The sequence below is a fragment of the Lactuca virosa genome, chromosome 9 (genome assembly GCF_052849685.1).
Source record: "Lactuca virosa cultivar CGN04683 chromosome 9, Lactuca_virosa_CGN04683_v6, whole genome shotgun sequence".
Taxonomy (NCBI): Eukaryota; Viridiplantae; Streptophyta; class Magnoliopsida; order Asterales; family Asteraceae; genus Lactuca; species Lactuca virosa.
The window spans coordinates 166,788,187-166,860,275 of record NC_136434.1 but is presented as its reverse complement, the minus strand read 5'-3'; the positions used below and the strand labels follow the sequence as shown (position 1 = coordinate 166,860,275).

The following is a 72,089-nucleotide window of genomic DNA, read 5'->3' as shown; positions in this document are numbered from 1 at the left end:
TTTCTCATATTTCCTTCTCTAATTCTCCAAAACCTTCAAGGTTTTTCCCTAGAACTTCCCTAGTGGTAGAAGAAATCCCCGGAGTAGCCGAAGGCTCTAAGAAAAAGAGTTTTTCGGCTCAGAAGCTCTGCTTCAGCAAAGCCCGGTTTTCGAGAAAACCCGCTGTAAGTAAGCTACGCCTATGCTCTTTTTAATATAACTTTTAATTAATTATAGTAACGTTATTAGGACCTTATAATAATTATTTGGGCTATTATTATGAGTTATATAAAGTGTCGTTATAATATCTTTTTAACCACTCGTGGTACGGGGAATCTGGTTTGGAGGGCCGCTTGGGTTGCTGGATTCAAAAGTGCTTTATGCCAAAATGATCATGCCCTCCGGTGTTCCATGTATGGCCCTTGTCTGTACATAGTGGGTGAAGAGTATTGTTTAACGCTTATATAATAATAATAATAATAATAATAATAATAATAATAATAATAATAATAATAATAATAATAATAATAATAATAATAATAGCAAGACTATTAATTAGTCTCGTCAAACATTAGACTAAACTCTAGTGGTAATGATACTAGGTTTTGTCCGAGGGAAATTGTTTTAAGATTAACGAAGCGCTTTCCGAGTACCGAGTGACCACCTTATCAGGTGAGTGCATAGTTACTTTCATCTTACACATAGATATGAAGTATTTTAATATAAATTACGTGCTATGTGTGCATATTTTCTGAATACGTGTTGTCTATGTTGAATGAAAGATTTTATACATGTTTTAAATGATTTAAATTGTATATGTATTTTATATCTACAAAATATGTTGGGTAAAACATGGGTAGATGAAATATGAATTGAATGTTGAGATAAGAGGTGATATAGACCATGAGATAAGGATGAGAGGTGAACAATGAGAGAAGCCTTTTACCCAAGCGTGGCCCCGTCATCTAGCAGAGTATGGATGACAACCACAGACTATTCTAGACAGTCCCGTGGAACACCATCAGGCTCGCAACCTGTAGGTGTTGTGAACGATGTGTTCACCCGGTGTACTCTAAACCTTGGCGATCATGCAGGCTTGGTGCCTAAACCTTGGCGATCATGCAGACTTGGTGCCTAAATCCTGGCGACCATGCAGACTTGGTGCCTAAACCTCGGCGATTATGCAGACTTGGTGCCTAAACCCTGGCGACCATGCAGACTTGGTGCCTAAACCCTGGCGACCATGCAGACTTGGTGCCTAAACCCTGACGACTATGTAGACTTAGTGTTCGTTGTGTAAACCGTGGCAATGATGGACTTCGTGTCGATTCCTTAGGATGATCCTTAGGAATGAATGAACGAGGAATAACTGATTCTTAGGGTAGATCCTTAAGAATAAATAAGATATTGGGGATGGGTAATTGGGTTGATTGTTTGATGTTTAAACATAATAATTATATTATTGTGGGTTGAAAACCCTATGTACTCACCAGGTTTCCCAACCTGACCCACTCAGTTTATTTCTATCACAGGTGTCTATATGAAGTTACATTACACTGAGGGATTAAGGAGATATAAATCACTAGTGATAATGAATGTAAGTTTTGTTTATGCTTATGTTTCTGTATTGACGATGACATCCCAATGTTTTAAATTGAATAAAAACATTTCTTCGAAAATGTTTTAATAACATATTTATCATGTTTTTTGGGAACAAATTCTGCAACATTTTTATTAAAGGAAGTACTCTGATTTTTATAAAGCATAAACAAAACCAGTCTTTTCTGGCCGTGAAAATGGTGATGTCACAGCAGTCGCTGCCACAAGGCTGTCACCACTTCGCACTCCGACCACCGCCTAGCTGCAGCCGCTCGCCGCCGTTGTTGAGTGTTCGTGTATGTGTTATGTGTGTGTATTAGATGAGACTTCGTTTGGTCGGAACTAACGAGAACAACCACCACCACCACCATGAGGTGGTGGCTGCCGCCATGTGCCACCGCCGGCCACCACAAGGTGGCTATGTGTGTGTGTGTGTTTTATTTAGATGTGTTATTTTTGGGTTAAGCATTGTAAAATTTAATTAGAGACTAGTATAATAAAGAAACTCAAAACCACCACCGTGAGGTGGTGGCTGCCGCCACTAGCCACCGTGTTGGGTGGCGGTGTGCTTGTTGTGTTTGGATTTGTTTGGTATGCTTGGAAATTTTCTAGTCAAAAATCATAACCACCACCACGAGGTGGTGGCCGCCACCGTGAGCCACCGTTAACCACTACTACCCGAGGTGGTCGTGGGTGGTGCCCAACTAACGAAACCCTAATGGGCCTAGTGAAACTCTAATGGGCCCAATGAAGCCCTAATTGACCTAAAAGCCCAACCATTTAACTAATGGACTAGTATGTGGGTTGGAAACCCTAAGTAGGGATTGGAAAACCCTAATGTCATGAAACCCTAATTTTGGGGATTTATCGGGACACGCACGAGAATTATTTAATAAAATTAAAATATTAATTAATAATCATTGGCAAATTAACCTAAGACAATATTGGACTTAATGGATTAAGTCCTTAATGGGTTAAGTAAGAAACACTTAACCTTAATCGTCATTTCATGTGAAAACCCTAATTTCACTTGGGCCTTTCTATTGGACTTTGGTGATTGGGCTACTGATAGGATATCCAAGAACAAGTAAACAGACTAAAATATTTGGATGAGCTTTAGGGTAAGGCCCATGTGAGGGTTTGGGCCGAATTTGGAAAATTGGGCCATAGATGGGCCATAACTGGGCCTTGAGGATTATGAGAGGTTGGACCAATTGAAATGCCAAATTTTTGGACTGGACTAAGTGGTTGGGCCTTAGGGTAAGTGTAACGTCCCAAAATTCAAGCCCGAAAATTTCATTTTTAAATTAATAATTTTTAAAACATTTTACCATAACATTGTCAACAAAGCAACACATTACAAAATCATAAAGTTGTGTCCCAAACCATGACATCAAGAATAAGGAAAATCAGAGTACAATCCCATAAAGTCCGATGCGGAATCATGTTTGTGTGTGTGATGCGATGCTATGCCGCCTGCTCCTTCCCCTTAGACGAAGAGGTACCTGAAACCAAAACCGAAACCGTAAGCACAAAGCTTAGTGAGTTCCCCCATCATACTACATACCATACAATATCATCGATATCTTTCAACCGGTAATCTTCGTCGGTATCTTTCAACCGGTAATCATCCTCGGTATCTTTCAACAGGTAATCATCATCGGTATCTTTCAACCGGTAATCATCATCGGTATCTTTCAACCGGTAACTGTCATCGGTATCTTTCAACCGGTAACTGGGGACTATTCCACCCCCTACCACTAGCATACAACAACAAGGTATAAACATACAGTCAGGCATATCCGGATACTGACCTACCCTTCGGTCCTAAGGACCGCTGTCAGGGAAACTAATCCCTATTATACACGTAACATATCATACAGATAAAACTCATGACCAAAGCACGTAAACCAGACCAATATAATTATCACAAAGACAATCATCTTCTAAATACCCCTCGTTGGTGGGTCGGCATTATGGCCTTAGACCCACCCCTACTGGAAGGTAACTCACCTCGCACGAGTAGCTGCTGATAATCTGTGCGGGAAACCTCTGCCTGCTGCTGCTCCGAAAATCCTCCGGCTACAATCCCCACAAAACACTCAGTCAGAATCTGATATCTACTCTTAGGGTAAAATGACTATTTTACCCCCAACCAAATCCAAGTCAAAGTCAACTTCCAGTTGACCCGACTCGCCGAGTTGGGCCGTCAACTCGTCGAGTCCCTTCCCTTTACTCATCCTTATCCACGACTCGACTCGTCGAGTTTGGCAACGACTCGACGAGTTCCCCTTCTTTACGAACATCAATGAACCTTCATCCGACTCGCCGAGTCGTATGAACAACTCGTCGAGTTCACCTTCAACTGATGAACAAGTCCTAACCTTGACTCGCCGAGTTGTATGAACAACTCGTCGAGTTCATCTTCAACATAAGGAGATTGCCTTGGACTCGCTGAGTCTGTTCTAGCACTCGTCGAGTCCCATGAACTCCAGGTCTAAAAACTAAGTCCAATGCGTTGGGTCACTCTTTCTGTCCTGCTACAACCCTTCTAACACCCAACTGAGTTCTTTGGCCCTCAACAGATGTGGGACTCAAAGCCTTGGACTCGTCGAGTCCCAAGAACGGACTCGCCGAGTCGATAACGTCCACTCCCTAAATCCTCGATTTCTGATGTACAACACTTGACCAAATGATAGATCTAAGCTCCTTCAATCGATCTAGCATGTAAAGTTACAAACTTTACGTGCATGCATGGGACTTTGAGCTCAAAAGGACATAAAATAAGCTCTTATGATGCATGGGACCTTAGATGGGTGCAAAAGCAACCCCTAACTGCCTTGTGACTCCCTTAAAGACTTGATTCCGAAGTCTCAACCCCCAACCATGTTTGCAATCATGGTTGGTTACCAAAAATGGCTTATAAAAGCCCTAAGTCTCCCCAAAAGGGATCTATCAAATGAAAGAGCAAGGTTACAGCTTTATACCTCCAATGAACCGTGGAAGATGCACAAACTCGGTTTCCCCTGGTCTTCACTTGTTTTCTCAAGCTTTTCCCTTCCTCCTTATGGACACAACTAGCAAGATCCACCAAAATGCTTTAGTTCTTCTCAAAAACGGCTAGGGTTTGCTTATGGGGAGTTCTGGAAGCATTGGGGACGAAAAGGAGGCTGAAGAAGTGGTTTAAATAGGGTGCAAACCCTCATCTAGGTTTTTTGTCCGGACAGCACCTACTCGCCGAGTCCGGACGCGGACTCGTCGAGTAGGTCGTTAAACTTCTGTGTCCAATACGCTCCGACTCGACGAGTTGGACCTCAACTCGCCGAGTCCAAGGCCAAAATGCAAAATACAACAAAATAAATTACATACCAGGAACCGAGTGCTACAGTAAGACCAAGTAGATGTTTGGCCCCAATTTGGAAAATTGGGCCATATAATGGGCTTTGGTCCATTGGTTGACTATTGGGCCTATGGAGTGTGAGTTGGACCTTGGGCTTGGAACCCAATTATTAATTAGGTGTTGTTTTGATGTTGACAGCTCGGGAATTTGTCAACCAGCAGCTGTAGTTTTATCCACGGAACGTCAGCAGTGTGAGGTGAGTTTCGCCTCACTATACCCGTGGGTCTAAGGGACCAAGGCCGGCCCACTAGTATTGATTATCTGCTAGTAGAGGGATACCCTAGGGACCGTATATATTCATATAGGATAGACTGAGCACTCTTGATCTAAGCTCTCTTACATGTTCCTTATTTGGTAGTGGTTTTAGAGTAGGGTCACCTATCCGGGTGACTATTTTACCTCTGAGTATATACGGTTATGCATTTCTTGGATTGTTGATATTTAGTATGTTGTTATGCTGTAGTGATCTAGTAGATATGTGTTTTGGTATTGAGTATACTGTTATGCTGTAGTAATCTACTAGATCTGTGTTCTGGTATTGAGTACACTCTGGCTAGGACCCTGAATGGTCCAATGTACCTGGGGCCCAACTTGCCACGTTTCCTGAATCGGATGATGCCCTTCCATGGCGACACCTTCAGGAGAACCATATCCCCGACCTGGAACTCCAGGTATGATCGGCGCTTATCGGCATAACTTTTCTGCCGACTCTGAGCGGTATGAAGCCTGCTCCGGACATGTTGAATCCTCTCTGTCGTCTTGAGCACTACTTCGGTGCTTCCCATTACCCTCTGGCCAACCTCGCCCCAACATATCGGGGTCCTACACTTCCTCCCGTACAACATCTCGAAGGGAGGACGATCGATACTCGCGTGATAACTATTGTTGTACGAGAATTCAGCCAACGGAAGGTAAGTATCCCAACTACCTCCGAAGTCTAAGACACACGCCCGCAACATGTCCTCCAAAGTCTGGATGGTTCGCTCACTCTGACCATCGGTTTGTGGGTGGAAGGCGGTGTTAAAATGCAGACGAGTACCCAGCTCGTCATGAAACTTCTTCCAAAACCTGGAAGTGAACCGAACATCTCTGTCTAAAATCACCGACACTGGCACCCCGTGCCGCGCCACCACCTCTCTGATATAGATGTCGGCCAGCTTCTCGGCCGAGATGCTCTCCTGAATCGGAATAAAATGAGCGCTCTTGGTCAATCGATCGATGATGACCCAAATCGAATCCACCCCTCGCGCGGTCCTGGGAAGCTTTGTGATAAAATCCATCGTAATGTCCTCCCATTTCCACAACGGAATATCCAACGGCTGCATCTTGTCGTGTGGCCTCTGGTGCTCGGCCTTGACCTTCCTGCAGGTCAAGCACCGCTCTACGTACCATGCTACATCCCGCTTCATGCAGGGCCACCAATAGTCCAGACGAAGATCCCTATACATCTTTGTCGCCCCGGGATGAATGGAGAATCGAGATTTGTGCGCCTCTTCCATCAGAATCTGGCGCACACCCCCGTGGTACGGCACCCACACCCTACGGTGTAGTGTCAATAACCCTCAGCTGTCATAGTCGAAGGAGGAAACCTGCCCCACAATCCGCTCGCTCTTCCGATGTTCCTCCTTCATGGCCTCCTGCTGGGCCTCCCGAATCCGCTCCAAAAGCGGAGTCACCACTGTCATCCTCATACAGATATCCCTGATCGGTGCTGCCTTGCGGCTAAGCGCGTCGGCCACCACATTGGCCTTTCCCGGGTGGTAGAGGATCTCACAGTCATAATCCTTTACCACATCAAGCCACCGACGCTACCTCATATTCAGATTTGGCTGGTCCATGAGATACCTCAGGCTCTTGTGGTCTGTGTAAATCGTACAACGAACCCCATAGAGGTAATGACGCCAAATCTTGAGGGCGAACACAACAGCCCCCAGCTCCAAATCATGCATCGGGTAGTTCGCCTCGTGAGGCTTCAGCTGCCTCGAAGCGTAAGCAATGACATGCCCTCTCTGCATCAATACTGCGCCCAAACCCGAGATGGACGCATCACAGTACACGACGAAATCCTCCATGCCCTATGGCAGGGCTAAGATTGGCGCCTCACACAATCTCTGCCTCAATGTCTCGAATGCGGCCTGCTGCTCAGGCCCCCAACGAAAGACCACGACCTTCCTCGTTAGCCTGGTCAGGGGTACGACTATCTTGGAGAAATCCTGGATGAATCTCCGATAGTAGCCGGCTAATCCTAGGAAACTCCGAATCTCAGATGGAGACCTCGGAACCTCCCATCTCATCACGACCTCCACTTTGGCCGGATCTACCGAAATCCCGTTCTGGTTGACAAGGTGCCCAAGAAACTGCACCTCGCGCAACCAGAACTCACACTTGGAGAACTTAGCATACAAGTTCTCTCTTCTCAAAGTCTCTAGAACCTCTCGCAGATGCTCCTCGTGCTCCTCCTGCGTCTTGGAATAGACCAAGATGTCATCGATGAAAACTATCACAGACCGATCCAGCATCGGCCTGCACACACGGTTCATGAGATCCATGAACGCGGAAGGAGCGTTGGTGAACCCGAAAGGCATCACCACAAACTCATAGTGACCATAACGGGTCCGAAAGGCAGTCTTCTGCACATCCTCCTCTCTGACCCTCATCTGGTGATACCCTGAACGCAGATCAATCTTGGAGAACCAAGACGCTCCCTGTAGCTGGTCAAAGAGGTCATCAATCCTCGGGAGTGGGTAACGGTTCTTCACCGTTACCTTATTCAGCTCCCGATAATCTATACACATCCGATGCGACCCGTCCTTCTTCTTCACAAATAGAATCAGGGCTCCCCAGGGAGAACTACTCGGTCTAATGAATCCCTTGTCTAACAGCTCCTGCAGCTGTGTAGACAACTCCTCCATCTCAGGAGGAGCCAACCGATACGGTGCCTTGGCTATCGGAGCCGCACCAGGGACTAGGTCGATCCTGAACTCCACCTGTCGCTCCGAAGGTATCCCACGCAACTCCTCGGGGAATTCGTCCGCAAATTCTTGTACCACGGGCACATCGCCCACCGTCTCCCTACCCGCCTCCCGGGTATCCATAACATAGGCGACATAACCTGCGCAACCCTGCTGGTGGTAGCGCCTAGCCCTCACTGCCGAACATAAAGCCGGTCCTTGCTATGGCCTTTCGCCCTGAACCACCAGCTCTCCCCCATTAGGGGTCCTAATCCGTACTGACTGCTGCGTGCAGTCAATCACTGCCCCATTGGGGCTCAGCCAATCCATACCAATAATAACCTTGTTCCCCCGCAAAGGTATGGGAACCAAGTCCACCAGGTAACGTTCCTCGAACAGCCTCAAAACATAGTCCCGATAGACCTCTGACGCTCGTACCGACCGGTCGTCCGCAATCTCGACCTCTAGAGGGCAATCCAACATGCCCGAAGACTCCGGAAACTTCTTGCTAAGCGCAAGAGAGACAAACGATCGAGTGGCACCCGAATCAAACAACACCTGAACTGGGATACCGTTCACATGGAACGATCCTAAGCAAGGCACATAACATATCAAAATCTCAGCGATATAACATAAAAGCATAAAAATAAGAAATCATACCCGTCACCACATCGGGTGCAGCGCGTGCCTCCTCGGCTGTCAGCTGAAATGCTCGGCTCCGAACCACTGGAGCCTCCAACTTGGCCTTCCGGCCATCCACAACCTGTGCTGTCGCTGGAGTCGGCGCCACTGCCGGCGCCGCTGCTGCTGTCAATCTAGGGCAATTGGCCTTTTTATGTCCCTTCTGATTGCAATGAAAGCAAATCAGGTCTGATATCTGAATCGCAGGAGTAGGGGCAGTACAATCTCTGCCAAAATGCCCAACCTTGCCACACTTATAGCAGCTTGAACCCGACCCAGTGTGACAAGCTCCCTCGTGTGACCGACCGCATTTCCCACAGCGGTCCCGCCCTGACTGGCCTTTCGGCCAACCATCGGATCCCTTGGGCTTCTTCCCCGAAGCCCCCGTCGTCAGCCCCTCCGCTGCCTTCCTCTTCCGGATGTGCTCCAGATCAATCTCCCTCTCCCTAGCCCTAGCAATCATGGAATCCAGGGTAGGGCAAGCGGAGAAACTAACATGCTCCCGGATGTCAGCTCGTAGCATGTCATGGTAGCGGGTCCTCTTCATGTCCTCATCACCCGCATACTGGGGCACCAACAATGCCCTCTCCCGGAACTTGGCGGTGATCTCCGCCACAGTCTCCATAGTCTGCCTAATGTCTAAGAACTCCCTGGCCAGCTGCTGAAGCTCCATAGCTGGTGCAAACTCCGCCCTGAATCTGGTCACAAAGTCTGACCAGGTCATAGCGTCCACAGCCGAGGCTCCCAGAGAGTCGCCAACCGACTCCCACCAATCTCTGGCCCTGTATCTCAAACACCCTACAGCGAAACAGACCTTCGACCCTTCCGGGAAGAAGCTCGTCAGCTGAGCAGACTCGATGTCTGCGATCCATCTCCTAGCAGCAATGGGGTCTTTCACCCCATGGAAATCCGGCGCACCACTCCCTCTGAAGTCCTTAAAGGACAGTGTGTGTGATCCTGACTGGCTGGCCGCCATGTCACTCCTGAACGCCCTGAGGCGATCCTCCATCAGCTCAATGATCCCTTCCTTGATCGACCCGAAGATAACCGGCGTCGCATCAAGGATACTTCTCGTGATCTCGGACGCGATGAACTCGCGTAACCCATCATCCACATGCTCGGATCCTGCGCCCGAGCTCGATCCTGACCCAAATCCTGAACCTCCTGCTCCATGTCGCGTGACCACCATTCTGAAAATAAACATACGAATGTCAGAGTCACATATACTTTTCGGAGGTCTCGCACACTTTCCAAGTTTCCAGGTTCCATCCAGGCCCTCCTTGATTCGAGTACGGGTCCTCTGCTTTCAGTAGTACGAGCCCATACTACCTTCCACATCTACCCGTACTTTCCTCAAGGATTGATTCGACTTCACCAAGTCCCTTTTACCGCTACCCTTTCCACTGACCTCATCCTAGGCTTCCCTAGGGCACTCTCCGACCTACCCTCCGCCATTAGCTGCACTAGGAGTCCCCACCACTTCCCCCTAACTAACTTGCAGATACTGTCACATTTTCGTTCCTTAGCTAGTTGAAGATGGCCAGAACCCCCATAGCACAAAGCAAGCAGCATTCGTGCATTGGGTAACCAAATCAGGCATAACGTACACAGGCCATCCTACTGCTGACTAAACAATCCTAGCATACAACTCATACAACAGGCATATAAGGCATCCTCCCTAGACCCTTAGCCCTAACTAGCATGCAATTCTCAAAATCATATATCAGGCACACAAGGCATCCTCCTAGATCCTTAGTCCTATTCTAGCATGCAGTTTTCTAAATCAAAACCATATAGCATAACATAGCAAGTATGGGTATCTTGGGGAAAACTTACTTGAGCCCGGCCGGTCGCATGCATCACACACTTCGTCTTTCTTAAAATTCTTCCATTTAGATTTTATAAAACCATTTTTCCTTGTAAAAATCATTTAGTCCCTCGGTTTGAGTCCAGACACCCCCGAGGGTGTGTCCGAATCCCTCAAACCAGGGCTCTGATACCAACTTGTAACGTCCCAAAATTCAAGCCCCCGAAAATTTCATTTTTAAATTAATAATTTTTAAAACATTTTACCATAACATTGTCAACAAAGCAACACATTACAAAATCATAAAGTTGTGTCCCAAACCATGACATCAAGAATAAGGAAAATCAGAGTACAATCCCAGAAAGTCCGATGCGGAATCATGTTTGTGTGTGTGATGCGATGCTACGCCGCCGGCTCCTTCCCCTTAGACGAAGAGGTACCTGAAACCAAAACCGAAATCGTAAGCACAAAGCTTAGTGAGTTCCCCCATCATACCACATACCATACAATATCATCGGTATCTTTCAACCGGTAATCTTCGTCGGTATCTTTCAACCGGTAATCATCCTCAGTATCTTTCAACCGGTAATCATCATCGGTATCTTTCAACCGGTAATCATCATCGGTATCTTTCAACCGGTAACTGTCATCGGTATCTTTCAACCGGTAACTGGGGACTATTCCACCCCCTACCACTAGCATACAACAACAAGGTATAAACATACAGTCAGGCATATCCGGGTACTGACCTACCCTTCGGTCCTAAGGACCGCTGTCAGGGAAACTAATCCCTATTATACACGTAACATATCATACAGATAAAACTCATGACCAAAGCACGTAACCAGACCAAGATAATTATCACAAAGACAATCATCTTCTAAATACCCCTCGTTGGTGGGCCGACATTGTGGCCTTAGACCCACCCCTACTGGAAGGTAACTCACCTCGTACGAGTAGCTGCTGATAATCTGTGCGGGAAACCTCTGCCTGCTGCTGCTCCGGAAATCGTCCGGCTACAATCCCCACAAAACACTCAGTCAGAATCTGATATCTACTCTTAGGGTAAAATGACTATTTTACCCCCAACCAAATCCAAGTCAAAGTCAACTTCCAGTTGACCCGACTCGCCGAGTTGGGCCGTCAACTCGTCGAGTCCCTTCCCTTTACTCGTCCTTATCCACGACTCGACTCGTCGAGTTTGGCAACGACTCGACGAGTTCCCCTTCTTTACGAACATCAATGAACCTTCATCCGACTCGCCGAGTCGTATGAACAACTCGTCGAGTTCACCTTCAACTGATGAACAAGTCCTGACCTTGACTCTCCGAGTTGTATGTGTTGGGTTATGAGCATTCTAACACTCCTAAGTGTACATGCAACCCTAAATACCTTGGATCTATGTTTTCTCTATTATACATACAATTATGAACATCCAAGGTATTATCCTAATCTAGCATACAAAATAATAAATATAACAAGATACAATACATACCTCTTTGATGTAGAATGTCTTCATGAAGCTTGAGTGCCTAGTGCCCCAAGTGTGACACCTCAAATGGTTCACACAACACCAAATACACTTGGAATAACTTGAGAGAAACTTGAACACTCCTTGAAATCGTCTAGCCCTCACACTCACACATTAGTGCACGATTTCTTGAGCCATGGGATTCTATTATATGGTGGCTATTAGGGTTACACCATGTAACTCATAACTTTACCCATTCCTTATGCTCCATGGAGTATCCATGGGTCACCCCATGGACTTAGTCCAACATAAGGAATCTTGGATCACAAGCCCACATATATAAGAATGAATGATTTACACAATCAACCCATATATTTAATTAGTCTCCTTTTGATCACTTAATTAATTCCAAATTAATTCTTGATCAATACTAATTAAATAACCTTAGTAATATATTATAACTTATAATATATTAACCAACCTTAAGTGTTATTTCTCTCATTATAGTGTATCCAAATGCATGATGTCATGCAACCCAAATGGACCATGCCGGGTCGGGTCAAGTCTTACCAATTATAGTTATGGACTTAGACATTAATCCAACAGTCTCCCACTTGGATAAGTCTAAAACTATTATTGCGTATGACTTCAGGAACCGATCAGCAATCGTAGCTCTCAAAAGCTTCTGTCGAACTCTGACCTTGTCGATGAACTCTGACCTTTGTCAATGACTTGTCCATTAGATAAAGGATCATATATTCCTCCATTCTAGATATCATATGGACTGAGACATGGATTATCAATCATTCTCTCTGTCCATTGTTGTTTCCCGATTTCCGATTCATGATAACTGACTGATTGAACAAATCAAATCAGTCCTGGCTTGGCCAAGCACTCACATGTATCATCTTTAAATCATCGAGGGGCCCACAAATATCGCTTTTATCCCGAAGGTAAAAGGAATGGATAAACTTCGACTCATATGGCTTGTTCTACTACTTGTTGAATCATACACAAAGGCACGTTTTATAACATCGAGTTACCAATGCGTTTTCATGCAATCAATGTATAACCAACTCATAGTAACAACTCATATCTCTAGGTTTGAAGAATATAAGATATTATCGTCTCATGATCACTCGTGATAAAATCCATGAAGTGATTCAAATGAGCGCGGGTTGAATCCAATACTCAGAACTTATGAGCACTCATGAGTGTTGTAGCACCACTTTGTCCACCAACTTGGACCTCTACAAACCAACCCATGACAGTCTTGATTCATATCTACTTCCAACATATGACCGACTGTGGATGGTTTGAATAACTTAATCATTCAGGAAGAGCGACTTAGTTATTCTGGAAGTCAAAACATGCAAAGTGAAACACAAGAATAAATGAATCAAATATGGTATCAAACCCTATGAATATAAATAAACACTTTTATTTATCACCATACTGATTACTCATTATTCATTGTTTCGGTTTTATCAACTTTATACTTGAATTTAAAACAATAGTTGTCCCATGCTCCAAGCATGTACACTATGTTTTCTAAACACTAGTCATGCCATACACCAAGTATGCATACTATGTTTGTCTATGATCTTTACTTTGTAAAATAGATCAATTGAACATCACTCCAATGATCCTCTTTTCACAGTCCCAAATCCTTACTGCAAATGCAAGAATTCCAAATTCATGCCATTTACTGAAATCTGTTAGATTCTAAACTTATATGCATTGATCCTCTTAATGATTATGCACGAAGTCAAAAAGACTTGACAACAATCATTACAGAGCATTCCAAAGGAGATCAGCTCCTTGGAAACATCCTTCTTTCATTAAGTTTCCTAATCTTACACAGATTGAATAATTTCTAACTTTGAAACATTTCCATATTCCATTTTGACTATCACTTATGAACAAGAGTTGCCTCCTTACATATTATGTCAATATGGTCCTTCCAGAATTAACATTATACTTCCAACTGTCCTTGAGCAACCAATCTTTGGTAAACCTTAGATTGTCCTCCACAATTGCTTAATCATTTTAGTCATATCCAATTCTAGACCTTTTCCCTTCATAATGCCCCAGGCATTTGGAAAATTTTAGAAAGGATGAATATAGCACATGTAATCGATCCTATATCTGAAGCATATGGGACACGATTCATGATGTCTCACATAAAGACTAAACCAGTCTTTTGCTATAATATATCCATTTCTATTTGCCAAGTTCTCAAAATTCAGATTATGAAAAGGGATGCCGTAATCATAATCGACTTTTAGAACGCAAATAATGGACCCATATATAGAATTTCCTTATGTTGAGCCATTCCAACATGAAATTCATATATATATCCTTGATTAAATACGATTAAAATCTCAATCTAAGCTTTTAGAATTGAAATGAAGTATAATTTCCTCTCCCTTAATTATAGCAAAACAACTTTTTCAACCCCTGCAACCTCACGAATTGAAACTTTTGTTTTCTATAATTAACATTGCTAACTTGCAACCTTTGTCATAATTATCATGCTCCCACTAACATGATGATTATTAGCATAACACTTATGCTCCCACTAGCTTTGACATGTACTCAGAAATCAGCTGACTTTCTTACCAAAGTTCAGATTTCTGATACTAGATTGTTTTGATAAAACTTTATCAAAATCATACACCTCTCTTAGATAGCTCACATGTGTGTCTAAACAATTTTAGAACTATGAAAAGGGATGCCGTAATCATAGTCTCAATTGTTTAGACCTTTGCCACTTCTCACAAGTCCATGTTAGTGTGCCGGTAAACCACACACGCTCCACTAACGACTTTGAGAATGCAAATATCACAATTGCTATCTAGCTAAAATCTACTTAGTGAAAGTGTTTCCTCACCATCATTTTCATGAATCGGAGAGAAACCTTATGACACTTAGATTTAATAGTGTATGTGTTCTTATCCATGTGGATTTGTCAAAACCATAATCACAAGACAAGGTTAGTGACAAATCCAAACTCATATTGATTAAACTTGTGCAATCTTAAATTCTTGCCATTTGGCAGCTCAGGTGCCTGCCATTGCTTCCAAGTAGTTGTGCAACCAATTGAGAACTCTCAGAACTCCTATGCAAAGCCAACTTGAATAGGCACAAAAATTTCAACACGATAGGTTATAAACCTCAAGTCGTGTGCTAGTGAAGGACTTTAGGTTTTATTCTTGATTAAGTCTTGAAACTTTCAAGAGCTTTAAGACTCCCACTGTCCTCTTGACATATAAGACTCCCTTGTCAAATATTCAAGAGATAGTGCGGATTCTTTATCAAGACTAACACTTTACACAATTGGCCTAAGTTGGTCTCTGTTTTATCCAAAACATCATAACTTACCAATTTCAAATGTACAAGAGTAGATAACCTTTTACTCTTACATTTGACTAGTGTTAACAAACCCTCTTTAAGATATGTCACTCAAGTTACAATCTTGGAGTATGACTCTAAGAATTGTTTTGGAACGAAGTATGACTCATCTTTTTGATTTAACCATTTCAACAATTCATGACTCCTCTTCTTAGTCATAAGAATGCACTAAGATGACTTTAGAGGACCAATTGTGATATGGTATCTTAATCATTAAGATGATCATAAACATGATACTAAAGTACTCTCCCATCTTTTCAGATTTGAGAAACTTTTATCTTTCTGCCATTCTTTGATTCTTCTTATTCGTTCTGTCTCACATTGAAACTTCTCCAATGCTACAGACTTATACTTAAACTTATAAGTATAACCATATTTACTGAACTTAAGTAAATCATGACGAATAGTCTTCTTGATCTTTTGTGGTGGACTTGACCAGTGCACAAGAATGTGTACTCGATCCCTTAGTCCTTTCCTTATTCACATAAGGAATTAGTCTTAATTTTCCAAGCTGAAAGTTCTCATTCATCATACTATACAACTTGCATGATTCCAAGTTTCGGTCCAATTGAACCTTGGGTGATGAGAATCTTTCCTTATTTGGTAATATTAGACACTACCACAACCGAAAGAATCAAATCCATTTTTCCAATATTGCTATCAATGGAATCTTATAAGCAACAACTTTTCACAAATGCCATTGTAAGGAGACTTAAAATAAATAAAATCAAAACCTTTTTCTTTTATTTTAAAACTTTGCGGAAAAACTTATCCTTACAATCCATATGAAAACCTTGTTGTTATCTATTCCTAAGCAATATAAATATCATAACTCTTAAGTAATAGCCCAAAATTCTGATCACCGAACCATGCGATTGAAATCCATCTTCGCGATCAGAATCAGCATGTACTTAATAGAGTTAGACAATGGACTTTACCTGAAGTAGAGCCAAACTTATTGACTTTAACATCATTAGGTAAATTTGGCAACTTCGTAACCAATGCCCCTTCCTTTGGCAATAGTTACCTATGGACCCTTGATAATGGGACTATCTCAGACTTCGCCTCTCTCTTTACCATTGGGTCAACCGAGTTGACTATGGCCGATCCCTTTCCATTGGGAAGAGAGATCTTTACTGGATATCCAATGTCATCATTGTCAATGTCCATAGCGTTTTAGGAAGTTGATCTTAGCAAATAGATAAGATCATTAAGGGTCTTGTCTTAGTCTGTTTCATAGGATTCCCAAAAGAACTCACTATGTGACTTAGAAAGTAGTTGAGCCACCAACTTTCTCAAGACTTTGACACCCAACTCTCCCGGCTTGTCAATATGTGACTACATCTCCAAGATGTGATCACACCTAGACCTTGCCTTGCCAATAGGGCTTGAGTGACCTTAAACTTTTTAGGAACTTGTGGGTTAGGGAGAATAATTGGAGGAGGTGAAAGAAGTATGATATCCATGGGACATCATCTTCATTTAGGAAAGCTTGTTTCAAGAGATTTGGGAAGATCATAAATGTCTAGACCAGACATCTTTTTGGGAGATATTCAAGATAGTTGATTTAAAGTCCTTAATATGACACCCAATATGAAATATTAAGGCTAGGACCCAACAAACTATTTTATAACTTAGAAGAGGGATGCCGTAATCCAAGCTATAAAATATTTGAAGGTAGGTGAATGACGATTCACCAATTTCCACCATGAAAAACGAAATAATTTATTAGGTTTTAATTGGATTTGAAAGTCCTACATCTTTGAGATTCATTGAACTGTTCAAAGGCATGTTTCAATCTCAAGTGTGCCCTTCAGGTTTTGTGACTGGGATGCCGAGGATCACAAAACAAGGTGTGAATAACCATGCAAATATACTTGGTACCCTTAATATTTACCCCTTAATCAGTGTGTCGGTTAACCACACACGCTCCACCGATACTATGATAAATATTAAGTTACCCTTTGCCTACCTTGTTAAGTCTAGGTTAGTGTGTCGGTTAACCACACACGCTCCACTAACGACTTAAGCAAAGTGCAAAGTGTAATTTCATGGGTTAGCACCAAATTCACAGTTTTCAAAGTAACTAAGATTGGGTATTAATAAGAGTTTAGTTACTTAGTATTTATCATTAATACTTTTAATGAAAGGAGAATTATAGTCCTTGTCCTACCCGTTCGGCTAACGACCCTCCACCAGTCAAGGAAGCGGTGTGTGAGAGTGGACACCCATTAAACTGTCATTTTATAGGCAGTAAGCTTATACCCCCATTATAGACCGGCTTCGTGAATGAGGCCTACTAACGGTAAGACTGACTTTACTCTTATACATATATATAAATATTATTAACTTATAATATTATAAAGTATAAGGGTTGAATTTTAACTTTTAAAATTCTAAGGGCTAACTTGGAATTAAAGTATTCATAAGTGAAAACTTTTCAAATTCCAAAACTTGAGGGCAAGTTTTGAAACTATTCAAAACTAATTAATTCAATAACTTATGAGTTTAAAGTAGTTTTAATTAAAAAAAAACTCTTCAAGTTCCATAACTTGAGGACAAGTTATGGAAGACTTTAAACTAATTAATAAAAAAAATAACTTTTTTTTTATTGTAACTTATGGAACTAATTAAGGTTACACTTTTTTTTTTAATTTAATGAAGAGACTCTTGAACCTCCATAACTTGAGGACAAGTTATGGAGTCATAAAACCATTTAATTAGAACTAGACTCTTCATTTTGTAACCTTTGCCAACTTTTATGAGTTTTATGATTCTTAAATGTGACTTTTCATATAACTTGAGGACAAGTTACAAAAACACACTTTGGAATCAACTCTTAGATTAAAATGGATTGAAAACAACTATTTCACACAACTTTTCTATTAATCTAAGAACCTCATAAGAACAAGATAATTCAAATCATCAATCTTCAAGAAATTAGCATGAACATACAAACTAATACAAATCTTGAAATTATGACAATTATCTTAGAAATTGGATTAGCATGAACATTACCACATCAAAAACAAGTTTATAAGTCCAAAAACATCTTAGGGTAATGTTCCTAGTCCAATTCCAACCAAAACAATCGAATATATGCATCCAACTCGATTTTTCAGCTACTTTTGCAAGTATAACAAGAAAACAAGCCTAGGCTCTGATACCACTGTTGGGTTATGAGCATTCTAACACTCCTAAGTGTACATGCAACCCTAAATACCTTGGATCTATGTTTTCTCTATTATACATACAATTATGAACATCCAAGGTATTATCCTAATCTAGCATACAAAATAATAAATATAACAAGATACAATACATACCTCTTTGATGTAGAATGTCTTCATGAAGCTTGAGTGCCTAGTGCCCCAAGTGTGACACCTCAAATGGTTCACACAACACCAAATACACTTGGAATAACTTGAGAGAAACTTGAACACTCCTTGAAATCGTCTAGCCCTCACACTCACACATTAGTGCACGATTTCTTGAGTCATGGGATTCTTTTATATGGTGGCTATTAGGGTTACACCATGTAACTCATAACTTTACCCATTCCTTATGCTCCATGGATTTTAACCTCCATGGAGTATCCATGGGTCACCCCATGGACTTAGTCCAACATAAGGAATCTTGGATCACAAGCCCACATATATAAGAATGAATGATTTACACAATCAACCCATATATTTAATTAGTCTCCTTTTGATCACTTAATTAATTCCAAATTAAGTCTTGATCAATACTAATTAAATAACCTTATTAATATATTAGAACTTATAATATATTAACCAACCTTAAGTATTATTTCTCTCATTATAGTCTATCCAAATGCATGATGCCATGCAACCCAAATGGACCATGCCGGGTCGGGTCAAGTCTTACCAATTATAGTTATGGACTTAGACATTAATCCAACAGTATGAACAACTCATCGAGTTCATCTTCAACATAAGGAGATTGCCTTGGACTCGCCGAGTCTGTTCTAGCACTCGTCGAGTCCCATGAACTCCAGGTCTAAAAACTAAGTCTAATGCGTTGGGTCACTCTTTCTGTCCTGCTACAACCCTTCTAACACCCAACTGAGTTCTTTGGCCCTCAACAAATGTGGGACTCAAAGCCTTGGACTCGTCGAGTCCCAAGAACGGACTCGCCGAGTCGATAACGTCCACTCCCTAAATCCTCGATTTCTGATGTACAACACTTGACCAAATGATAGATCTAAGCTCCTTCAATCGATCTAGCACGTAAAGTTACAAACTTTACGTGTATGCATGGGACTTTGAGCTCAAAAGGACATAAAATAAGCTCTTATGATGCATGGGACCTTAGATGGGTGCAAAAGCAACCCCTAACTGCCTTGTGACTCCCTTAAAGACTTGATTCCGAAGTCTCAACCCCCAACCATGTTTGCAATCATGGTTGGTTACCAAAAATGGCTTATAAAAGCCCTAAGTCTCCCCAAAAGGGATCTATCAAATGAAAGAGCAAGGTTACAGCTTTATACCTCCAATGAACCGTGGAAGATGCACAAACTCGGTTTCCCCTGGTCTTCACTTGTTTTCTCAAGCTTTTCCCTTCCTCCTTATGGACACAACTAGCAAGATCCACCAAAATGCTTTAGTTCTTCTCAAAAACGGCTAGGGTTTGCTTATGGGGAGTTCTGGAAGCATTGGGGACGAAAAGGAGGCTGAAGAAGTGGTTTAAATAGGGTGCCAACCCTCATCTAGGGTTTTTGTCCGGACATCGCCTACTCGCCGAGTCCGGACGCGGACTCGTCGAGTAGGTCATTAAACTTCTGTGTCCAATACGCTCCGACTCGATGAGTTGGACCTCAACTCACCGAGTCCAAGGCCAAAATGCAAAATACAACAAAATAAATTACATACGAGGAACCGAGTGCTACAGTAAGACCAAGTAGATGTTTGGCCCCAATTTGGAAAATTAGGCCATATAATGGGCTTTGGTCCATTGGTTGACTATTGGGCCTATGGAGTGTGAGTTGGACCTTGGGCTTGGAACCCAATTATTAATTGGGTGTTGTTTTGATGTTGACAGCTCGGGAATTTGTCAACCAACAGCTGGAGTTTTATCCACGGAACGTCAGCAGTGTGAGGTGAGTTTCGCCTCACTATACCCGTGGGTCTAAGGGACCAAGCCCGACCCACTAGTATTGATTATCTGCTAGTAGAGGGATGCCCTAGGGACCGTATATATTCATGTAGGATAGACTGAGCACTCTTGATCTAAGCTCTCTTACATGTTCCTTATTTGGTTGTGGTTTTAGAGTAGGGTCACCTATCCGGGTGACTATTTTACCTCTGAGTATATACGGTTATGCATTTCTTGGATTGTTGATATTTAGTATGTTGTTATGCTGTAGTGATCTAGTAGATCTGTGTTCTGGTATTGAGTATACTGTTATGCTGTAGTAATCTGCTAGATCTGTGTTCTGGTATTGAGTATGCTGATATGCTGTAGTGATTAGTTAGATCTGTCTCCTGGTATTGAGTATGTTGCTTTGTGGCAACAACCTGTTGTAACATCCTAATTTTCAAGTAGCTTCAAATTCATCCCTCGGATTTGAATTATGTCACTTTTGGCCCTTGGTTTGGAAGGAAGCAGAAAGAAAGGACCAAGCATGAAAAGGTGGCAACTGGTTGAGTACGCCCAACGTAAGCTGGGGTACGCCCAGTGTAGAAGGTTTAATGATCGCGGGTGCGGGAGGAGTACGCCCAACGTACTCTCAAAGATCCTAAACCCTAATTTGGGGGCTAGCCGCTATATAAGGAACATTATGGCTCAAACCCTAGCCTCCTTATCAGCCTCCCCAACCTCAGAAAAACCCTAGAACGTCTCATCCCTTCATTCTTGTGTGATCTTGATCTTGAGAGGCCATCTTGGTGTTTTTAAGCTTGGAAATTTCATTGGAGTTGAACATATTAGGTCGACTTATACATCCTAATCTGAATCCTTTATTAGGTTATTGCATAGTTGAAGAAGAGAAACTCTTGGTTTACAAGTACTAGCCCAATGGAACTTTATCATCAACATTGCATAATGACAGGAGCTTATTATTTCTTGCTTCTATGAAAGAATCAAGAGATGTTAAGAGAGGGCCAACAACAGACTGCAACTGATAATTTGTTGGAGGTGATGGTGATTGTCGGAGTGCCGGAGGTGATGGTGGTTGCAATATATTTGAACTAGAGATGGTTGGATGAATGTGGGTGAGAGGGACCATTTTAAGTCAATGTGGTAATGTGAAAACTAATTTGCATTTACATTAGCAATATAGTGGATGAGAAAACCGAGTCCAACTTATTTATTCAAGGACAAAATTATACGATTTTTGTCGAACATAATGTTAAATCTAAATTTTTTAAATGATAGTGATTGTTTTGTATAAAGTATAAACACCATGATTTAATTTTTATTTTTTACTTTTTTTTAATTGGCGACGTTGAATAGTTCGACGTACGTATCTTACAAGTAACATTGACGAAGACCAAATTGAAGTATTGAACTATGGAAGTCAAGTCCTTAGACCTTACGGTTAGTGATGGCAGATCAGTGTTCCTTTCGTCAAACTTGTTCACTATTATTATCTGTTGAACGCACTGAATGAACAAAAAATCAAACATTTTGAAATGGTAAAAAAGAAACTTCTCTGATGCCGACATATGAACTTTTTTCGTCTCTCTCCAACTTCAAGTCAAGTCTTCGTTCTTCAGTCTGGTACGTCATTATCGATTATCTATTTGATATAGCCGCGTGAAAATTTTCCTACATCATGGCATTTTTAACTAAAACTTCACGCTTCATTTTCATGCAATTATAACGATTACATACTCTGTTTTGTTCTGGGGTAAGCTTCAATTTCGAACTCTTTGAAATGGTCGTTGCATCTTAGATTGAGACATCTTAAAATTCTTCGTTTCCCTCAAAGTCAAGTCTCTATTCAATCTAGCTAGCACACTTACTATTGTTTAATTTATTTAATCCAGTGTAGATTTGGTCTCCCTTTCACATTTGATTTTTCATGAAATTGGGAGGACTATATACTCTGTTTCATTTAATCTAAGCTTCAATTTTAGTATATAAGGTTTCTAGTTGAGAAATTGAGTTAGATTAGCAAGATGGGTAGCATTTTAAGAAGTATATTACCGATTCGTTCTTCAAAACAGGATGAAGATGATGATGAATTCAATCCGGAGTACTCGTTTGCCATGGAGTATACTGGTCCTCCAGTTTCTTACGATATTCCTAGGGCAGTTCCCGTTGATGTTGCATATATTCCAACCGCTTCAGTTGTCTCCACACCTTTTACTTCTGGTAATCTGTCATTACCAGTTATTCATCCTGTTATTAAGAGAGAGCCTAAATCAATCTCCTCTGAAATCAAGGATACTTCTTTAGTATCCGGTTTGATTGTTCCTGATACACCACCAGAGGGAGAGGGAAGTTCTGCTTCATTAGGGTTTTCTGATAGTCAAGAGAATTCTCAAGAATTCTCCATGAGCTCAGAAGGTGATGGTTTGGATAACTATTGCCATGAGATTGTAGAGTTGTGTAATTCCAGTCAACAAGATGAAAACCAAAATGAAAGCCATGAAGAGATTTCAAGTTATGATAACAGAACTCAGGTTGTCACTTTCGGTGAACCCGAGTCCATTTCCATGGTTCAATCAGAAACTGATTACAGTCAGACTCAGACAGGAGTGGTGGTTCAAGAAAGGCGGCATGCAAGTTCTCAGGTCAAAAAAGGGTTATGTCACCGATGTCTTAAGGGCAATAGGTTCACCAGTAAAGAGTTTTGCATTGTTTGTGATGCAAAATATTGTAGCAAATGTGTGTTGAGAGTAATGGGGTCAATGCCAGAAGGTAGAAAGTGCATTTCTTGTATTGGGTATCCGATTGATGAGTCTAATCGAGGGCATATAGGGAAATGTTCAAAGGTCCTTAAGCAATTGCTCACTGATTTTCAAGTGAAACAAGTCATGGGTTTTGAAGAATCCTGTCAGATAAACCAACTCCCGTATTGGCTTGTTATCGTTAATGGCAAACCTCTTTCTTTAGAAGAAGTTGTTCAATTACGATCATGCCCCTACCCACCACAAAGACTTAGACCAGGAAGCTATTGGTATGATAAACTGTCCGGCTATTGGGGAAAGGTAACTGTTTACAAAATCAGATATATGTATGTTGTACATTGTTGAATATGTTTTGGATTTTGGATTTATGTTTAAAATAATAATTAATAAATTTGGTAAAATGATGAACAGGAAGGGGATAAGCCTAGCCAGATTATTACTCCTCAACTGTCTCTTGGTGGTTCAATCATGGAAAATGCTAGCAATGGAAACACAAAAGTAAAGATAAACAATCGGGTCATCACTAACACAGAGCTCATAATGTTAAAGGTCAGTGTCCTTCAAATTTTGGTCAACATTACTTATTCTTTGGTCAATTTTTAACTTTCTTGAAAATATGCAGTTTGTGGGGATCAATTACAAAGATTGCACTGATTTTTGGGTAGGTCCTGATGGATCAGTTCTAGAAGAGGGACAGAAACAAGTAAAGGGGAATATGTGGGAAAAGGTTTGTAGCTTTTATATATTTGAGCTTTTTATCCTTTTTTTTTTTCAATTCGGATGCTGACTAGGACAAATTGGGTTTCAGCCAGGAATCAAGATGGTGTGTTCTATCTTGTCTTTGCCAATGCCACCCAAATCTTTTATGTCATCCGAGGACGAAACGGTCAACAATGGCAGTAAAATTATGCAGAAAAACATTGATATAAAACCGCTAACTAAAATACTTTTAGTTGGTCAAGATCAATCTGGGACAAGTGCTATATATAAACAGGTAAAACAACAGTAAAAATAAATCTTTTTTAAGTATTTTGCATACCCTTTTCATGATAATTGAGTTCTTGAACATAAATGTTTTCTTTTTATCAGGCCAAGACTCTTTACAAAATCCCATTTTTGGAAAATGAGCGTGAAGAACTCAAGTCTTTGATACAAAGAAACTTGTATCTTTATATAAGTATTTTGCTCGAGGGGCTTATAAAATTTGAAGAAGAATATTCAATACAAATCAGGAACAAACTAGTTGATCAACCTGGTACTTCAGGTATGATGAGTGGAATTGATAATAAAAAAAAGTTGAAGAATTTAATATCTACTTAAAAAATTTTATAATCTGAAGCTTCTTTATTCAGCCGCAGGGGGTTCGATTGAAAACATATATTCCTTAAGTACAAAACTGAAAAATTTCTCCGATTGGCTTCTTGAAATTGTGAAGTCAGGCAATCTGGGAACTGTTTTTCCAGCTGCAACCCGTGAGTATTCAGGGGTAGTTGAGGAATTATGGAAAGATAAAGCATTTCAAGCAGCATATGCTAGAAGAAGTGAACTTGGTGCATTCCCAATAGTTGCTGATTATTTCTTACCTCGGGTATATTTTTTACATTGACAAATCCAGTTCAGAAAGATTGTTTGTTCAGAACAAAATTTAAAAATCATGTATTTTTTTAGGCTGTTGAAATCTCGAGTACAAATTATGAGCCTTCTGATGTTGACATTTTATATGCTGATGGCATTTCATCTTCAAATGGACTTACTTCAATGGAGTTCTCAGTTCCCTCTTCATTTACAAATAGCTACATGGAGGTTACTGAGCACAACAACCCTCCACTGCAAAGGTTAGCAACTTACTTTCTTTAATTTTTTTTATTCTACTTTCATTTCTTCTTATTACAACATTCTCCTTTAAAAATCCTAAAAAGAAAGTTGAAAGTATAATCCTAGTATAATAGAATGAAACGAAAGTAAATTGTTGTTTTTGTATTTCCACAGGTATGAATTGATCCGAGTGAACTCAAGCAACCTAGGAGATAATTGTAAATGGTTAAGCATGTTTGAAGACGTTGACTTAATCCTCTATTGCGTTGACCTTACTTCCTATGATGAATTTTACATAGACAACAATTTAATGCTCAAGAACAAGATGTTAGAAAGCAAAAACCTCTTCAAAACCATGGTCACACATCCAAGATTCAAAGACAAAGCATTCCTTTTAATTCTCAACAAATTCGATCTTTTAGAAAACAAGATTAAAACCAGACCACTCACGGAATGTGAATGGTTTCATGATTTCAATCCGTTTATAAGCAACCATACAAACAATAACAATAACAATAACAGTAACAATAATAATGATTCGTGTGTAGCACAGTATGGTTTTCAGTATGTGGCGGCTAAGTTTAAGAGGTTGTTTGGTGAGTTGACCGGGCGGAAATTGTATGTGACACCGGTGACCGGGTTGGAAGGGGATAGTGTTGATGCTGCTCTTAGGTATGGGGGTGAGGTTTTGAGATGGGTGGATGAAGAAAATAAACCTAAGTCTAGTAATAATGAGTGGTCTTCTGAAAGTGTGGAAACCAGTTCATAAGGTGGTGAGAATTCATAAATGAGGTCTCCCGTCTGGGTATCACATTTTTTTGTTATGTAGATAATGTGATTTACCTATCATTGTATTTATTGTTTTGTTTTTGAAGTAATGGGAAATTGTAAAAAATGATTAATGATAATTTGATAAGTAATTGGTAAAGAAGACAAATTTAAGTTGATAAACCATAGCGGTTAACTTAACATGCATGGTTCGATGAATATGATGTATGTTTATGTTTATAGGGGTATCAAGTTTTACCACAGTCCATCTATTTCCTCTTATGAGAATTTGGTCAAAAAAATCAGATGATAAGGAAAATCTTATTTATTAAAATAACAAAATAATAAGGTCTGAGTTCCTTAAAAAACAAGAGAAAATTATAATCTAGTCATTTTTTCTAATGACTTATCCATTTTTAGTTAATAATTAACATTTATCTCAAAATAACCACCCAAACCCTACGTAATTTTAATGGTCTATTGTTTCGCCTTAAAACCTACGATTTCGGCCTTTACGATATAGGATTTTTTTTTTCAAAATTACATATGAAACTGCAGACCTCTAAATGTCTACAGTTTGCTCTGACAAGTCTACGGTTTCCCAAAAAGTAGATATAAAATAGTCTACTGTTTCGTCAAAAAGCTACGGTGTACAAACAATCAATGCACAAAGCGTGCATTAGGGATGAAAGTGGGTCCAAACCCGGACCCAGAAAACCAGGAACCGGTTAACGAGATTTTGTAGAACCGGAAACTGAACCGATATATAGGAACCGGTTCCGGTTCAGTTCCGAGTACGACACCGGGTAAAGTGGGTCTAGAACCGGAAAACCCGGAAACATCAAAGTGGGTAGGTTGGAACCGGATAAAGTGGGTTTAGAACCGGAAAACTCGGAAAAATCGGAATTTTTTGGTAATTACTTACTACTTAGTGGGTTGAACTTTGACAATTTTCATATTGATATCCCGACTTTGAGGGACTGTAACTCATTGAATATGAAACCAAAATTGACAAAATTATAGTCTAAAATCATGTACAAACTCTAAACTACACTCTAGAAAAAACCGCATGTCAATCCGGTTTTAAACGAATGAGATATGCATGTGTTAACATTTTCACAGAATACAAAGTACAAAAACAAATAGCTGAAAAGTTGAAAATTTTCAGTTTTGATATCCCAACTTCGGGGGACTATAAATCATTGAATATTAAACAAAAAATGACAAAATTATAGTCTAAACTCATGTACAAACTCTAAACTACAAGTTGGAAAAACCACATGTCAATCCGACTTCAAACTCAGGTTGTCACTTTCGGTGAACCCGAGTCCATTTCCATGGTTCAATCAGAAACTGATTACAGTCAGACTCAGACAGGAGTGGTGGTTCAAGAAAGGCGGCATGCAAGTTCTCAGGTCAAAAAAGGGTTATGTCACCGATGTCTTAAGGGCAATAGGTTCACCAGTAAAGAGTTTTGCATTGTTTGTGATGCAAAATATTGTAGCAAATGTGTGTTGAGAGTAATGGGGTCAATGCCAGAAGGTAGAAAGTGCATTTCTTGTATTGGGTATCCGATTGATGAGTCTAATCGAGGGCATATAGGGAAATGTTCAAAGGTCCTTAAGCAATTGCTCACTGATTTTCAAGTGAAACAAGTCATGGGTTTTGAAGAATCCTGTCAGATAAACCAACTCCCGTATTGGCTTGTTATCGTTAATGGCAAACCTCTTTCTTTAGAAGAAGTTGTTCAATTACGATCATGCCCCTACCCACCACAAAGACTTAGACCAGGAAGCTATTGGTATGATAAACTGTCCGGCTATTGGGGAAAGGTAACTGTTTACAAAATCAGATATATGTATGTTGTACATTGTTGAATATGTTTTGGATTTTGGATTTATGTTTAAAATAATAATTAATAAATTTGGTAAAATGATGAACAGGAAGGGGATAAGCCTAGCCAGATTATTACTCCTCAACTGTCTCTTGGTGGTTCAATCATGGAAAATGCTAGCAATGGAAACACAAAAGTAAAGATAAACAATCGGGTCATCACTAACACAGAGCTCATAATGTTAAAGGTCAGTGTCCTTCAAATTTTGGTCAACATTACTTATTCTTTGGTCAATTTTTAACTTTCTTGAAAATATGCAGTTTGTGGGGATCAATTACAAAGATTGCACTGATTTTTGGGTAGGTCCTGATGGATCAGTTCTATAAGAGGGACAGAAACAAGTAAAGGGGAATATGTGGGAAAAGGTTTGTAGCTTTTATATATTTGAGCTTTTTATCCTTTTTTTTTTTTCAATTCGAATGCTGACTAGGACAAATTGGGTTTCAGCCAGGAATCAAGATGGTGTGTTCTATCTTGTCTTTGCCAATGCCACCCAAATCTTTTATGTCATACGAGGCCGAAATGGTCAACAATTCATAAATGAGGTCTCAAGGTTAAGTATGTGGATATTGTGATTTACCTATCATTGTATTTATAATTTCGTTTTGAAGTAATGGGAAATTGTGAAAAATGATTAATGTTAAAGTGGAGTAATTACTAAAGAAGACAACTTTAAGGGGGTGTTTGGGATTGGTTAGAGTGCTTATAAACTTATTAGAGTTTGGCACCGGCCAATAATAAGAAGATTTTAGTGTTTGGATGGGTAAAAACAATAAACATTTATTTGCTTGAATAAGGAGCTTTCAATAAGTTGGTTCATCCTTATTTGAAACTCCTTATTAGAATAGGACATCTAATTAGGTGTTGTTTGATAATCTAGACTAAAACCGAGTAAGAGGGTATAAGACCAAATCAGAGACGAAAAATATGGTATTAAACTGTTTGAATCTAATCACACAATTAAACAGTCACTTTATTTGTTTTTAACCTATTCTGATCATCTTATGAAACTCCATCATGAGATTATTTTATCCTATTTATCTTTCTTTTTACTGACCAGTTAATTGACCTTAATTGAGTGATAATATTAAACCTAAAGATGTTAAACATATTGATTAACTATGCGAATATTCGTACGTTGCATATAATCTAATAAAATATTTTGTTATCATGAATAATTAAAATAATTAAACTAAATTTTTTTTACTATTATTATTTTTTAATTATTATTGAAATTAATACGTTTGAGATAGATATTTTATACTCTTTATCAACCATAGTATATATCAAGGTTGTAGAAATCGCTCGACGTAGGCTAATCGGTGGACTGGGTCAAAGGATTAATCGGCTAGGCAGGGATTAATCAGGGACCATTAATTATTAAAAATATTTATAAATTAATAAATATAACATTAATCCTAAAAATATAAAATTAAATATAACATTATAATTAAACAAAATCATTAAAAAATTAATAAATATAACATTATAATTGAACAAAATTATTAAAAAATTAATAAATATAACATTATAATTGAACAAAATTATTAAAAAATTAGTAAATATAACTATCTCCAAACATTGAAGCCATTTTCATGGCCAAATTTGCAGCCATTTCTCTTCTATGAAAATAAGGCATCAACCTCAAACTATCAGGCATGTTTCCAATCTCAGACATCAATTTTTCCATATCCTCAACTTCAAACATGATTCCACCTTCATCATCATCATCATCAAAATCATTACCTTCATTTGAATTTCATTATCAATTTCTTCTAGCAATTTGGATGTTGATGTTGAAGGCTGCATATCTCCCGTGACTTCTCTTTCATTCTTGATATTTGATTCTATGGTATCATCTTTAGTTGCAAAAACCCATGATGTCAAATTTGTTCCTAATGCATAACAAGATGTCAAATTTCCCAATATCATTGCGGGCAACACTTGAGAACTTCATTTAAGCATTTTATCGAACACATGGCGGGCATGAAAAGTAGCGTCCGATTTGAACTGATGAGACTAGAAAATTTTACCCAGGATCAGTTATAGTGTCCCATTTTATCGTACAGCTGCACAGGTTTGATAATTGAGTTTGATAATTAAATATAAAGAGGTTTGATAATCGAGTTATGCAGAGGTTTGATAATCGAATACAAGCACCTCAGGACAAATGGAAGGCGAGCTTGAAATCAGATATGGTTTGCTGAAATCTTATTGAGTTTGAATGTTAATTCGATCAACAATAGAAACATGAAAAATGAAATCAGATGGAACATATCTATAATAAATCAAAACTTGTTAAGGGAAGAAAGAACGTTCAGTTAAGATGAATCAAGAATCAGAACGAATCGACAATTAAGTCATCATCCATTGGGTTCGATACTTGAGAACTCATAGCAAAAAAAATAGCAAAGTCGGTACTTGAGAACTCGTGGCAAAAGATGATTATTGATTCCAGATTAAGCGATTATTTATTGTTGATTGGGTTCGGTACTTCATCAGGGGAGGAGTAGTCGAGCAGGGGAGGAGACGAGCCATCAAGAAAATTGGGGGAAGAACGAGATGCAAAGAACATATATGAAAGAGTAAAATGTGACATCCCCATTTTCACGGCCAAAAAAGACCGATTTGTTTATGTTTTATTTTGAAAATCAGAGTAACCTTTTAAAGAAAAGTGTTGCGGAATTTATTCCTAGAAAAACATGATAAATACGTTATCAAAGCATTTCCGAAGAAATGTATTTTTATTCATTTTAAAACATTGGGATGTCATCGTCAATACAGAAACATAAGCATAAACAAAACTTACATTCATTATCACTAGTGATTTATATCTCCTTAATCCCTCGGTATAATGTAACCTCATATCGACACCTGTGATACAAATAAACTGAGTGGGTCAGGTTGGGAAACCTGGTGAGTACATAGGGTTTTCAACCCACAATAATATAATTATTATGTTTAATCATCAAACAATTAACCCAATTACCCATCCCCATTATCTTCTTTACTCTTAAGGATTTACCCTAAGAATCAGCTATTCCTCGTTCATTCTTTCCTAAGGATTATCCTAAGGAATCGGCACGAAGTCCATTGTCGCCACAGTTTATACAACAGGTACTAAGTCTATAGTCACCAGGGTTTAGGCACTAAGTCTGCATAGTCGCCAGGGTTTATACAACAGGCACTAAGTCCATAGTCGTCAGGGTTCAGGCACTAAGTCTGCATAGTCGCCAAGGTTCAGGCACTAAGTCTACATAGTCGCCAGGGTTTAACAGTATTGTTTTCGAGAGTCCACTCGCAATACATGTCAATGGGTTTTTAGAGTACAACACCTACAGATTGCGAGCCTGCTAGAGTTCCACTTGACTGTCTATAATAATCTGTGGTTGTCATCCATACTCTGCTAGATGACGGAGCCAACGCTTGGGTAAAAGGCTTCTCTCATTGTTCACCTCTCACCCTAATCTCATGGTCTATATCATCTCTTATCTCATCATCCAACTCATATTTCATCTACCCATGTTTTACCTAACATATTTTGTAGATATAAAATACATATACAGTTTAAATTATTTAAAACATGTATAAAATCGTTCATCCAACGTAGACAACAAGTATTCAGATAATACGCACACATAGCACGTAATTTATATAAAATACTTCATATCTATCTGTAAGATGAAAGTAACTATGCACTCACCTGTTAAGGTGGTGATTCCATACTCAGACAGTGCTTCGCTTAATTTATTTTCCTTCGACGAAACCTAGTATCATTACCACTAGATTTTAGTCTAATATTCATTGCTACTAATTATTAGTTTAGATTCATCATTAACTCAGAGTCCACTTCATGATCTATCAAGTAAGGATCAGCCAGGCAGGACAGTTGCGAGGCAGGACCATTTCGGCATATAGCTTTTCTGAAATCCAACAACCAAACCCAACGTGACCATTCTAGACACCTCTCCCGTAAGTAGTTCAATCAGTATAACGACTTTGAATCACTGATAAATTTTATTTATAGGTTCATAATAACGATATTATAAGCTATTTTTAAAGTAGGGTAGCATAACTTACTTAGCTAGGAGCCGGACTCTGCAGGGGCAGAACTTCGTCGCTGAATCTTTCTAAGAAAGATTCTTCTAGCGCTTCAGCGCTGACCTTACTATACTAAAAAATACAGAAAGAGAAGTCGAATCACGAGGGACCGAAATGCTCGGGGGATAAGAAGAGAAAGACTCTTGAATCAAGAGAATGGTGCAAGAAATATGAGAGCTAGAGGCTCTTATTTATAGTGATTGAATTTTCAAAAACTACCCTCCATAGTTACTTAATGACCTTATAGTTATATAAATGACTAAACACCCATTTATAATACTATTTTAAATAGATTTAATGATATTTGTACTAAACTAATGTCGAAAGTACTCAACACTAGTCTTATAACGACCGCATCGTCGATACCTTTCTAACGATATATACCTATGTATATATATGTATACGTATATATGATTAACACTTTATTTTAATACGTAAATGTGCTATTAAAAATTATAACTCGTTCATACGAACTCCGTTTTTGACGTTCTTTATATCCACGCTTAGCTATCGACAAGATATACAACTTTCGTTTAGACTCCGTCGGCTAGTTTTGAATTTATATTTTTGTCCATATTTTTATAAAACTAAATAATTTTGCTAAAATCATAACTCTCTCGTACGAACTCCGTTTTTGACATTCTTTTTCTCAAAATTCCTATTTTAAGGAGTACTACGATTTTCATTTTGGTCGCATTAGCTAAAAGTCAACCATTCTTTTCGTAGCTTTTTACGTCATACATTCGTTGTGCGCGGCTGACTTTTATATCTTATAAAAATCATATCTAATTCATACGGATTCGGATTTCGACGAAATTTATATTTTCGGGATCGGGACGACGTGTACTTCCTATATATATATATATATATATATATATATATATATATATATATATATATATATATATATATATATATATATATATATATATATATATATATATATATATATATATATGTTTTGGCGCACTTATTTTTACGATTTACGGACGATTCGAGTGATTTTTCCTATTTTATTATATTATAATAATCATGAAACATATAATATTCAAATAATTATTCTTTATTACGTCAAATAGGTTACAATTGTTGACTCTAACTATTACTTTGGTTAAGATTATTTATCCTAGATAATCTTCTATAAAAAAAATATTATTTTTTAACGCTTATTATATCTTCATTGACTAGCCCGAATCTGCGGGTGTTACATAAAAGTTTGAGCATCCCACATCGAAGCTAGAACATTCTATCAGGGAAAACATACTCTATATAAAGGGAATCCTCCTTACAAAAAAAACACAGGCAAGGCGGCTCCATAAGCTGGTGGGTCTTTTAAAGTCTTTTGGACCGATTAGGTCTGAGTTGGACCGGTTTGGTCTCAGTTGGGTCGGTTTTGACCGATATTGACCAATTCCGCCTAGCTTAACCCTCTAACCCCTATTCGTAGGCAGTTAGAGGCCGCCAAGCGTCTAGGTGCCGATTAATTGGCCGCCTAGACCGATTTTTACAACCATGGTGTATATATATATATATATATATATATATATATATATATATATATATATATATATATATATATATATATATATATAGGGGAGCGTTCAATCGAGAACATTTCTTATCGCGAGAACATTTGAGAACAAATTTGTACCACATAATTTCTTAATTAAAATTATAAAATATAATATTCATATAAATCAAAAAATAGTTACAAACAATTAAAACCCCAATAACTAACACCACTCACCACCCAACCAACACTACCCACCACCACCACCGCTCACCACCACCCATCACTAACCACCACCACCAACCACCACCCACCACCCATCACTACCCACCACCCACCACCACCCGCCACCACCATCACCACCCACCACCATCACCACCCAACCACCACCACCTGCCACCACCACCCACCTGCACCACCCATCACCACCGCCTACCACCACCACCCACAACCACTACCTACCACCCACCACCACCACCCATCACCACCACCACCCATGACCACCACCCATGACTACCCACCACCACCAACCACCACCCACCACCACCACCCGCCACCACCACCCATCACTAACCACCACCATCAACCACCACCCACCACCTATCACTACCCACCACCCACGACCACGACCACCACCACCCGCTACTACCATCACCACCCACCACCATCACCACCCAACCACCACCACCCCCACCACCACCCACCTCCACCACACCTAACCACCGCCCGCCATCACCACCAACAACCACTATCTACCACCCATCACCACCACACGTCACCACCACCCATCACTACCCACCTTCACCAACCACTACCCACCACCCATCACTACCCACCAGCCACCACCACCGACACCACCCACCACCAACCTACCACAACCACCACCCAGCACCACCAACCACCACCACCACTCAGCCCCACCAACCACCACCCACCACCCGCCACCCATCACTACCCACCACCCACCACCACCCGCCACCACCACCACACATCACCCACCACCACCCACCACCACCCGCCACCGCCACTACCCACCACCCACCCACCACCACCACCACCAACCACCACCCGCCACCACCATCACCACCCACCATCATCACCACTCAACTAGCACCACCCGCCACCACCACCCACCTCCACCCCCCAAAACCACCACCCATCACTATCAGCACCACTTGCAACCACCCACCCACCCACCACCACCAACACCACACACCACCACCACCCGCCTCCACCACCCACCGCCACCACCCCCACCCCCACCTACAAAGATTTGTTATTAGGTTTTTGATTCATTAGTTTTTCTCGTGTATATAATCACATGTGATTATATGTATCGAGTCACATGTGATTATATGTATCAAATCATATATGTGTAACATCCCAATTTTCAAGGCCAAAAATTTCATTTTTAAATTAAGTACTTCATAGGATAGTATACCAAAACATTGTCAGGGTTACATCAAATTATAAAAAAACCATAACTTCATGTCTCAAAACCACCATATCAAAAGTAATGAAAATCAGAGTACAATCCCAGAAACTCCATGCAGAAATCATGTGTGTGTGATGCGCTGCTACACCGTCGGCTCCTTCCCCTTGGACGAAGAGGTACCTGAAACTGTAAGCACAAAGCTTAGTGAGTTCCCCCATCATACCACATACCAAACAACATACATATTGTCGGGCAATTATGAGGTGCCCGACCGACCCATGTCAACTGTTCTGGGGTGCTGACCTACCCATGTCAAGCCATTCTGGGGTGCTGACCTACCCGTGTCAAGCCGTTTTAGGGTGCTGACCTACCCGTTTCTGGCCATTCTGGGGTGCCGACTACCCTCCGGTCTATCTCAACCGATCACGGGGACTATTTCACCCTCTACTGCTAGCATATAATATCATATCATAATCATACTGTCAGACATATCTGGGGCGTCCGACCTACCCATCGGTCCTAGCGACCGAATCGGGGACGATTCCCTCCTACTGATACTAACACATATAACACATCATGCTAGCATGCACACATATCAAACCAAAGCAAACCAGACAATTATTACCAAGACAATCGTCTCAACTAAACAACTACTAGTGGGCCGGCCTTGGTGCCTTATACCCACTTCTACTGGAAGGTAACTCACCTCGATGTCGTGTAGTGTCTGAAATGTCCTCGGCGTGAAAGTCGGCTCTCCTCGACTCCTCAATCCCTACATGACAACCCTTCTAAGTCAACATCCAGGGTCAACCCAATTCAATCAAAGCCAACATTGGTCAAAGTCAACATCCAGTTAACCTGACTCACGGAGTTGGTCTACCAACTCGTCGAGTCCATACTCCTTTAACTCGATACCACCCCCAACTCTACTCGTCGAGTCTAGCAAGAACTCGACGGGTTATCCTTCAATCATACCATAGGGACCATATTTAACCGACTCGCCGAGTTCATCCTTGAACTTTTCAAGTTCATCTCCCTCATATGAATGTGTCCAGTCTATGACTCGCCGATTTGTATGAACAACTCGTCGAGTCCATCTTCAAAGATTGGGAGATTGCCTTGGACTCGCCGAGTTGGCTCAAACACTCGTCGAGTCCCATGATTCCCAGGTCCCTTTAGGAGCCTACGCAACTGAGGGACCTTTCATCCTATCATCTAGTCCTTCGACAGAAAGGATTTGGTGGTCATTACACCCTGACTCGCCGAGTCCCAAGAACGACTCACCGAGTCCATCCTTGACCATTACTATACAGTCAATTTAAATGGGTCTTAACACACCAAAACCATAATTCTGGCCTCCTAATGTCCATTTTACACGTAAAGTTCCAAACTTGGTGCACATGCATGGGGTCTATGGCTCAAAAAGCCATAAAAGATGGTCTATAAGATGCATGGGGTGTTTATGGCAACAAAGTGGGCACCTTTATGCCATAAAGACTCCCAATAGCCCCAGATCTAAAGCACAAACTGACTTCCAACACTCAATCCCGAATACACCCTCTCTAAGACTTAGAAAATGGAGGAAATGGACCAAAATCAAGATCTACACAAAGAGTAGCTAAGGTTCAGCTTTATACGTCCAATAAGCTGGAAATGTGCCCAAAACTCTGGATCTTCCTGATTCCCCTTGATCTCACAAGTCTCCTCCTTATTTTCAAGCTTCAAACACACAAAGTAATGTTGGATTAGGTGTCTAAGTTCATAACTATTTCTGGGATGTACTTGACCCGATTAGCATGGTCCATTTGGGTTGCATGGCATCATGCATTTGGATAGACTAAAATGAGAGAAATAACACTTAAGGTTTATTAATATATTATAAGTTCTAATATATTAATAGTATTATTTAATTAGTATTGATCAAGAATTAATTTGGAATTAATTAAGTGATCAAAAGAAGACTAATTAAATATATGGGTTGATTGTGTAAATCATCCATACTTATATAGTGGGCTAATGCTTCATGGATTATCAAGTTGGGCTAAAACCCATAGGATGCTCCATGGATGCTCCATGGTGGTTATAGAACCCATGGGTCATGGAAATGAAAAGTCATGACAATTAGGGTTTACATGGTGTAACCCTAATTGTAACACACTATATAAGCATCCTTATGTTCACCAAAAATCGGCCATTAAGCATACAAGTGAGAGATAGCCAATTTTAGAAGTGTTCTATTTCTCTCAAGGTTATTCCAAGTGTATTTGGTGTTGTGTGAGACATTTGAGGCATCACACTTGAGGTGCTATGCTCACAAAGTTCTCAAGGAATCCAAGCAACTAAAGGTATGTATTTCTTAATAACTTTTATGTTTAAAAGTTCCCCATGTATGCTAGATAGGTTAAGAACCTTGGAAAAACAAATTTGCATGTATCATAGTAAAACATAGATCCAAGGTTTCTAGGGTTGCATGTACACCTTAGGAGTGTTAGAATGCTCAAAACCCTTCAGTGGTATCAGAGCCTAGATTTGTTTTCTTGATACTTGATGCTACATGTTTTTTCAAAAGTTGAAATTCTACATTTTTTGCATCTGACTGCTCACCACGACGTGGCAGTTTTTACCACGACGTGGTGATGCCCCTGTATGCAGAATTTCGGGGTTTTGGTTGGTATTGGATGATGATCATTACCCTAAATTGTTTTTTGAACCTTAAAACCTGGTTTTGATGTGGTAATGATTATGCTAATCCAATTTCAAAGGTTATTATCAAAATTTCAAGCTTTGTATGGTTTATTTATGATTCCTGAAATTGTTGATATGAACATTCATGAACTTATGAGTTTAGAAGATCATAGGAATTATTTGTAACTTGCTTTTTAGTTTAATTCTTGATCATTATGTGTTTTAATGGAATCCATAATTTGTCCTCAAGTTATGGATTACCAAAAGTCATTCTTTTAAAGTCCATTAAAGAAACACATAGGTTACATAAAATGAAAAGTCTCTCATTTTATTAGTCCATTAACTCATAAGTTATGAAAGATGAAAAGTTTTGAAAGTTACAAAACTTGCCCTCAAGTTTTGGAACATGTAAAGTCTCCTTAAAAACTTTAGTTCCAACACCTAGAATTTTAAAAGTTAAAATTCAACCCTTATACTTTATAATATTATAAGTTTTAATAATAATTATATATGTATAAGAAAAAGTCGTTTTACCATTAGTAGGCCTCATTCACGAAGCCGATCTATAAGGGGGGTATAAGGTTGTTGCCTATAAAATGGCAGCTTAATGGGTGTCCACTCTCACCCACCGCTTCCTTGATCGGTGGAGGGTCGTTAGCCGAACGGGTAAGACAAGGACTTTAAATCTTCATTAAAAGTATTAATGATAAATATAAAGTAACTAAATGTTTTTATAATTCCCAATCTTAGTTACTTTAGGAAAAATGTGAATAAGGTGCTAACCCATGAAATTACACTTTGCACTTTGCTTAAGTCGGTTAGTGGAGCGCGTGTGGTTAACCGACACACTAGCTGGACTTAACAAGGTAGGAAAAGGGTAACTTAATGTTTATCATAGTATCGATGGAGCGCGTGTGGTTAACCGGCACATCGATTGAGGGGTAAACATTAAGGGTACCAAGTAATTTACATGGTTACTTCACACCTTGTTTTGTGATCCTCGACATCCCAGTCACAAAACCTGAAGGGCACACTCGAGATTGAAACATGCCATTGAAAGTTCAATGAATCTCAAAAGATCTAGGAGTTTCAAATCCAATTAAAACCTAATAATTATTTCATTTTTTCCTGGTGGAAATTGGTGAATCGTCATTCACCTACCTTCAAATATTTTATAGCTTGGATTACGTCATCCCTCTTCTAAGTTATAAAATATTGTGTTGGGTCCTAGCCTTAATATTTCATATTGGGTGTTATATTAAGGACTTTAAATCAACTATCTTGAATATCTCCCAAAAGATGTCTGGTTCAGACAATTATGATCTTCCCAAAACTCTTGGAATAGGCTTTACTAATTAAGATGATGTCCCGTGACTGGATCATGGAAATCATACTTCAATTCCTCCACCTCCTCCAATCATTCTCCCTAACCCACAAGTTCTTGAATAGTTCAAAGGTCACTCAAGCCCTATTGGCAAGCAAGGTCTATATTTGATCACATCTTCGAGATGAAGTCACATATTGACAAGCCGGCAGAGTTGGGTGTCAAAGTCTTGAGGAAGTTGGTTGTTGAATCACTTTCTAAGTCTCATAGTGAGTGTCCTTTTGGGACTACTATGTAGAAGACTATGACATGACCCTTAATGATCTTATCTATTTGCTTGATGTTGCTGAATCAACAATGATTTGGAGCACTAGTAGAGAAAATTTGATTAAGAAGATCAACTTCCCAGACTTCAATGGACATTGACAATTGGTAACATTGGATATCCAGAAAAGCTTTGTCTTCCCAATGAAAGGGATCGCCCATAGTCAATTGGGTTGACCAAATGGTAAAGAGAAAGGCAAGTCTGAGATAGTTCAGTGCACCATCTCCAAAGGGTCCATATGGTTCTATTGCCAAAAAGGAAGGGTCATTGGTTGCAAAGCTGCCCTAACTACCTGAAAGATCTGAGAGAAGGTCTAGTCAGAAAGTTTGATTCTGCTTCAGGTAAGTCCACTATCTAACTCTGTTAAGTTCCTTATTGATGATTCTTAATAAAAAAAATGTGACTCGGTTACATTTTGGTGTTTGGCAGAATCAAGAAAATGGAAGGACACTTAAAGAAAGAGTATGCTGAATCTGATCGCGAAGATGGATTTCAATCGCAAGGTTCGAAGATCGGATTCTTGAGCTACTACTTAGGAGTTATGATAGATTGCTATGAAATATGTAATAGCATAGTTTTCATTTACAGCTGCATTATAAGGAAAAGTTTTTCCGCATTTTATAAATAAATAAAATTTTGATTTTATTTTAGTTTATATCTCCTTGCAATGGATTTTATGGAAAATTGATATTTATATGGTTCTAGCAATAATGGAAATATGAATTTGATTCTTTCATTTCTGGTAGTGTCTAAATTTACCAAATAAGGAAAGATTCTCATCACCCAAGGTTTCAATTGAACCGAAACTTGGAATCATGCAAGTTGTATAGTATGATGAATGAGAACTTTCAGCTTTGGAAAATTAAGACTCTTTCCTTGTTCACATTTATATGTGAATCAAGTGAAGGACTAAGGGATCGAGTACACATTCTTGTGCACTGGTCAAGTCCACCACAAAAGATCAATAAGACTATTCGTCATGATTTACTACAGTTTAGTAAATATGGTTATACTTACCAGTTTAAGTATAATTCTGAAATATTGGAAAAGTTTCGATGTATTGCAGGACGAATGAGAAGAATCAAATTAGGCAGAAAGATAAAAGTTACTCAAATCTGAAAAGATGGGAGAGTACTTTAGTATCATGTTTAGTGATCATCTTAATGATTAAGAAACCATATCACAATTGGTCCTCTAAGGACATCTTAGTGCATTCTTATGGCTAAGAAGAGGAATCATGAATTGTTGAAGTGGTTAAATCAAGAAGATGAGTCATACTTCGTTCCAAAAACAAATCTTAGAGTCATACTCCAAGATTGTAACTTGAGTGACATATCTTAAAGAAAGGTTTATAACACTTGTCAAATGTAAGAGTAAAATGTGTCCTACTCTTGTACATTTGAAATTGGTAAGTTTTGATGTTTTGGATAAAACAAAGACCAACTAAGGCCAATTGTGTGAAGTGTTTGTCTTGATAAAGTATCTGTACTATCTCTTGAATATTTGGCAAGTGAGTCTTATATGTCAAAATGACAGTGGGAGTCTTAAAGATCTTGAAAAAGCTTCTAGATCGAATCGAGAAGAAAAACCTATAGTTTATCACTAGCACACGACTTGAGGTTTATAACCTATCGTGTTGACATATTCCTATTTTGTGCCCGTTCCAGTTAAAGTTGGCTTTGCATATGAGTTATGAGAGTTCTCAATTGGTTGCATAACAACTTGGAAGCAATGGCAGGCCCTTGTGCTGCCAGGTGGCAAGAAATTAAGACTGCACAAGTTCAATCCATATGAGTTTGGATTTGTCACTAACCTTGTCTTGTGATTATGGTTTTGACATATTCACATGGATAGGAACACATACATCATAAAATCTAAGTGTCATAAGGTTTCTCTCCGATTCATGAAAATGATGGTGAGGAAATGATTTCACTAAGTAGATAGCAATTGTGACATTTGCATTCTCAAAGTCGTTAGTGGAGCGTGTGTGGTTAACCGGCACACTAACATGGACTCGTGAGAAATGGAAAAGGTCTAAATAATTGAGACTATGATTACGGCATCCCTTTTCATAGTTCTGAGATTGTTTAGACACATATGTGTACTATCTAAGGAAAGGTGTATGATTTTGATAAAGTTTTATCAAAGCATCTCGTATCAGAAATATGAACTTTGGTAAGAAGGTCAATATAGTATTGATTTCTAGAAGTCCAGCAGATTTCTGAGTACATGTCAAAGCTAGTGGGAGCATAAGCTTCATGCTAATAATCATCATGCTAGTGGGAGCGTGATAATTATAATAAGTGTTGCAAGTTAGCAATGTTAATTATAGAAAACAAAAGAATTCAATTAGGAAAAAGTTGTTTTGCTATAATTAAGGGAGATGAAATTATACTTCATTTCAATTCTAAAAGCTTAGATTGAGGTTTTAATCATATTTAGTCAAGGATATATATATATATATATATATATATATATATATATATATATCTATATATATATATATATATATATATATATATATATATATGAATTTTATGTTGGAATGGCTCAACATAAAGAAATTCTATATATGAGTCCATTATTTGCGTTCTAAAATTCAATTATGATTACGGCATCCCTTTTCATAATCTGAATTATGAGAACTTGACAAATAAAAATAGAAATATTATAGCAAAAAGACTGGTCTAGTATCATGTCTTTATGTGAGACATCATGAATCGTGTCCCATATGCTTCGAATATAGGATCGATTGCATGTGCTATAATATTCACCTGTTCTAATATTTTTTCCAAATGCCTAGTGCATTAAGAGGGAAAAAGTACTAGAACTAGATATGACTAATTTGATTAAGCAATTGTCGAGGTCAATCTAAGGTTTACCAAAGATTGGTTGCTCAGGGACGGTTGGAAGTATAGTGTTAATTTTGGAAGGACCATATTGACATATTCTGGAAAGAGGCAACTCTTGTTCAGGAGTAATAGTCAAAAGGGGAATATGGAAATATTCCCATAGGTGGACGTTATTCATTAAATATACGTAAGATTAGGAAACTTAATGCAAGAAGAATGTTCAAAGGCAATGAACTTTGAATATGAGACTTCTGTTCCATGGAGTTGATCTCCATTGGAACACTCTGTAATGTCTATTGACAAGTCTTTGTGACTTTGTGCATAATCATTACAAGAGGACCAATGCATATAAGTTTAGAATCTAACAGATTTAGGTAAATGGCAGGAATTTGGAATTCTTGCATTTGCGGTAAGGATTTGGGATTGTGAAATGAGTATCATTGGAATTATGTTAAATCGATCTATTTCACAGAGTAAAGATCATAGACAAACTTAGTGTGCACACTTGGTGTATGGCATAACTAATGTTTGGAAAAACATAGTGTGCATACTTGGTGTATGGCATGACTAGTGTTTAGAAAAACATAGTGTACATGCTTGGAGCATGGGACAACTATTGTTTTAATTCAAGTATAAAGTTGATAGTTTGAAACAGTATACAATGAATAATGTGTAATCAATATGGTGATAAATAAAAAATGTTTTTATTTATATTCATAAGTTCTGAGACCATATTGGATTCGATTATTCTTGTGTTTCACTTTGCATGTTCTGACTTCCAGAATAACTAAGTCGTTCTTCCTGAATGACTAAGTTATTCAAGCCATCCATAGTCGGTCATATGTTGGAAGTAGATATGAATCAAGACTGTCATGAAGCTGGAATAAGTTCTGAGTATTGGATTCAACCCACGCTCGCTGGTATCACTTCATGGAATTTATCTCGAGTGATCGCGAGACGGTAATATCATATAAGTCTTCAAACCTAGAGATATGACTTGTTGCCTATGAGTTGGTTATACATTGATTGTACGTAAACGCATTGGTAACTCGATGTTATAAAACGTGCCTTTATGTATGATTCAACAAGTAGTAGAACACTCTGTAATGTCTATTGACAAGTCTTTGTGACTTTGTGGATAATCATTACAAGAGGACCAATGCATATAAGTTTAGAATCTAACAGATTTAGGTAAATGGCAGGAATTTGGAATTCTTGCATTTGCGGTAAGGATTTGGGATTGTGAAATGAGTATCATTGGAATTATGTTAAATCGATCTATTTCACAGAGTAAAGATCATAGACAAACTTAGTGTGCACACTTGGTGTATGGCATAACTAATGTTTGGAAAAACATATTGTGCATACTTGGTGTATGGCATGACTAGTGTTTAGAAAAACATAGTGTACATGCTTGGAGCATGGGACAACTATTGTTTTAATTCAAGTATAAAGTTGATAGTTTGAAACAGTATACAATGAATAATGTGTAATCAATATGGTGATAAATAAAAAATGTTTTTATTTATATTCATAAGTTCTGAGACCATATTGGATTCGATTATTCTTGTGTTTCACTTTGCATGTTTTGACTTCCAGAATAACTAAGTCGTTCTTCCTGAATGACTAAGTTATTCAAGCCATCCATAGTCGGTCATATGTTGGAAGTAGATATGAATCAAGACTGTCATGAAGCTGGATTGTAGATGTCCAAGGTATGGGACATAGCAAGGATTGCTGCAACATTCATGAGTGCTCATAAGTTCTGAGTATTGGATTTAACCCACGCTCGCTGGTATCACTTCATGGAATTTATCTCGAGTGATCGCGAGACGGTAATATCATATAAGTCTTCAAACCTAGAGATATGACTTGTTGCCTATGAGTTGGTTATACATTGATTGTACATAAACGCATTGGTAACTCGATGTTATAAAACGTGCCTTTGTGTATGATTCAACAAGTAGTAGAACACTCTGTAATGTCTATTGACAAGTCTTTGTGACTTTGTGCATAATCATTACAAGAGGACCAATGCATATAAGTTTAGAATCTAACAGATTTAGGTAAATGGCAGGAATTTGAAATTCTTGCATTTGCGGTAAGGATTTGGGATTGTGAAATGAGTATCATTGGAATTATGTTAAATCGATCTATTTCACAGAGTAAAGATCATAGACAAACTTAGTGTGCACACTTGGTGTATGGCATAACTAATGTTTGGAAAAACATAGTGTGCATACTTGGTGTATGGCATGACTAGTGTTTAGAAAAACATAGTGTACATGCTTGGAGCATGGGACAACTATTGTTTTAATTCAAGTATAAAGTTGATAGTTTGAAACAGTATACAATGAATAATGTGTAATCAATATGGTGATAAATAAAAAATGTTTTTATTTATATTCATAAGTTCTGAGACCATATTGGATTCGATTATTCTTGTGTTTCACTTTGCATGTTTTGACTTCCAGAATAACTAAGTCGTTCTTCCTGAATGACTAAGTTATTCAAACCATCCATAGTCGGTCATATGTTGGAAGTAGATATGAATCAAGACTGTCATGAAGCTGGATTGTAGATGTCCAAGGTATGGGACATAGCAAGGATTGCTGCAACATTCATGGGTGCTCATAAGTTCTGAGTATTGGATTCAACCCACGCTCGCTGGTATCACTTCATGGAATTTATCTCGAGTGATCGCGAGACGGTAATATCATATAAGTCTTCAAACCTAGAGATTTGGCTTATTGCCTATGAGTTGGTTATACATTGATTGTACGTAAACGCATTGGTAACTCGATGTTATAAAACGTGCCTTTGTGTATGATTCAACAAGTAGTAGAACAAGCATGTGAGTCAAAGTTTATATGTTCCTTCTTGGATTAGAAGCAATATTTGGGCCCCTAGATGATTTTGTGTTGACCCATGTACCGGGCCCGGTCAAAACTAACTTGATCTGTTCAATTAAGTTCTATGCCAAACAAATCGGAAATCGAGAAACAAACTGCTGGACAATAAGTAAGACATTGTTCCATGTATTTGTCCGGCTGATATCTAGAACAGAGGATTATATGATCACTTATCTTAAATGGAGTATCATCATCATCTCAGTTCCGCGAGACCTTGAAAGAGCTACGATTGCTGATCGACTCCTGAAGTTATTCTTGCAGATATAGTTATTAGACTTATCCAAGTGGGAGACTGTTGGATTAGGTGTCTAAGTTCATAACTATTTCTGGGATGTACTTGACCCGATTAGCATGGTCCATTTGGGTTGCATGGCATCATGCATTTGGATAGACTAAAATGAGAGAAATAACACTTAAGGTTTATTAATATATTATAAGTTCTAATATATTAATAGTATTATTTAATTAGTATTGATCAAGAATTAATTTGGAATTAATTAAGTGATCAAAAGAAGACTAATTAAATATATGGGTTGATTGTGTAAATCATCCATACTTATATAGTGGGCTAATGCTTCATGGATTATCAAGTTGGGCTAAAACCCATAGGATGCTCCATGGATGCTCCATGGTGGTTATAGAACCCATGGGTCATGGAAATGAAAAGTCATGACAATTAGGGTTTACATGGTGTAACCCTAATTGTAACACACTATATAAGCATCCTTATGTTCACCAAAAATTGGCCACTAAGCATACAAGTGAGGGCTAGCCGATTTTAGAAGTGTTCTATTTCTCTCAAGGTTATTCCAAGTGTATTTGGTGTTGTGTGAGACATTTGAGGCATCACACTTGAGGTGCTAGGCTCACAAGGTTCTCAAGGAATCCAAGCAACTAAAGGTATGTATTTCTTACTAACTTTTATGTTTAAAAGTTCCCCATGTATGCTAGATAGGTTAAGAACCTTGGAAAAACAAATTTGCATGTATCATAGTAAAACATAGATCCAAGGTTTCTAGGGTTGCATGTACACCTTAGGAGTGTTAGAATGCTCAAAACCCTTCAAATAACACCTCAAGGCTCGAAAACACACTAATAATGGCTAGGGTTTCGAGATAATGCTTTCTGGGAGTAATAGGGACGATGGAGGCTGAGGTAAGTTGTTTAAACAGGGTGCAAACCCTCAAATTTAGGGTTTCACTCAAACAGCACCTACTCGCCGAGTCGGTCTCCCGACTCGTCGAGTAGGCCACTTAAACTTCCCGCGGACCATGACTCTACTCGACGAGTTGGGCCACCAACTCGTCGAGTCCCAGAGGAAATGCATGAAGTTCTTGAATTACATATGTACCAGGAATCAGGTGTTACAAATCTCCCCCACTTATTTTAGACTTCGTCCTTGAAGTCTGCTACTGGGTCCTGAAAAAGCTCAGGGTAATGCTCCCTCATCTCGTCCTCTAGCTCCCAGGTCCATTCCGAGCCCTTGCGGTACTGCCACTGCACCTTTACCAGCTCCACTCTTTTGTTCCTCAGATCCTTTGACTTCCTGTCAATGATCGCCACTGGCCGCTCGATGTAGTTCAGGCTGCCATCAACCTGAATATCCTCTAAAGGCACCACTGCCGAATCGTTCACCAGACACTTCCGCAATTGGGAGACGTGAAAGGTGCTATGAATCTGACTGAGTTCGGCTGGCAGATCCAGCATATATGTCACCTTGCCCACCCAATGTAGGATAAAAGCGATATATGTAGGCCCTTCGATGATTTAGTGATGACAAACATAAAGTGCTCGGCCGGGCCAGGACTGATTTGATTTGTTCAATTAGTCAGTCGTCATAAATCGGAAATCGGGAAACAACACATAGACTGAGAGAATGATTTCAATCCATGTCTCACGTCTATACAATATCTAGAATGGAGGAATATATGATCCCTTATCTAAAGGACGCGTATCTGATAAGATCAGAGTTGACAGCGGCTTTTGAAAGCTACGATTGCTGATCAGGATCTGAAGTCATACGCAGAATAGTTATTAGACTTATCCAAGTGGGAGACTGTTGGATTAGTGTCTAAGCCCATAACTATTTTGGTATGTACTTGACCCGATTGCGAGCATGGTCCTTTTGGGTTGCCTTCACCAAAGCAACTTGATAGGATGATTTATGGAAAAAGAGAATAATTATGATTTATTAATATATTATATGAATAATATATTAAGAGAGAAATCATATTATTTAATTAATAATAGTCAAGAATTAATCAGAATTAATTTTGTGGCTAAAAGACATTAATTAAATAAAGGGGACTAGAACTGTCAATTGTGTGATAGTTGGATATTGGGCTAATGGACTCCATAGAGGATGGAGTGGACGAAATCTATGGGGAAACCCATTAGAATTCGTCCAAGGCCTCTAAAAGGAGGAGTCCATGGGCTGCTTAGGGCCTAAGCAGTCAGATTAGGGTTTCCAAGTTCAAAACCCTAATAGCCTCACATATTTAAAGACCCCTAGGGCACCAAAAACGTGGTTAAGCTTTCCTTAGGGTTCTTGGACGTTTTTTGGTGCCTCCTTCTCTTCTCCTAAGTCATCCTCTTGCTCTTGGTGTTTATGAGCCATTAGAGGTGTGACATTTGTGACACTAAGCTTTTAGAAGCCAATTACAAGAAGGAATAGATTGTTATTACTACATAACAATCAAAGGTAAGATCTAAACCCTATTCTTATGTTAATATCGATTATCACATGTTAGATCTAGGGTTTATGGCTTTGGATGATTATTGCATGTTCTTTAGACAAACTAGATCCAAAGCTTTAGGGTTTGCATGTACACCATAGGAATGTTGTAGTGCTCAAAACCCATCAGTGTTATCAGAGCCTAGGGTGCTTGTTTGATGTATTTGATGCTTAATTGTTCATTGCTTGCTTGAAAATCGAAGTTTTTTTTGCTTCTGACTGGCAGACTCGCCGAGTCCATGAATGGACTCGACGAGTAGGTCCTACTCGACGAGTTCCATTGTAGACTCGACGAGTCCAGGGCTCTGGTGCCGGGATTTTCGAATTTTCTGCCAGATTTTGTTGAGGATAATTACAAAACTCGTTTTTCTTGCCAAAATCCGAATTTTTAAGTTTGGAATGATTATCCTCATCAAAATTGATGGATTTGGTTAAATATGGATAATATAGGATTATTATTAGTTAAATATTTGACCTAGTAAGTTTGAAAAGTTTCAATTTACACCCCTTAGGTTTTATAGTTTAAATTTGAACTTTAAAAGTTTTAGTTTTGAAATTTAAATAGTTAAACCCTAATATTTTGAAAGGTTTGAAAATTTGTCCTCAAGTTTTGGAATTTAAATTTTTGATTAAAAGGTTAATTTGGAAATATTTAAATTCCAAACCCTAATGTTTTTAAAATGTTTCAAAACTTGCCCTCAAGTTTTGGAATTAAAATTTTTTGATTAAAAGTTTAATTTTTGAAATTTTAAATTCTAAAACCCTAGTTTTGAAAAGTTCGAATTATACCCATATGGTTTTATTAATTTAATTAAAAGTATAATTAAAAGAGAGTTAATATATCCATAATGACATGGTTTATGTTCAATTAAATTAAAAGGTATAATTTATTAAATTAACCCACATAGTATGTTAAAAGTATAAAATACACCCTTATACTATATATAACATTAAAAGTCTAATATTATATATATGTATAACTTAAACTGTTAGTCTTACCGTTAGTAGGCCTCATTCACGAAGCCGATCTATAAGGGGGGTATAAGGTTATGGCCTATAAAATGGCCGTTTAATGGGTGTCCACTCTCACTCACCACTTCCTTGATTGGTGGAGGGTCGTTAGCCGAACGGGTAGGATAGGGCAAACCATCTCCTCATTAAAAGTATAATGAATAAAGTAACTAAATGTTTTTTTACAAAATTCCCAATCTTAGTTACTTTAGGAAAAAGTGAAATCGATGCAATTCTATGGAATTACACTTTGTACCCTTGTCGAGACAATTAGTGGAGTGTGTGTGGTTAACCGACACACTAAGTTGGGTTTGGCATTGGTAGCGAAGGGTGACTCGATGTTTGTCATAGATCGATGGAGCGTGTGTGGTTAACCGGCACGTTGATTAGGTGACTGTAACATTGAGGGCACCAAGTACATTCGCATGGTTATTCACACCTTATTTGTGATCCTCGACATCCCAATCACAAATGAAGGTCATAATCGAGATTAAACATGACATTGAAAAGTTCAATGAATCTCAAAAGATCTAGGAGTTTCAATTCCTTTAAAACTTAATCTTCAATTTTCGTTTTTCATGGTGGAAATTGGTAAATCGTCATTTACCTACCTTCAAATGTTCTGTGAGTTGGATTACGGCATCCATCTTCCAATTTGTAGGATATTGTGTTGGGTCCTAGCCTTAATATCTCATTTGGGTGTTTTATTATGGACTCAATAAACTAAACTTGAATTTTCTCCCGTTTCATAGATGTCAAAGTCTGACAACTATGGTCTTCCTAAATCCATTGGAAAAAGGTTTTCCACGTGAAGACGATATTCCACAATTGTATTATGGAAATGGAAATCATGCTTCATTTCCTCCACCTCCTCCAATAATTCTCCCTGACCCACGTGTTCGAAGACTTGAAAAGTTCAAGGTCACTCAAGCCCTATTGGCAAAAGACACGAAAAATGGAAAGTCTATATGTGCTCATGTCTTGGATAAAAGGTTACATATTGATAGATTGGGATTGTTGGGTGTCGATGTTTAAAGGAAGTTGGCTGTAGACTTGGTTCTTCAGTCACTTCCCGAATCATATGGTAAGTTCGTTAGAGAGTACTATATGATGGACCACGACATAACCCTTATTGATTTGACTTATTTGCTTATTGCTGCTGAATCAGAAATGATTTGGTGCACCGGTCAGCAAATTTGTCTGGTAAATCAATATCCCAACCTTCTATGGGCAATGGCAACATTGGAAGTCCAGAAAAATTTTCTCTACGCAAGAGAAAGGCTGATTCTGAGATAGTCCCGTGTACCATTCAGAAGAGTCCATATGTTTCTACTGTCAAAAGAAGGGGCATTGGTTACGAAGCTGCCCTGACTACCTGAGAGATCTAAGAGATGGGAGAGTCAAGATGTATGACTCTGCTTCAGGAAAAATCCACTATCTAACTCCATTAAGTTCCTATTTGGAGATTCTTAATACATGATGTGATAAGATTACATTTTGATGTTTTGAAGGATCGAAGAAAAGGAAGGAAGCTTAAAGGAAGGAGCGAGCAGAGTCTGATCGCGAAGAAATGGATTACGATCGCATGGATTCAATGATCGGATTTTTGAGCTGCTGCTTAGAGTTATGATGGATTGCTTAGGAATACGTAATAGCATAGTTTTCGTTTGCATTGTAAGGATTTATTTTTTCCTCAATAAAATAAATTTTGATTTTATCTTATTTATATTTCCTTGCAATGGCAATTGTGAAAATTGATGTATGTGTGTTTCTATTATAAGCAATGTTAAATGGATGTGATTCTTAGTTATGTTATTTATGGTAGCGTCGTGATTTTATAAGTAAGGAAAGATTCCCATCGCCCAAGTTTCAATTGGACAGAAGCTTGGAATCATATGATTTGAATCATGTGATTTATGGAAATCTTGGTACTTAGAAATTTTAAGGCCAATTCCTTGACAAAGAGTCAAGTAAAGGACTAGGAGATCGAGTTCACAATGTTGTGCACTGGTCAAGTCCACCATAAATAACAATAAGATTATTCGTCATGATTTACTAAAAGTCTAGTAAATATGATTATGCTTACAAGATTAAGTGTAATTCTGAATCATTGAAAAGTTTCAATGAATGGCAAAACGAATAAGAAGAATCAATTAGGCAAGAAAGATAAAAGGTTCTCCAATCTAAGAAGAAGGGAGAGTAATTTTGTATCGTGTTTTATGATCGTCTTAAAGATTATAAGAACCATATTACAATTCATCCTCTAAGGACATCTTGGTGTATTAGTATGGATAAGAAGGGGAATGGGAATTGTTGAAATGGTTAAGTCAATAAGATGAATCGTACTTCGTACCAAAATCAATTCTTAGAGTCATACTCCAAGATTGTGAATTGAGTGACATAATCTGAAGTAGGAATATTCTTACACTAGCACATTTTGGTAAGTTGTGATGTCTTGGATAAGACAAAGACCAACTAGTACCAAATTGTGTGTAGGTTTGTCTTGATAAAGACACACACTGACTCTTGAATATTTGTTTTGTCAAGAAATATTTCTTGATAAGAGAATCTTATATGTCAAGAGGTCAGTGGGAGTCTAAAGATCTTAAAAATTTTCAAGAACAAATCAAGAAGTAAACCTATTAAACACTAGCACACGACTTGAGGATTGTAACCTATCGTGTTGATAATTTATTTATGTGCCAATCCAGTTGAGTGATTATGCATATGAGTTCTACGAGTTCTCAATTGAATGCATAAGGTCAAACACCTTGATCAATGAAAGTACATTGACTGGCATAGGTGAGCTGCTGAATAACTTGGAAGCAATGGTGGGACCCTTGATGGCAAGAAATTAAGAATGAACAAGTTCTGTCCATAAGAGTTTGAATTTGTCACAAACATTCTCTTACGATTATGCTTATGACAAATTTGCATGGATAGGAACACATGCACCATAAAATCTAAGTGTCATAAGGTTTCTCTCCTTCATGAAAATGATTGTGAGGAAACGCTTTCACTAAGAGAGATTTTAAGGAGATAGCGATTATGTAAATTGCATTCTCAAATTCGATTATGATTACGGCATCCCTCTTCATAGTTCGAATTGTGAGATTTGGCAGTTAGTCTGAAAATTTAGGACTTAGTAATATAAGTTCTGAATTAGTTTAGAAACGCATGTGAGCTATCTAAGGAAAGGTGTGTGAATTTGAGAAGATTAGATAAAGGCTTATCGAAGCACATCGTATTGGAAATATGAACTTTGGAAAGTCAATAAGTATTGTCTTTTAGAAGTCCAACTGTTTTCTGAATACGTGTCAAAGCTAGTGGGAGCATAAATGTTATATGGATATAATCATCATGTTAGTGGGAGCATGATTAGAATTGCAAGTTAGCAATATAAATTATAGAAAACAAAAGTTTCACTTTGCAAAGTTGCATAGGTTAAAAAGTTGTTTTGCTATAATTAAGGGAGAGAATATTATACTTCGTTTCAAATCTAAAGGTTTAGATCGATAAATTTTGATCAAATTTAGTCAAAAAGATATATGAATGTTATGTTGAAAGGATTCAACGTAAGAGAATTCTACATATGGTGATAATTGTTGCGTTCTCACACTCGATTATGATTACGGCATCCCTCTTCATAGTTCGAATCGTGAGAACATGGCAAATAGAAATAGAAATATTATAGAAAAAGACTGGTAAAGTATCATGTCGTTGTAATATTCGACCATTCTAAAATTTTCCAAATGCCTAGGGCATTAAGAGGGAAAGAGGACTAGAATCGGATTTGACTGAATTAGTTAAACAACTGTCAAGGATAATCTAATGTTCGCCGAGGATTGGTCACTTGTGGACAGTTAGAAGTATAGTCATGGATGGACCATATTGACATTATTATGAATAGATAAGATTCTATTTAAAATGAGTTGTCAGATGGAAAATATGGAAATGTTTCCATATTGGGAGTTGGACGTTAAGAATCTGTGTGTCTAGAAAAACTTTTATGCAAGAAGGATGTTCAAAGGAATGTACTTTGAATGTGAGACTTCATGTCTATGGAATTGTCTTGTAACAATCTCCGATAGAGCATTTTGTAATTTCATTGGCCAAGTCTTGGTGACTTTTGTGTCGTGACATTACGAAAGGACCGTTGCATAAAGTGTTAGAATCTAACATATTCTATAAGTGGCAAGAATTTGGTATTCTTACACTTGGTGTAAGGATTGGGAATTGTGAAATGAGTGTGATTGAAAATGTTATTCAATTATACTATTTCACAGAGTAAGGACCATAAGTAAACAAAGTGTGCATGCTAAGAGCATGAGACAATTGTTGTTATAATTCAAGTAAAAGTTGATTTCCCGAAACATTATACAATGAATAATGTGTAATCAATATGTTGATTAAATAAAAGGAGTTTTATTTATACTCAAAAGGTTGGGACCATATTGGATTCGATTATTATTGTGTTTCACTTTGCATGTTTTGACTTCCTAAATAATTGAGTTATTTGAGAATAATCGAATTATTTGAACGTTCCACAGTCGCTCATACTTTGGGAGTAGGTATGAAAGAAGATTGTCATGAATTGGTGTGTAGATTGTCTAAAGTGTATTAGACATAGCAAAAGTTTGCTACAACGTTCATGAGTGCTTATGAATATGATTTGAGCATTGGATTAAACCCACGCTCACTTGGATCACTTCATGGATTTTATCACGAGTGATTGGTGAGACGATAATATCTTATATTCTTGAAACCGAGATGTGTGAGTTGTATCTTGCGAGTCGGTTGCACATTGATAATATGTAAACGCACCAGTAACTTGGTGTTATAAAACATATTGTTGTGTTTGATTCGGTGAGTAAGTACAAGCGAGCATTGAGTTGAAGTTTATCCATTCCTTTTACCCAATGTAGGATAAAAGCGATATCTGTGGGCCCCTCGATGATTTAGTGATGACAAACATAAAGTGCTCGGCCGGGCCAGGACTGATTTGATTTGTTCAATTAGTCAGTCGTCATAAATCGGAAATCGGGAAACAACACATAGACTGAGAGAATGATTTCAGTCAATGTCTCACGTCAATACGATATCTAGAATGGAGGAATATATGATCCCTTATCTAAAGGACGCGTATCTGATAAGATCAGAGTTGACAGCGGCTTTTGAAAGCTACGATTGCTGATCAGGATCTGAAGTCATACGCAGAATAGTTATTAGACTTATCCAAGTGGGAGACTGTTGGATTAGTGTCTAAGCCCATAACTATTTTGGTATGTACTTGACCCGATTGCGAGCATGGTCCTTTTGGGTTGCCTTCACCAAAGCAACTTGATAGGATGATTTATGGAAAAAGAGAATAATTATGATTTATTAATATATTATATGAATAATATATTAAGAGAGAAATCATATTATTTAATTAATAATAGTCAAGAATTAATCAGAATTAATTTTGTGGCTAAAAGACATTAATTAAATAAAGGGGACTAGAACTGTCAATTGTGTGATAGTTGGATATTGGGCTAATGGACTCCATAGAGGATGGAGTGGACGAAATCTATGGGGAAACCCATTAGAATTCGTCCAAGGCCTCTAAAGGAGGAGTCCATGGGCTGCTTAGGGCCTAAGCAGTCAGATTAGGGTTTCCTAGTTCAAAACCCTAATAGCCTCACATATTTAAAGACCCCTAGGGCACCAAAAACGTGGTTAAGCTTTCCTTAGGGTTCTTGGACGTTTTTTGGTGCCTCCTTCTCTTCTCCTAAGTCATCCTCTTGCTCTTGGTGTTTGTGACCCATTAGAGGTGTGACATTTGTGACACTAAGCTTTTAGAAGCCACTTACAAGAAGGTATAGATTGTTATTACTACATAACAATCAAAGGTAAGATCTAAACCCTATTCTTATGTTAATATCGATTATCACATGCTAGATCTAGGGTTTATGGCTTTGGATGATTATTTCATGTTCTTTAGACAAACTAGATCCAAAGTTTTAGGGTTTGCATGTACACCATAGGAATGTTGTAGTGCTCAAAACCCATCAGGTACTCCCCATGACCCTCTGACCAACCTCACCCCAGCATATCGGGGTCCTGCACTTCCTCCCATACAACATCTCGAAAGGAGGACGGTTGATACTCGCATGATAGCTATTATTATAAGAGAACTCCGCCAACAGAAGGTAAGTATCCCAACTACTTCCAAAATCTAAAACACACGCCCGCAGCATGTCCTCCAGAGTCTGGATGGTCCGCTCGCTTTGACCATTCGTCTGCGGGTGAAAGGCGGTGCTAAAGTGCAGACGAGTACCCAGCTCGTCATGAAACTTCTTCCAAAACCTGGAAGTGAACCGCACGTCCCTGTCGGAGATCACTGAAACTGGCACCCCGTGCCGCGGCACTACCTCCCTGATGTAGATGTCGGCCAACTTTTCGGCCGAAATGCTCTCCTGAATCAGAATGAAATGGGCGCTCTTGGTCAATCGATCAACGATGACCCAAATCGAATCTACCCCTCGTGCGGTCCTGGGAAGCTTCGTGATAAAATCCATAGTAAAATCCTCCCATTTCCACAGCGGGATATCCAATGGCTGGACCTTGCCCTGAGGTCTCTAGTGCTCAGCCTTGACCTTCCTGTAGGTCAGGCACCTCTCCACGAACCAAGCTACATCCCTCTTCATATAGGGCCACCAATAATCAAGACGAAGATCCATGTACATCTTCGTCGCCCCGGGATGGATAGAGAACCTGGATTTGTGTGCCTCCTCCATCAATACCTGGTGCACACCTCCATGATACGGGATCCACACCCTACGGTGAAGAGTCAACAATCCCCGACTATCATAGTCGAAGGAGGAAACCTGACCCACAATTCGCTCGCTCTTCCGATGTTCCTCCTTCATGGCCTCCTGCTGTGCCTCCCGAATCTGCTCCAACAGCGGAGTCACAACTGTCATCCTCAGATAGATGTCCTCGATCGGCGCTGTCTTGCGGGTAAGCGCATCGGCCACGACATTGTCCTTACCCGGGTGGTAGAGGATCTCACAATCATAATCCTTTAGCACATCAAGCCACCGACGCTGCCTCATATTCAGATTTGGCTGATCCATGAGATACCCTAGGCTCTTGTGGTCCGTGTAAATGGTATAGCAAACCCCATAGAGGTAATGACGCCAAATCTTAAGGGCGAAAACGACAGCCCCCAGCTCCAAATCATGCGTCAGATAGTTCGCCTCGTGAGGCTTCAGCTGCCTCGAAGCGTAAGCAATAACATGCCCTCTCCGCATCAATACCGCGCCCAAACCTGAGATGGACGCATCGCAATATACCACAAAATCCTCCATTCCCTACAGCAGGGCTAAGATTGGTGCCTCGTACAATCTCTGTCTCAACGTCTCAAATGCGGTCTGCTGCTCAGGCCCCCAACGAAAGACCATGACTTTCATTGTCAACCGGGTCAGGGGCACGGCTATCTTGGAGAATTCCTGAATGAATCTTCGATAGTAGTCTGCCAGTCCCAGAAAGCTCCGAATCTCAGATGGAGACCTCGGAACCTCCCACCTCATCACGGCCTCCACCTTGGCCGGATCAACCGAAATCCCGTTCTAGTTGACAAGGTGCCCAAGAAACTGCACCTTGCGCAACCAGAACTCACACTTGGAGAACTTAGCATACAAGCTCTCCCTCCTCAGAGTATCCAGAACCTCCCGCAAGTGCTCCTCATGCTGCTCTCGTGTCTTGGAATAAACCAAAATGTCATCAATGAAAACTATCACAGACCGATCCAACATCGGTCTGCACATGCGGTTCATGAGATCCATGAACGCGGCAGGAGCATTGGATAGCCCGAAAGGCATCACCACAAACTCATAGTGACCATAACGCATCTGAAAGGCGGTCTTCTGCACATCCTCCTCCCTGACCCTCATCTGATGGTATCCTGAACGCAAATCGATCTTGGAGAACCAAGATGCTCCCTGTAGCTGGTCAAAGAGGTCATCAATCCTCGGGAGTGGGTAACGGTTCTTCACCATTACCTTATTTAGCTCCCGATAATCTATACACATCCGATGCGACCCATCCTTCTTTTTCACAGACAGAATCGGGGCTCCCCAGGGTGAACTGCTCGGTCTAATGAATCCTTTGTCTAACAGCTCCTGCAGCTGTATAGACAACTCCTGCATCTCAGGAGGAGCCAATCGATATGGTGCCTTGGCTATCGGAGCCGCACGAGGGACTAGGTCGATCCTAAACTCTACATGTCTCTCCGGAGGTATCCCAGGCAGCTCCTCGGGGAATACATTCGCGAACTCTCATACTACTGGCACATCGACCACCGTCGCCTTACCCGCCTCCCGGGTATCCATAACGTAGGCGACATATCCTGCGCAACCCTGCTGAAGGTAGCGCCTAGCCCTCGCTGCTGAACATAAAGCTGGCCCTCGCTGTGGCCTCTCGCCCTGAATCACCAACTCTCCCCCACTTGGGGTCCTGATCCGCACCAACTGCTGCGCGCAGTCGATCACCGCCCCATTGGGGCTTGGCCAATCCATACCTATAATAACCTTATTCCCCCGCAAAGGTATAGGCACCAAGTCTACCATGTAGCGCTCCTCGAACAGTCTCAAAACACAGTCTCTGAAAACTTCTGATACTCGTACTGACCGGTCGTCCGCAATCTCGACCTCTAGAGGGCAATCCAACATGCCCGAAGACTCAGAAAACTTCTTGCTAAGCGCAAGAGAGACAAATGATCGGGTAGCACCTGAATCAAACAACACCTGAACTAGGATACCGTTCACATGGAACGATCCTAAACAGAGCATACATATAACATATCAAAATCACAGCGACATAAAATGAGAACATGAGGAAGCAATCATACCCGTCACCACATCGGGTGCGGCGCGTGCCTCCTCGGCTGTCAACTGAAACGCTCGGCTCCGCACCACTGGAGCCTCTGCCTTGACCTTCTGGCCATCCGTAACTCGTGTTGTCGCTGGAGTCGGCACCACCACTGGCGCTGCTGCTCATACTGCTGACAATCTAGGGCAGTTGGCCTTTTTATGGCCCCTCTGATTGCAATGGATGCAAATCAGGTATGATGTCTGAACTGTAGGGGCGGGGGCGGTAAAATCCCTGCCAAAGTGCCCCGTCTTGCCGCACTTGTAGCAGCCTGACGATCCCGCTCTACAAGCTCCCTCATGCGGCCTGTCGCATTTCCTGTAGCGGCTCTGGACCGGCTGGCCCTTCGACCTAACGTCGGATCCCTTGGGTTTCTTCCCCGAAACCCCAGTAACCTGCTCAGTCTCTGCCTTCCTCTTCCTGACGTGCTCCAAATTGAGCTCTCTCTCTCCCGCGCCCTGGCAATCATGGACTCCAGGGTCGGCTGGCTGAATAGCTGACATGCTCCCGGATATCATCCCTCAACATATCATGGTAGCGGGTCTTCCACATCTCCTCATCCCCCGCATACTGAGGTACCAACAAGGCCCTCTCCCTAAACTTGGTGGTGATCTCCGCCACTGTCTCAGACGTCTGTCTCATATCCAGAAACTCCCTGGCCAGCTGCTGAAGCTCCACAGCTGGCGTGAACTCAGCCCTGAATCTGGTCACAAAATCTGACCAAGTCATAGCATTGATGGTTGGGGCTCCGAGCGAGTCACCAACTGACTCCCACTAATCTCTAGCTCTATCCCTCAAACACCCTGCATCAAAGCGGACCTTCGACCCCTCCAGGCAGAATCTCGTCAACTGTGCAGACTCAATGTCTACGCGCAATCCATCTCCTAGCAGCAATGGGGTCCTTCATGATGGGTTTTGAGCATTCTAACACTTCCTAAGTGTACATGCAACCCTAATAACCTTGGATCTATGTTTGTCTAATTATCATGCAAAGTTGAATTCCAAGGTTATATTCCTATCTAGCATACATGGGGAACAAATTTTAATTTGCATGAAAGATAGAATAACTTACCTTGTTGTTGCTTATGATCCTTGAAACCTTGTGAGCCTAGCACCCCAAGTGTGATGCCTCAAATGCTTCACACAACACCAAATGCAAAGGAGTAAACTTTGAGAGAATCTTACACTTGCAAAATCGGCTCTAGCCCTCTTGTTTCTTAGTGTCGCCGATTTTGGTGGAGAACATGTTGCTTATATAGTGTGTCACATCTAGGGTTACACCATGTAAACCCTAATGTGGCATGACTCTTCATTTCCATCACCCATGGGTTTGTAACTCCCATGGAGCCTCCATGGAGCATCCTATGGGTGGAACCCAACTTGATAATCCATGGAGCCTCTTAGCCCACTATATAAGATATGGAAGATTACATAATCTACCCATATATTTAATTAGTTATCTTTTGATCACTTAATTAATTCTAAATTAATTCTTGATCAAACTAATTAAATAATATTATTAATATATTAGAACTTATAATATATTAATAAACCATAAGTGTTATTTCTCTCATTTTAGTTTATCCAATTGCATGGTGCCATGCAACCCAAATGGACCATGCCGGTTCGGGTCAAGTACATACCAGAAATAGTTATGGACTTATACACCTTATCCAACACTTCACCCTGTGAAAGTCTGGCACACCACTCCCTCTGAAGTCCTTGAAGGACAATGTGCGCGTACCCGTCTGGCTGGACGCCGAGTCCCTCCTGAATTCCTGGTGGCGATCCTCCATCAGCTCGATAATCCCCTCCTTGATCGACCCGAAAATGATAGGCATCGACTCAAGGATACCTCTAGTGATCTCAGACGCGATGAACTCGCGTAGCCCGTCATCAACCTGCTCGGATCCTGCACCCGAGCCTGATCCTGATCCTGACCCAGATCCTGAACCTCCTGTTCCATGTTGTGTGGTCACTATACTGAAAACAAACGCATAAACGTCAGGATCATACATACTTTCGAGAGGTATCACACACTCCCCAAGTTTCCTGGTTCCATCTCGGCCCTCCTTGACTCGAGTACGGATCCTCTGCTTCCAGTAGTATGGGCCCATACTACCTTCCACATCTATCCGTAGTTTCCTCAAGGGTTGCCTCAACTTCACCAAGTCCCTTAACCAATATCCCTTTCCAACTATTCTCATCCTAGGCTTTCCTAGGGCACCCTCCGACCTACTCTCCGCCGTCAACTGCACTAGGAGTCCTTACCACCTTTCCCTAACTAGCTTGCGAATACTGTTATATATTCGCTTACTAGCTAGTTAAAGATGGCCAAAACCCCTATAGCACAAAGCAAACAGCATTTGTGCATCGAGTAACCAAATCAAGCATAACCTAATCAGGCTATCCTACCGCTGACTAGACAGCCCTAGCATACAGCTCATACAACAGGCATATAAGGCATCCTTCCTAGATCCTTAGCCCTAATCTAGCATGCAATTCTCAGAATCATATATCAGGCATACAAGGCATCCTCCTAGATCCTTAGCCCTAATCTAGCATGCAGTTCTCAAAATCATATCATATAACATAACAAGTTATGGTATCTTGGGGAAAACTTACTTGAGCTCAGCTGGTCGCACGCATCACACACCTTGTTCTTTCTCAAAATTCTTTAACTTAGATTTTTAGAAAACTGTTTTCTTGTGAAAGTCCTTTAATCCATCGGTTTTAGTCCAGACACCCCCGAGGGCATGTCTGAATCCCTCCAACCAAGGCTCTGATACCAACTTGTAACATCCCAATTTTCAAGGCCAAAAAATTTCATTTTTAAATTAAGTACTTCATAGGATAGTGTACCAAAACATTGTCAGGGTTACATCAAATTATAAAAAAACCATAACTTCATGTCTCAAAACCACCATATCAAAAGTAATGAAAATCAGAGTACAATCCCAGAAACTCCATGCGGAAATCATGTGTGTGTGTGATGCACTGCTACACCGCCGACTCCTTCCCCTTGGACGAAGAGGTACCTGAAACCAAAACTGAAACTGTAAGCACAAAGCTTAGTGAGTTCGCCCATCATACCACATACCAAACAACATACATATTGTCGGGCAATTCTGGGGTGCCCGATCTACCCATGTCAACTGTTCTGGGGTGCTGACCTACCCATGTCAAGCCATTATGGGGTGCTGAACTACCCATGTCAAGCCGTTCTGGGGTGCTGACCTACCCGTGTCTGGCCATTCTGGGGTGCCGACTACCCTCCGGTCTATCTCAACCGATCACGGGGACTATTTCACCCCCTACTGCTAGCATATAATATCATATCATAATCATACTGTCAGACATATCTGGGGCGTCCGACCTACCCATCGGTCCTAGCGACCGAATCGGGGATGATTCCCTCCTACTGATACTAGCACATATAACACATCATGCTAGCATGCACACATATCAAACCAAAGCAAACCAGACAATTATCACCAAGACAATCGTCTCAACTAAACAACTACTAGTGGGCCGGCCTTGGTGCCTTAGAACCACTTCTACTGGAAGGTAACTCACCTCGATGTCGAATGTCCTCGGCGTGAAAGTCGGCTCTCCTCGACTCCTCAATCCCTACATGGCAACCCTTCTAAGTTGTCAATTCGAACATGCAACCCTAACCAGTGTCAACCCAATTCAATCAAAGCCAACATTGGTCAAAGTCAACATCCAGTTGACCTGACTCGCCGAGTTGGTCTACCAACTCGTCGAGTCCATACTCCTTTAACTCGATACCACCCCCGAATCTACTCGTCGAGTCTAGCAAGAACTCGATGGGTTCTCCTTCAATCATACCTTAGGGACCATCTTTAACCGACTCGTCGAGTTCATCCTTAAACTCGTCGAGTTCATCTCCCTCATAAGAATGTGTCCAGTCTATGACTCGCCGAGTTGTATGAACAACTCGTCGAGTCCATCTTCAAAGATTGGGAGATTGCCTTGGACTCGTCGAGTTGGCTCAAACACTCGTCGAGTCCCATGATTCCCAGGTCCCTTTAGGAGCCTACGCAACTGAGGGACCTTCCATCCTATCATCTGGTCCCTCGTCAGAAAGGATTTGGTGGTCATTACACTCTGACTCGCCGAGTCCCAAGAACGACTCGCCGAGTCCATCCTTGACCATGACTATACAGTCGATTTAAATGGGTCTTAACACACCAAAACCATAGATCTGGCCTCCTAATGTCCATTTTACACGTAAAGTTCCAAACTTGTTGCACATGCATGGGGTATATGGCTCAAAAGGCCATAAAAGATGGTCTATAAGATGCATGGGGTGTTTATGGCAACAAAGTGGGCACCTTTATGCCATAAAGACTCCCAATAACCCCATATCTGAAGCACAAACTGACTTCCAACACTCAATCCCGAATACACCCTCTCTAAGACTTAGAAAACGGAGGAAAATGGACCAAAATCAAGATCTACACAAAGAATAGCTAAGGTTCTGCTTTATACCTCCAATAAGCTGGAAATGTGCCCAAAACTCTGGATCTTCCTGATTCCCCTTGATCTCACAAGCCTCCTCCTTCTTTTCAAGCTTCAAACACACAAAGTAACACCTCAAGGCTCAAAAACACACTAATAACGGCTAGGGTTTCGAGATAATGCTTTCTGGGAGTAATAGGGACGATGGAGGCTGGGATAAGTTGTTTAAATAGGGTGCAAACCCTCAAATTTAGGGTTTCACTCAAACAGCACCTACTCGCCGAGTCGGTCTCCCGACTCGCCGAGTAGGCCACTTAAACTTCCCGCGGATCACGACTCTACTCAACGAGTTGGGCCACCAACTCGTCGAGTCCCAGAGGAAATACATGAAGTTCTTGAATTACATACGTACTAGGAATCAGGTGTTACAATATGATTTATATGTTATTAAATATATATAATCACATGTGATTAAATACACGTGAAAAACTAGTGAATCGAGAATGCAAAAATGAATATAGTCCACGTAAATCATATGTGATTAGATACATATAATTACACGTGATTATATGTATTTAATAAAATATTATTTACGTGGGCAATATTTATTTTCGTTTTTTCGATTTAATAATTGGCATCGTGTATTAAATCACAGGTGATTATATGTATTTAATCACAAATGATTTACATGGACAATATTTGTTTTCACGTTTTGATTCAATAGTTATTCTTGTGTATTTAATCACATGTGATTATATTTATTTAATCACATATGATTCGTATGGAAAATATTTATTCTTGCTTCGATTCAATAATTGTTCGAATATATATATATATATATATATATATATATATATATATATATATATATATATATATATATATATATATATATATATAATCACATGTGATTATATGTATTTAATCACATATGATTTATGTGGACAAGATTCATTATTTCTTTCTCAATTCAGTAGTCGTACTCATGTACTTAATCACATGTGATTATATGTATCAAATCGCATATGATTTATATTGATAATATTCATGATTCAATATTTTTCTTATGTATTTAATCATATGTGATTGTATATATTAATCACATATGATTAATGTGGAAAAAGAAAAACTATTTAATCAAAAACGTGAAAACGAATCTTGTGTACAGAAATCATATGTGACTAAATGTACAAGAACAACTATTGAACAAGAATGTGAAAATGAATATTGTTCATATAAATCATATCTAATTAGATACATATAATCTCATAATTAAGCACACAAAAACAATTGAATCGAGAACGCGAAAATAAATATTTTCCACATAAATTCTATGTGATTAGATACATATAATCACATGTGATTATATGCATTTAATCACATATGATATATATGGACAATATTTATCTTTGTGTTCTCGATTCAATAGTTGTTCTTGTGTATATAATCATATGTGACTATATGTATCTAATCACATATGATTTATATAGACATCATTATTTTTGTTCCGTATAAATCATTAGAAACATATAATCACATATGATTATATGTATTTAATCACATATGATTACAGTGGACAAAGAACAATTATTGAATCGAGAATGTGACAATGAATCTCATCCACATAAATCATATATGACTGGATACATATAATCACATGTTATTATATGTATTTAATCAGATATGATTTATGTAGACAATATTTATTTTTGCGGTTTCGACTGAATAATTGCTTTTGTGTAATTAATCACATGTGATTATATGTATATAATCACATATGATTTGAGGTGGACAAGATTCATTTTTTCCTTCTCGGTTCAATAGTTGTGCTCATGTACTTAATCACATACGATTATACATGTAATCACATGTGATAAAATACATGAGAACAACTATTGTCCACGATTATACATATAATCATATGTATCCAATCACATATGATTTATATAAACAATATTCATTTTTTGATTTTTCATTTCAATAATTTTTCTCATATATTTAATCACATGTGATTATAAGTATTTAATCACATATGAATAATGTGGACATAATTTCTTTTAATGTTCTTGATTCAATAGTTGTTCTCGTTTATATAATTACATGTGATTATATATATTTCATCACATATGATTTATTGAATCAAGCACATGAAAACAATTATTTTTCATATAAATCGTATGTGATTAAATACACGAGACCAACTATTGAATTAAAACCGCAAAAATGAATAATGTCTAGATAAATCATATGTGATTAAATACATATAATCACATGTGATTATATGTACCTAATCACATATGATTTATGTAGATAAGATTCATTATTTCTTTCTCAATTCAATAGTTGTACTCATGTACTTAATCACATGTGATTATATGTATCAAATCACATATGATTTATATTGATAATATTTGTTTTCTCATTTTTGATTCAATATTTTTTCTTATGTATTTAATCATATGTGATTGTATGTATTTTAATCACATATGATTAATGTGGAAAAAGAAAAACTATTGAATTGAAAATGTGAAAATGAATCTTATGTACAGAAATCATATGTGACTAAATGTACAAGAACAGCTATTGAACGAGAATGCGAAAACAAATATTGTCCATATAAATCATATCTGATTAGATACTTATAATCTCATGTAGTTAAATACACAAGAACAACAACTGAATTGAGAACGTGAAAATGAATATTTTCCACATAAATTCTCTATGATTAGATATATATAATCACATGTGATTATATGAATTTAATCACATACGATATATGTGGACAATATTTATCTTTGTGTTCTCGATTCAATAGTTGTTCTCGGGTATATAATCATATGTGATTATATAAATCTAATCACATATGATTTATATAGACATCATTATTTTTTGTCCATATAAATCATATGTGATTAGATACATATAGTCATATGTGATTATATGTATTTAATCACATATGATTACAGTTGACAAAGAACAACTACTGAATCGAGAATGTGACAATGAATCTTATCTACATAAATCATATATGATTGGATACATATAATCACATGTAATTATATGTATTTAATCATATATGATTTATGTAGACAATATTTATTTTTGCGGTTTCGATTGAATAATTGCTTTTGTGTATTTAATCACATATGATTTATATAGATAAGATTCGTTTTTTCCAAATAAAATCATATGTGATTAGGAACATATAATCACATCTAATTAAATGTATTTAATCACATATGATTAAAGTGGAAAAAAATAATTATTGAATCGAGAACGCAAAAATGTATCTTAGCCACATAAATCATATGTGATTAGATACACATAATCACATGTCATTATATGTATCTAATCGCATATGATTTATGTGGACAATATTCTTAAAACAAGTAATGCCTACATAATAGGAGAGTTAGTGTAACTCACCTCCTTGAACTTGAAAATTAGCTAGAATAAGCAACATGGATCCTTTCCTTTCCGAACACCTACACACCAATTTATAACATTATTTAGCTTATTCTTTGTTGTATTACTCTTATAATACTTATGTATATATTTTCTTAGTTTCTCTTTGATTGTAGTGCTCTTTTTGGGATCTGTTTTCTTACCTTTCAACCCATTCTTAAATTCTGATAAAATAATATTGGTAAATTTCACACTTTTATCTTTTCAGAAATATAAAGATCTTGTTCTAATGATTTTTGGTTGATTTTATATGAAATTTACAAGTTAGTAACTTTAAGCTGTCACTTTATGGACCACTCAACACTCTTGGAATAAACTGTACCAATCTACTAAGAATTACATCAGTCCCTTTATATGTGGGAAACTATACATCCATATCTAACTATAGGATTTGGAATTTTGGTATTTGGAGTTCTAATGAATTTATTATGATTTTTTGAAGACAATGCATGAAATCTGTGACAGCATGGACCAACCTAAGAAGATTGCTAATTTTCCCCTCAAGGAGTTGGAATTTCGAAATGTGATTCAAAGTTTGAAGAAACTAGATACATTAAGATTTCCAGAAAACTAAGTCTCATGATTTTTAGGTGTTCGTATTGACTTGCACGAATTTTAGAAGTTGGAGGACAGATTTGGGAAAATTGATCATAATAGCTTTTAAATTACTTTTGGTGTTCTATTAAGGACTTAATGGTTAAGCCTTAAGTTTATCACTTTTTATATGATTGTTGGTTAACTATTAGGCTATTGAGATGTGAAATTCAACTTAACCTAAGGGCCTTAATGCTTGGCTTAATGAGGGTTCAAAGTTAAGGATTTTCACATAAAATGCCACTTTTACATTTTTAGGTTCTTTCAGGCAATATGACAAACACCTTGTGTGCATGAAATACTACACTGATCATCAACTCTCTAATAGACTCCAATCCAACCCCTAGAACTTACTATTTTCATTTATCATAAGAAACAAATTAATCAAGAAGCAACCTAATAGATTCCACCAACATGAACAAATAGAAGATAATAGTTTCCAAAATATAAACTTACATAGCTATAGAAAACAACTAAGTTACCATGGCGGATGGAAAGGGCAACGAAATTGGTTATTGGCCTCCAGCAAATTCCTCTCTACAAATACAAATTCAAATAGATGTACCAACTTGGTCAAACTAAATTATAAAATGAAATGTTTCTTAACGAATTTAGTATAAAATTGTGTTTCAAAACCATTAATCTGATAACAAATATAAAAAATTGTAAATGGAATTACATAGGATAAGGATAAGGAAGCATACCAATCAATCAGGGCAAAATGTCTCTATTGGCTCCTTTCATCAACGTTCTCCAGGTGAACGAAAAAACGAAGCAACGACTCCGACTCCATCTCCAACAAGCTCGATACGAAGAGATTTCGGGTAGTATGTTCGCAAAATCGGAGACTTGAATGGTAGCGGATGAATATATGTACCGGAGTTTCGTGAAATCCAAGTAGCATCGGAAATCGTAGAGAGGTCGGCGATCGGAGAAGTGGTGAAGATCGACATCTTCAAGTTGATGCATAGTTGCTTCAGTGTGTTATCTTCTTATCTCCTCTGTGTGGCTTGTTAGGGGAATGTAATAACTTTAAGAAAATTACATATACACCCTTGCTTCGTTAAAAGTAACGCGTTTGTTGTCCTATTGCTGATTTTTTTTCTCAAATGTTCTCAAACCCATAAATATTCTCATTTGAACATAGCTCTCTCTCTCTCTCTCTCTCTCTCTCTATATATATATATATATATATATATATATATATATATATATATATATATATATATATATATATATATATATATAGATTGTACGCAAATAAAATTCAATACATGTTTTGAATATATATTATTTTTTTTACTATTATTATTGTTAATTATTTTAGAAATAAAAAATTTGATTTTTTTCCGTTTTGATTATGATTATCATTTCAAATATCAACACGATTTTCAAAATAACATGTTTTTAACTTTTTTAATCTAATGTTATGGTTATTTAACTAAAAAAACTATCAATTTGGAAAATAACATTAGTACAAAAAATAGTTTTTAGTTAACCCTTTAATTAATTTGACATTTTGATTTAGGTTTTACATTTAACCCTATATTATTATTTTTTTGTAAATGTTTAAAAATAATTTTTGAACCATTTTCATGTTTATTTGAAATAAATCAATAAGTTTTAAGTATATTTTATTTTGAAAGTTGAATAGTTAACACTAAATTTAAAATTATAAATAAGTTTAATATCTTAAAATCAAACTAATGATGATTAATTAGTTGAAATTTGAAGAGTTGTGTAGGTCTCAAGTCAATATGGTGTAATAAATCAATAACGTAAGTATATTTTATGTTGGATTTGAAGAGTTGGAATTAAAATTAAAATTACGAATGAGTTTAATTACTAAAAATGAAATTAAAAATAGTTAATTAATTGGAAGTTGTTGAGTTGTATAAGTTTCAAATAAATAAATGAGTTTAATGTACTAAAAATCAAATCAAATTGATGATTGTTGATCAGTTAGAAGCTAATATATATATATATATATATATATATATATATATATATATATATATATATATGTGTGTGTGTGTGTGTGTGTGAAATCAATAAAATTGAAAAGGATGCACTTTATTTAAAATTACAAATGAGTTTAAAGTATTAAATTAAATTAGTGAAAGTTAATTAGTTGGGAATTTGTTGGGTCAAAATATGGTTTATACTTTGCTTTTCTAAGAGAATGTACTTTTCTGTAATATTGTGGCTGTGTACGGCCGTACACAGGGTGTGCGGCTGTACACACATGTACGGCTGGAGGTCCATATAAATATATGTAATGGGTAGAGGAGTGGACGGCCAGAAGAGAGAGAAATGAGCTTTAGTGTGTGTTAGTGTGTGTGAATCTTGTATCCGGATCTACATTCTAATCATCAAATAATACAAGATTCATCATCTTCTTCTTCTCCTTCTCTTTTTATTGTGATCTGGAATCATCCGTTTGATTGGGATTCCGCACCATCAAACGGATCTGATTGATACTCAAGCATTAGGGGACTTACAAGTGGTATTAGAGCTTGGATTGTATCAATCAATTTTGTCAGATCTGGAGCTTATTTGATCTTATTTTTGAAGGATTTCTACGTTTTTGGATAGATCTCTGAAAATTAGGGGGGGTTTGTTCTTCGCGTTTTTCATAAAAACGAGTTTTTGATCGAGTTTTGGAGCAAAAAGGGTGAAAAACGTCGTTTTTTCTTCGCATCTGTTGAAGGTGTGCGGTTGAGCTGGTTGAAGGTGTATGGCTCGGTGTACGGCTCTGAGTGTGCGGCCTCGGTGTGCGGCTCGGAGTGTGCGGCATCGGTGTGCGGTTCAGAAGCCTCGGTGTACGGCTGGGAGTGTGCGGCCTCGGAGTGTGCGGCTCGGTGAGCGGCTAGGTGTACGGTTCAGCAGCCTTGGTCTCGGTCTCGGTCAGCAGACGCCCTCGCACCTCGTCCTCGCAGCACAGCTTCGTATTAAAAAGAGAAAGGGAAATTGGGGCTGCCGGGATTCGAACCCGAGTCCCTTGAGTCAACAAGCACGCGCTTTACCAGTTGGGCTAAGCTGAATATTGTAACAAACCTTGGAATTCTAACTCAAATACAATACTCTCGGTTCCTAATTTTGCAAAATTGACACTTTCAGCACAAAATTCAAAATCTTTTATTTTTAAATTCCATTTTCTACCAAAAATTTTAGCTTTTAAATTTTGACTTTTATTTTTGACTTTTTACTTAAAATTTTGATTTTGACTTTTAAAATTTAACCTTTGACTTTAAACTTTGATTTTCTCGTTTGACTTTTAAAATTTCAAATTTAGATTTTCGGTTTGACTTTTCAAGTTTGAATTTTGAGTTTGATTTTTTAAATTTGACTTTTAAGGTTGACTTTTAAGTTTTTAGTCAAAGGGCATATTTTTTTTAAAATGAGTTCCTCATCAATTCCGGTAAATGAAGTTTCATGTACTCCATCTTGTGAAACTACTATTAAATTTCTCCGAGATCAAATCGATTTATTAAAAAGAGAAAATGAGGACCTCAAATACGAAGGCTATACTCTTAGGAAAGGTCAGAAACCTCTGAAAGCTCAATTAGAGGCCAAGACTAAAGACTTTAGGAAATTACAAGAAGATTACAGCAACAAGTGTGAAAATTACGATCACATTAAGAAAAAACTTGTTGCTGTAACTGAAGAACTTGAACGCTTTGAAAATTAAGTGTGGAAAAACAGATGTTAGTTTCAAAAATTATATTGCGTCAAGTAAGACAGTCGAGTCCTTATTTGAAAACCAATTGAGTTATAAAGATAATCAAACCAAGGGTTTAGGACATGAGAGTGTCCCTCCTCCATTTAACCATTCGTATTATGTTAATCCCTTAACTCAGGAAGAGATTGACCGAGAACCATTTATGGTATACGGTAAACCAGCTGCTGAACAGGCAACTGAGGGTGTTGAGATAAAAGATACTAATGATTCTATTTCCTGCACAGGTAAAGCAGTAGAGGATGAGAACAAGGAGAAAACTATTGAACAATCCAATGACTCCTTGAACTCTGAATCTGTTGCTTCTAACTCAGTTACTCCTAACAAACCTGCTGTTGAGAAATACAGGCCACCAAAACAAGCGAAACCGACGGCTTGTTGCAAGTGTGCATGTGGGAACAACCTGAGACAAGGCATGGACACACCACCAGGGGCAGGAAGAAACAACTCCTACGTGAAGAAGCAGACTTGCTTTCACTGTGGAACACCTGGACACATTGCCAGAAATTGTCCAAATCGCGCGTACGTTCCCTACTATGCGCAAGGGTGGCAGAACGCGCCAAGAGGGATATTTTCCAAAAGAAACCCCTCAAGGTCACGATCAGACATTGGGGACTGGAATGCCAAGAAGGCCAAGAGTTCAACTCCCAAGGCCAAGAATCCAAATCCCAAAGTCAAGAAGGGAATGCCGGCCAAGAAGCCAAATCCAAGAGATGCTCCCGCGAAGCCAAAATCAAAGTCATCTCAACGGACAACATCAAGTTCAAAAGCAAGTACCGAGGCACCCATCAAATCGAAAAAGAAATGGGTTAAACCCGACTACAGATGGGTTCCGAAGGTTCAATCTCCCAAATCATCTAATGATTCTAATATTTCTACATCTTCTGTTTGTGATAAACAGGACTTGTCATGGGAGAGAGTTCCTTGCAAAGATGACAAAGGTCGACCCAGTTTCAAAATGGACTGGGTTCCAAAGATCAACTGATCCCGTTCTGTGTCGGAGCAGCTATGGAGGCATATCATCATACTTCGGTTTGTTGGTAGTGGCTGTTCCAGGCACATGATAGGGGACATCTCTCAACTGTACAACATTCATAACCTTGTTTGGGAGTATGTGTCCTTTGCGGGAAAGGAAGAAAAGAAGGGATCACACATGGGGTTAGTGCTTAACGATGTGAAGAATTTTTGGATCTGTTCTGAGATTACGCGTGACGTTCTCAGACCTTCTGGATGCAAATTCAATCGGTGACTTACGGTTTGAGTTTTCTTCTTTATACTCCTGAGTTTTTCTTAAGCTGATTCGCTTTAAAGACTAATTTTTGTTTTAGGATAGTTTAAATTTGCGCATTTACTTTCGTTTCTCTCCTATGCACAAATTTAGGGGGAGAAATAAAAACTAAACAAAAATTACAAAATTTTAAAAAAATCCAAAAACATTAGAAAATCAGAAAATCCAAAAATATGTTGGTTATGGAATGTGCTTGCAGGTGATGTGATGGGAAGTGATATAATCATGTGATAACAGGCAATCTGAATCTGTGTAAGGGACTGAATCTGAATTGTCTAGGCTCTGTGTTCGATGCGCTGGTAGGCACGAGAGATTAAAATGGACTTGACTAGGCATTAATGAACTTAAGGAATCTAGAGACTTGAAAAATGTTGACCTAGATAGATCCATTTAGCCTGACAATACTACGCTCAGATAGGTTGAGCAGGGAGATATACATTACAATCCACCGGTCACATTAAAGTAATCTGTATCTAGAACTGTGGTTTAACTCTTCCTCGATGTACGAACTCTGTCCTTAATTCCGGTATTGATGGGGCGACTGGGGAATTCCGATAAAGTAGGTCTGTAGGAAATTATTTTCTTGCTTTCTTTCTGTTAGTCATATGTTGCCTCCTCTGCGTGATTGAAATACATCCGACCTGGACTATAACATATGCAATTCTATTTCTCTGCATCTTCTATCTATGCAATTCTTCCTGTCTGTTAGTCATATGCTGTCTCCTTTGCGTGATTGAAATACATCCGACCTGGTACACAGCATATGCACAATTCTACTTCTCAATCCCTCTAAATCTGGTTAGTCATATGTTTCACCCTCTGCGAGATTGGAAGAGATCCGACCTGGGTGTACAACATATGCATTCTAAATCTATCCTCTCTACGAATAATTGTCTGCTCACCTAAAGTAAGGAGTATCTCGGAAGTCCTTGATTATTGGGGTATGTCCGGAAGCGGGAAACATGTTCTAGTACAATTAAAATTGAACACTTACAGATTGTTTGTAGATCTCGCTGCTCAATTTAGGTGGACAGCAATATCTTTGGTCGTCGTCAACTGA

The 72,089-nt window shown here is 38.8% G+C and overlaps 1 protein-coding gene and 1 pseudogene across 4 annotated transcripts; both read left to right on the top strand.

Moving 5' to 3' along the window:
* Positions 1 to 21,950: 21,950 nt before the first annotated feature.
* LOC145137942 (extra-large guanine nucleotide-binding protein 1-like) lies at positions 21,951 to 25,910 on the top strand. Of its 4 annotated transcripts, none has more exons than XM_079072086.1 (9): positions 21,951 to 22,043; positions 22,493 to 23,479; positions 23,591 to 23,728; positions 23,802 to 23,906; positions 23,988 to 24,173; positions 24,269 to 24,443; positions 24,532 to 24,767; positions 24,848 to 25,014; positions 25,169 to 25,910. In XM_079072086.1, the coding sequence occupies exons 2-9, from the start codon at positions 22,535 to 22,537 to the stop codon at positions 25,761 to 25,763; spliced, it is 2,547 nt and encodes an 848-aa protein (XP_078928212.1). In that variant the 5' UTR covers positions 21,951 to 22,043; positions 22,493 to 22,534; the 3' UTR covers positions 25,764 to 25,910. The 4 variants fall into 4 exon arrangements, with proteins under 4 accessions (XP_078928212.1, XP_078928211.1, XP_078928210.1 ...); XM_079072087.1 differs by lacking the exon at positions 21,951 to 22,043 and adding an exon at positions 22,141 to 22,173; XM_079072085.1 differs by lacking the exon at positions 21,951 to 22,043 and having other exon boundaries at positions 22,064 to 23,479; positions 24,538 to 24,767.
* A 1,132-nt stretch (positions 25,911 to 27,042) lies between these two features.
* On the top strand, positions 27,043 to 27,982 carry LOC145139987 (extra-large guanine nucleotide-binding protein 1 pseudogene; annotated as a pseudogene).
* Positions 27,983 to 72,089: the final 44,107 nt, after the last annotated feature.

Bases quoted from the DNA above. Each gene is read 5' to 3' on its own strand.
- LOC145137942 (XM_079072084.1), top strand. From the start codon at position 22,445: ATGGGTAGCATTTTAAGAAGTATATTACCGATTCGTTCTTCAAAACAG. The intron at 23,480-23,590 runs GTAACTGTTTAC...AATGATGAACAG, and splicing joins TGTCCGGCTATTGGGGAAAG to GAAGGGGATAAGCCTAGCCA. The intron at 24,768-24,847 runs GTATATTTTTTA...GTATTTTTTTAG, and splicing joins CTGATTATTTCTTACCTCGG to GCTGTTGAAATCTCGAGTAC.